The sequence below is a fragment of the Mus musculus genome, chromosome 5, assembly GCF_000001635.26.
Source record: "Mus musculus strain C57BL/6J chromosome 5, GRCm38.p6 C57BL/6J".
NCBI lineage: Eukaryota > Metazoa > Chordata > Mammalia > Rodentia > Muridae > Mus > Mus musculus.
In genome coordinates, this window is record NC_000071.6 from 145,842,637 (window position 1) to 145,914,725 (window position 72,089).

Below are 72,089 nucleotides of genomic sequence, written 5' to 3' on the forward strand. Positions count from 1 at the left end.
AACAGAAACTAAACACAGACACAGTGAAACTAACAGAAGTTATGAAAGAAATGGATTTAACAGATATCTACAAAACATTTTATCCTAAAACAAATGGATATATCTTCTAATTAGCACCTCATGATACCTTCTCCAAAATTGACCATATAATTGGTCACAAAACAGGCCTCAACAGGTACAAAAATATTGAAATTATCCCATGCATCCTATCAGATCACCATGGACTAAGGCTGATCTTCAATAACAAAATAAATAATAGAAATCCAACATTCATGTGGAAACTGAACAACTCTCTTCTCAATGATACCTTGGTCAAGAAAGGAAGAAAGAAATTAAAGACTTTTTAAAGTTTAATGAAAATGAAGCCACAACATACTCAAAATTATGGGACACAATGAAAGCATTTCTAAGAGGAAAACTCAGAGCTCTGAGTGCCTCCAAAAAGAGACAAGAGAGAGCACACACCAGCAGCTTGACAACACATCTAAAAGCACTAGAACAAATGGAAGCAAATTCACCCAAGAGGAGTAGATGGCAGAAAATATTCAAACTCAGGGGCGAAATCAACCAAGTGGAAACAAGAAGAACTATTCAAAGAATCAACCAAATGAGGAGCTGGTTCTTTGAGAAAATCAACAAGATAGATAAATCCTTAGCCTGACTCACTAGAGGGCACAAGGACAGCATCTCATTTTCATTAGGAATGAAAACGAAACATAACAACATATCCTGAAGAAATTCATAACACCATCAGATCCATCTACAAAAGGCTATACTCAACAAAACTGGAAAACCTTGATGAAATGGACAAATTTCTAGATAGATACCAGGTATCTAAGTTAAATCAGGATCAGGTTAATGATCAAAACACTCCTATATCCCCGAAAAAATAGAAGCAGTCATTAATAGTCTCACAACCAAAAACAGCCCAAGACAAGATGGGTTTAGTGCAGAGTTCTATCAGACTTTCAAAGAAGATCTAATTCCCATTCTTCACAAATTATTCAAAAAAATAGAAACAGAAGGTACCCTACCCAATTCATTCTATGAAGCCACAATTGCTCTGAAACCTAAACCACAGAAAGACCCAACAAAGAAAGAGAACTTCAGACCAATTTCCCTTATGAATATTGATGCAAAAATTCTCAATAAAATTCTTTCTAACTGAATCCAAGAACACATCAAAATAATCATCGATCCTGAACAAGTAGGTTTCATTCCAGGGATGCAGGGATGGTTTAATATATGGAAATCCATCAATGTAATCTATTATATAAACAAATTCAAAGACAAAAACCACATGATTATCTCTTTAGATGCAGAGAAAGCATTTGACAAAATCCAACACCCATTCATGATAAAAGTCTTGGAAAGATCAGGAATTCAAGGCCCATACCTAAACATGATAAAAGCAATCTACAGCAAATCAGTAGCCAACATCAAAGTAAATGGTGAGTAATCCCATTAAAATCAGGGACTAGAAAAGGCTGGCCACTCTCAACCTACCTATTCAACATAGTACATGAAGTCTTAGCCAAAGCAATTCGACAACAAAAGGAGTTAAATGGGATATAAATTGGAAAGGAAGAAGTCAAATTATCACTATTTGGAGATGATATAATAGTATATATAACTGACCCTAGAATTTCCACCAGAGAACTCCTAAACCTGATAAATAGCTTCAGTGAATTATCTAGATATAAAATTAACTCAAACAAGTCAATGGCCTTTCTCTACAAAAAGGATAAACAGGCTGAAAAAAAATTAGGGAAACAACATGCTTTTTAATAGTCACAAATAATATAAAATACCTTGGCGTGACTCTAACTAAGGAAGTAAAAGATGTGTATGATAAAATCTTCAGATCTCTGAAGGAAGAAATTAAAGAAGATCTCAGAAGATGGAAAGATCTCCCATGCTCATGGATTGGTAGGGTCAATATAGTAAAAACGGCAATCTTGCCAAAAGCAATCTACAGATTCAATGCAATCCCCATCAAAATTCCAACTCAATTCTTCAACAAATTAGAAAGTGCAATCTGCAAATTCATCTGGAATAACAAAAAACCTACGATAGCAAGAACTCTCCTCAATGAAAAAAAGAACCTCTGGTTTAATCACCATGACTGACCTAAAGCTGTACTAAAGAGTAATATTGATAAAAACTGCGTAGTACTGGTATACTGACACACAAGTAGACCAATGGAATAGAATTGAAGATCCAGAAATGAACCCAAACACCTATGGCCACTTGATTTTTGACAAGGGATCTAAAACCGTCCAGTGGAAAAAAGACAGTATTTTCAACAAATGGTGCTGGCACAATTGGCAGTTTTCGAGTAGAAGAATGCGAATTGATCCATTCCTATCTCCTTGTACTAAGTTCAAATCTAAGTGGATCAAGGAACTCCACATAAAACCAGAGAGAGTGAAACTTATAGAGGAGAAACTGGAGAAAAGCCTCAAAGATATGGGCACAGAGGAAAACTTCCTGAATAGAACAGCAATGGCTTGTGCTGTAAGATCGAGAATTGACAAATGGGAACTGATGAAACTGCAAAGCTTCTGCAAGGCAAAAGACACCATTAATAAGACAAAAAGGCCACCAACAGATTGGGAAAGGTTCTTTACCTATCCTAAATCAGATAGAGGACTAATATCCAATATATAAAGAACTCAAGAAGGTGGACTCCAGAAAATCAAATCACCCTAGTTATGAATGGGGGCTCAGAGCTAAACAAAGAATTTTCACCTGTGGAATACCGAATGGCTGAGAAGCACCTGAAAAAATGTTCAGCATCCTTAATCATCAGGGAAATGCACATCAAAACAACCCTGAGATTCCACCTCACACCAGCCAGAATGGCTAAGATCAAAAATTCAGGTGACATCAGATGCTGGTGAGGATGTGGAGAAAGAGGAACACTCCTCTATTTTTGGTGGGATTGCAAGCTTGTACAACCAGTCTTGAAATCAGTCTTGCAGTTCCTCAGAAAATTGGACATAGTACTACCGAAGGATCCTGCAATACCTAACCTGGGTTCATATCCAGAAGATGTTCCAACTGGTAAGAAAGACACATGCTCAACTATGTTCATAGCACCCTTATTTTATTATCCAGAAGCTGGAAAGAACCCAGATGCCTCTCAACAGAGGAATGGATACAGAAAATGTGGTACATTTACACAATGGAGTACTACTCATCTATTAAAAAGAATTAACTTATGAAATTCCTGGGCAAATGGATGGACCTGGAAGGCATCATCCCGAGTGAGGTAACCCAATAACAAAAGAACTCACATGATATGTACTCACTGATAAGTGGATATTAGCCCAGAAACTTAGAATACCCAAGATACAAGATACAATTTGCAAAACACATGAAACTCAAGAACGAAGACCAAAGTGTGGACACTTTACCCCTTCTTAGAATTGGGAACAAAATACCCATGGAAGGAGTTACAGAGACAAAGTTTGGAGCTGAGATGAAAGGATGGACCATCTAGAGACTGCTGTACCCGGGGATCCATCCCATAATCAGCCACCAAACGCTGACATTACTGCACACACTACCAAGATTTTGGTGAAAGGACCCTGATATAGCTCTCTCTTGTGAGGCTATGCTGGGGCCTAGCAAACACATAAGTGGATGCTCACAGTCAGCTATTGTGTGGATCACAGGGCCCCCAATGAAGGAGCTAGAGAAAGTATCCAAGGAGCTAAAGGGGTCTGCAACCCTTTTGGTTGAACAACCATATGAACTAACCAGTACATCCCTAGGCTCATGTCTCTAGCTGCATATGTATCAGAAGATGACCTATTCTGCCATCAGTGAAAAGAGAGGCCCATTGGTCTTGCAAACTTTATATGCTTCAGTACAGTGGAACGCGGAGTGGGGGGGGCGCGGAGTGGTGGGCAGGACTTGGGGGACTCATGGGGTAGCATTGGAAATGTAAATGAAGAAAATACCTAATTAATAAAAATAAGGAAAAAATACTCAATAAACTCCTCACAAACTGAATCCAAGAACACATCAAAATGATCATCCATCATGACCCAACCTGGCTTCATCCCAGAGATGCAGGGATTGTTTAATATACAGAAATCCATCAGTGCAATCTACTATATAAACAAATTCAAAGACAAAAACCACATGATCATCTCGTTAGATGCTGTGAAGGTATTTGACAAAATCCAACACTCCTTCATGATAAAAATCTTGGAACGATCAGGAATTCAAGGCCTGTACTTAAACATAATAAAAGCAATCGACAGCAAACCAGTAGCTGACATCAAACTAAATGTAGAGAAACTCAAAGCAATCCCACTAAAATCAGGGACTAGACAAATCTTCCCACTTTCTCCCTACCTATTCAATATAGTACTTGATGTTCTAGCCAGATCAATTTGACAACAAAGGGAGATCAAGGGGATACAAATTGGAAAGGAAGAAGTCAAAATACCACTATTTGCAGATGATATGATATTATATATAAGTGACCCCCAAAATTCCACCATAGAACTCCTATACCTGATAAACAGCTTCAGTGCAGTAGGAGGATATAAAATTAACTGAAATAAATCAATGGCCTTTCTCTACACAAAGGAAAAATGGACTGAGAAAGAAATTATGGAAACAACACCCTTCTCAATAGTCACAAATAATATAAAATACCTTGGTGTGACTCTAACTAAGGAAGTGAAAGATCTGTATGATAAGAACTTCAAGTCTCTGAAGAAAGAAATTGAAGAACATCTCAGAAGATGGAAATATCTCCCATGCTCATGGATTAGCAGGATTCACATAGTCAAAATGGCTATCCTGTGGAAAGCAATCTACAGATTCAATGCAATTCCCATGAAAATTTCAACTCAATTCTTCACTGACATAGAAAGGGCAATTTCCAATTTCATCTGAAATAATAAAAAAGCTAGGATAGCAAAACTATTCTCAACATAAAAGAACCTCTGGTGGAATCACCATGCCTGACATTAAGCTGTACTACAGAGCAATTGTGAGAAAAACTGCATGGTATTGGTACAGTGACAGACACATAGACTAATGGAATAAAATCTAAGACCCAGAAATTAATCCACACACCTATGGTCAGTTGATCTTTGACAAGGGAGCTAAAACCATCCAGTGGAAAAAAGACAGCATTTTCAACAAATGGTGCTGGCACAACTGGCGGTTATCATGTAGAAGAATGCGAATTGATCCATTCTTATCTCCTTGTACAAAGCTCAAGTCTAAGTGGATCAAAGACCTCCACATAAAACTAGAGACACTGAAATAAATACAGGATAAAATGGTGAAAACCCTCGAAGATATGGGCACAGGGGATAAATTCCTAAAAAGAGCAGCAATAGCTTGGGCTGTATTATCAAGAATTGACAAATGGGACCTCATAAAATTCCATAACTTCTGTGAGGCAAAAGACACTGTCAATAAGACAAAAAGGCTACCAACAGATTGGGAAAGGATTTTTACCAATCCTAAATGTGATTGGGGACTAATATCCAATATATACAAAGAGCTCAAGAAGCTGGACTCCAGAAATTCAAATAAACCCATTAAAAGATGGGGTACAGAGCTAAACAAAAAATTCTCCACTGAGGAATACTGAATGGCTGAGAACCATCTGAAAAAATGTTCAACATCCTTAATCATCAGGGACATGCAAATCGAAACAACCTTGAGATTCCACCTCAAACCAGTCAGAATGGCTAAGATCAAGCATTCAGGTGAGAACAGATGCTGGCGAGGATATAGAGAAAGAGGAACACTCTTTGCTGGTGGGATTGCAAGCGTGTACAACCACTCTGGAAGTCAATCTGGAGGTTCCTCAGAAAACTGGACATAATACTATCAGAAGATCCAGCAATAACATACCTGGGCATATACCCAGAAGAATTTCCAACTGACAATAAGAACACATACTCCACTATGTTCATAGAAGCCTTATTTATAATAGGCAGAAGCTGAAAAGAACCCAGGTGTCCCTCAACAGAAGAATGGATACAGAAAAGGTGGTACATTTACACAATGGATTACTACTCAGCTATTAGAAACAATGAATTTATGAAATTCTTGGATAAATGGATTTATCTGGAGGCTATCATCCTTAGTGAGGTAACCCAATCACAAAAGAAGTCATTAGATATGTACTCACTGATAAGTGGATATTAGCCCAGAAACATAGAACACCCAAGATACAATCTGCAAAACACCAGAAAATCAATAAGAGGGAAGACCAATGGCTGGATACTTCGTCCCTCCTTAGAATAGGGAACAAAATACCCATGAAAGGAGTTACAAAGACAAAGTGTGGAGCTAAGACAAAAGGATGGACTATCCAGAGACTACCCAACCCAGGGATTGATTCCATAATCAGCGACCATACCCAGACACTATTGCATATGCCAGCAAGATTTGGTGAATGGACCTTGGTATAGCTGTCTTGTATGAGGCTATGCAAGTGCCTGGCAAATACAGAAGTGGATGCTCACAGTCATCTATATGATGGAACACAGGGCCCCCAATGGAGAAGATAAACACCCAAGGAGCTGAAGGTGTCTGCAACCCTATAGGTGGAACAAAAATATGAACTAACCAGTATCTCCAGAGCTTATGTGTTTTGCTGCATATGTCGCAGAAGATGGCCTAGTCGGCGATCACTGGAAAGAGAGGACCCTTGGTATTGCAAACTTCATATGCCCCATTACAGGGGAACGCCAGGGCCAGAAAGTGGGAATGGGCGGTAGGGAAGCAGGGCGGGGGAAGGGTATTGGGAACTTTTGGGACAGCATTTGAAATTTGAAATGTATATAAAGAAAATATCTAATAAAATGTGAAAAAAGGAAAAAGAAATTTTACATATTAAATATTGAAACTTGAAGTGCTATGCTTTGTTTCTACTTTTCCCATGAGAGTTGCTGTATGGAAAGTTTAATCTCAAATCTGATGATATCAAGAGATAGAGAGACCTTGAAAGTGGGAGAGCCTTTGGAGAAGTCATTCCTAGACCTCCCTGTGCTATGGCCTTCAGCCTTACCCAGAGGGTATCCTAAGATTCATCTCCCTGCTATCCACCTGATCAATCTTCAGTTGCAACCAATTTCCATGGACACAAGCAGAGTTGGCATGGGTAGCAGACTGAGGAATTTTCACAATGTTTCCTTTTTAGATGCAGAGACCAAGAATGATGGAGTTGTAGAGCTTTTCATCAAAATTTCCAGGAAATCCTGGTAGATCAGATAGTTGTTTGCTGTACAAACGATTAAATATAAATTGTTCGCATATAATATGAATATATTTATATATTCTACGTCCTGTGAAGTCCTGTGAAGTGAATTTATTTCACCATGTGTGTACTGCTGTGTGGAGAGCTGTGAGCAATTGCCACCATGAGCCTCCGCTGTGCCTAACTGGTAAACAAGTAATGTGTGCAGGTGCAAGAGTGTTATCGTGCCAAGTCATGGCCCATCCTGGGGCATGGTGATGAGGCTCTGGGAGAGCAGCCAGTCAGGTGTGGACACGCCACACTAAGGTGTATATAAGCAGCACCTTTTTGGTGCTTGGGGTCTTCCTCTTCATGTTGAAACTGGTGTAATAAAGTTGCTGCAGTAGGATCCGGTTTCTCACGCATGTGTTCTTGCTGGCGAGACAATAGTGCGTGTGAGAATTGATGCCAAAACCCGGGAACTGCCTTACCATCGCCAGCACCGAGGAGACCCTCCATTCGCAGGGCGGATTCAGAACTGCAGTCAGGTTGGTTTTTTAAGGTTCTGAGAGGCATGTTTGGTTCTGGTCTTTCTCTACAATTAGAAGGGGCAATGGAAGCCTTTGTAACTGTTTTTGCAGCACTTATCCTTTTCCTTACAGTGAAAGCAGGACAGGGAGTGCTGGAGGAGGGTCGAGACAGCATGTCAGAAACAGAGCGGGGTAAAAGATTGGGAGCTCAAAGAAAAAAAGGTATACCTAAGAAACAAGGCCCTTCCAAGGATTCTGGATCTGAGGAAGAGAGAGAAAAGGGAAAGGATGCCCTGGGAGAGAAAAAGGAGAAGGGAGAGAGAAAGAGGAGGAAAGATAAAGGGGAAAGGAAAAAGGAAAGGAAAGGAAAATGGAAAAGGAAAGGAAAATGGAAAAAGGAAAGGAAGGAAGAAGGAAAGGAAGGAAAAGAAGAAAGGAAAGAAAGGATTGAGGCGATAAGGTTCTCGGGTAAATGGGACAAGTTAAAGTTCCCTGCTTTGGGACAAGTTAAGGTTCACATGTTTGGGACAAGTTGCACCAAGCACCATTGGGACTTGAGGTTTGCAGAGGAACAGGGGGTTTTACCAAAAGGGGTTTTGTTGGTCTGGAAGTTAGTGAGAAATTGCATAGAAGATAAAGATGTGGCACAGAACTCCAGAGAGGTAATGAGGCGCTGAATCAGGTGAGAGAGGAGTGCTCTCAATTGGTTTGGGACATAGGGTCTGTTTGTGTTTCCCCAGGTTCATCGACAACAGCTGCAGGTCCTGGAGCGGCTGACCAGAGCAATTCAGGGCAGGTGGAGCTGTGAGGACATGGATGTTCCTGTGGCTGGAGGTGCTCCGGCTATTGAAAACTGAAGAGCTCTGTGTTCCTGAAACCATGCCATTGACGAATTCGGGTGTTTCCTCAATTCTTTACATCTAACGCCAGATTTTAAGCCTTAATGGAACTCGAATAGCATCCATCATTGTTGGCAATTTTACCTCTTGGCTTACCTCTGCTTTTTCTTACTTTAAGGAATGGGTGGGGGTAATTTTGTTTGCTGCTGCCATCTGCTGTGGGCTTGAGTTCATGCTCTGGTTGGTCTGCAAGCTCAGAACCCAACAAAACCATGACAAGGTCGTTATTGCTCAAGCACTTGCAGCCATTGAACAAGGGGCCTCCCCTGAAATTTGGCTATCCATGCTTAAGAGCTCTCTGCTCTCGTGCTTCTCAGTTCTGCAGATCCATTGCACTAAAATGAAAGAGACTCGACAATTAAAGCTCACCCTATACAATACTCAGCTCTTGCACCCCTAGAGGCTAGACTCATTGCACAGGGATGAGAGAGTAGGTCTTTGACTCTTATGGATTGTTGGGCTAAGCACCACATAGGAGTCGCTCAGAGGTTTGGGCAAGACAAGTCGATTTGCATGAGGGTTGAGTGTCCAAGTGTCCCTCCCCTAGGAAAAACAGCATGGGAGCGGGTCAGGGTTGCTCTGGGAAAAAGCCTATGAGCCTAAGAGCCAATCCTGTACTTGGCCCCTATTTCTGCACACTAGGGATTCGACCACTATCTTCATCCATTAAAGAGTGGCTTGCATTTTAATAAAATAAAAAGGGAGAGATGTGGAGAGCGGTGAGCAATTGCCATCATGAGCCTCCGCTGTGCCTAACTGGTAAACAAGTAATGTGCGCAGGTGCAAGAGTGTTTTCGTGCCAAGTCACGGCCCATCCTGGGGCGTGGTGATGAGGCTCTGGGAGAGCAGCCAATCAGGTGTGGACATGCCACACTAAGGTGTATATAAGCAGCACCTTTTTGGTGCTTGGGGTCTTCCTCTTCATGTTGAAACTGGTGTAATAAAGTTGCTGCAGAAGGATCCGGTTTCTCACGCATGTGCTCTTGCTGGCAAGACAATAATGCATGGTGTGAGACTGCTGCTTGTGTAATCACTTGCAGTTGAGTCAACTCACATCCCATAAGCCACATGCACCCAGAGTAACTCTGAATGTAGCCCAACACAAAACATTAAAATTATTTAAAGACTTTTTAAGCTCAGGGGTTAACAGGGAGATCCAATTTCTTATAACTCAGTTCATGGTCTCTGGCATGAATGTTGTATATAACAATGCTTTGTCACCATGTCAAACAGTTGACTCAACTGTACTTTTTGACAATTTCAATATTAGCACAACCAACTATCTTTTCTATGTAATCTCCATGGACACAGAGTCCTTAGGTACACCAGCAAGTATCTTTACCCCAAGAGACACTACTCCCACACTTTTGGTTTTTTGTGTGGTTTGTTTGGTCTGGTTTGGCTTGTTCTTTTTCTCCAGATAGGGTGTCTCTGTGCAGCCTTGGCTGTCCTGGAACTCACTCTGTAGACCAGAATGACCTTGGACTCAGATTACCCTACCAGATTTCTTATGACTTCTACACAGGCACTGTGATGGATATGCATGTGTGCACACCCACCAAAATGCAAACTTAGATGGTAATAATAAAATGTAGAGCCACTGAGGAAGATATCATTATGCCAACCTCTGGCCTCCATATACATGCAAACACATGTACATATAACACACAGAAAAAATCAGGTCAGGATGAATGTATATATTTCCAAGCAATTGGAAAAGTCAAGGAGATTTAGCTTTTTTCTAACCATAGAGACCAGATCTAAACCAGATTCATACAGCCAGTGACTATGAAGGTCAGAAATACCTAGTTTATTAGTGTCTGGTAGACATTCCACCATTGTACCCCACGATGTCACAGAAGCTCTGGTTAATTGCAAAAGTCACCCAAGGCTATTCCAGTCAACATCCCAGCAGGGCTGCTGTGTCACATCAGCTTAGGAGCTTCTGATAGATGATGGCTGCTAGAGGAAGGACAGTCAGTTTTTCCTGCAGGGGTTTAGCCCCAGATAGTTACCTCTACTCCAATGGGTGATCCCAATCTATGCAGACATGGACAACACTAAATAGACTAAGTGGTTTATAAACAGAAAAGAAGACATCAAGTTGGTGGGTAGATTTGGAGTGGGGCATTCAAAGGAATTTGAGGGGGAGGATAGGGGGATGTATACTAACAAAATATGTTGTGTACACGTGAAATTCTCCAAGAATGAAATGTTTTATTATATTTTGTAAAAAAAATATTTTCTTTCTTATTCTACTTGACTCATATATCTATCTTCCCTTTTAATATATGGCCAACCCTCAGGTCACTAGGTCGTATTCACAATACTAGAAGGTGCTGTGCACAATACTGGATGAGCAAAGTAATGATGACTCCCACCTCACTGTGGACCTTTGAGATACAGTAATGACTTGCCTGAAGACAAGCCCACTAGAACAACGATGGCACAGATGTTATGGGAGTAACCAATCACTTCATAATTGAATGTCAGGCCCACTCCATGAGATGGAACCTATAACTGATAGTGTCTATGAAGTTATAAACCAGAGACTAGGTGCATCCTATGTCCTAGGAAGAAACATACTACTATTAATCTATTAAAGGGATATAGCAATAAAATATTCTAATGAAATACTGCCATATCCATAGATAGTGTATCACTCATTAGAAAAGCTTCATGCAGCAGTCAGTAGTAAGCAAGGAAACATACAACTTTTCAACATAAAGAGACTTTGGAATGTACAACTCTATGTAGGATGACTAAATCGTACATCTTGCCTCAAAGCTCAGGGATTTTCACAAAATGGAAAGAAGAAAGAGTGTAGGAGCCAGAGGTAGTTGATGACTTTAAGGAAATAGCACTTCCAGACACAACATGTCAGGCACACATATGACCTTATAGAGGCTACAACAAAATTCACACAATCTGCACAAGCTCAAACCAAAGAAAATTCTAGCTGAGAGTTCAAGTTTTCACCTCTAGCAAAGGAGATATGGTCAGCTGAGAGCTCCTGACAGAGGAAAGATCTTTTTTTTTCAATGGGGTGACACTGGGTGGAACTTCACTCTAGGGTGGGTCTCACACCCAGGAATAGCTATCCAACACAAACTGGACTTCACATATTTGTTTTGTTTTGTTTTGTTGCTTTAATTTTTGCTTTGCTTTGCTTTGCTTTACTTTGCTTTGAAATAGTGTGAAAGATTGTAAAGTGGGTGGGAAAGGAGGTAAGATAGAATCTAGGAAGAGTTGGTCAAAAGGAATTAATGTGATCAAAATGTATTCTATGAAGTTCTCAACAATATTAAAACACTTGAAATGAGGATTTTTAACTAAGTGTTTATTTACATTTTCTGTGCAGCATTTATTATAATATATGGCAACTAAAGCATCTGATAACAATTCTACAACTAGAGTTGTTACAAGAGCTCACATTTTTCATCAAAAATTTTTGTTCAAATTACAAAAACGTGGTTACTATCGAAAGATCTCAAAAGGAATTAGCAGAGAAAACGAGATATGGATGGAGATGATCCCATGAGAACCAGTGAAGGCAAATTTCCTGTGCTGTCACTAATTTATTCATCTCTTTTTTATTAGATGGTAACTTGTACAGACACTGAGAAAGTTCAGTGGATGTACTGAATCTTTAACCAGGCATCAAAACCAATCTATTAAGCCCCTTATTCATCTCAATTTTACTCATGATGAAACTAAAATGTCCGATGTTCTTAGACACTGCCTTTCTGAAGAACTCAGAAGAACTCCTTGAGGGAGACTCATGCTCCAGTTATGACTGCATCCCGTGGCACAACCTTTAGAACAATGGGTTTTTCTGGTTGAAGAAGTCCTTGTCTGCTTAATTTCAGAGGTATCTGCAACAGGGGAAGAAAAATATTCAGAACCAGTGAATGAATCAACAAAATCACCAAAAGAAAAGTAAAACAAAACAAAAGAAAACAAGTGATTGGCATAATATGCTATGAAGGAAAAAAGAGCTGCGTTCAAAGTCATATGTTTTCCGTGCCTTTTTCTCCAAGGTGTCTCACTTGGGTGGTGAGAGCATGCATCCAAATACACATTATGTAAAGTGTTGATTGAGACACTACTGTTTTCAAGACCTGAAACAATCTCATGCTGGTTTATACTAATATTGTGTGCTGATTTAGAGTAAAAGAAATGAGTTCCATATTTTTAACCTTATTCTTAGTCTTTATGTCATATTGATTTTTTTAAGTCATATAAAGTTATTTTTGGTTTTTAAACTTTCAAGATAACAATGTGAGTATACCTGTCAATGCTATTAACAATTCTCAGCTCCAAAGATCATGTATACACTTCAATAGTCAGCCCGTTTACGGAAAGACTTCTGAGAGAAACATATGTTGCTTTTCTAGCATCTATTCTTGGCTTCCAAGGATGTGGTGAATGGGAATGTCTGACTCCACAGGGTTTTCAATAACACTTTAGCATCATACTCTTCAATAATGAATAGGGAAAGTTGTAAATACACAAATCTTCTAGTCAGAGGAAAAGGAAGGGGAGTAATGTTGTCATGGAGACAGAAAAGTGTCAATTTTCAGATGACTGGAGCTTGAAAGAGCATCTGCCCTCTGCCAAGTGTGCCATGGGGTCTAAAAACAGGAACCTTGTTTAGTCTGTGTAAATCCCTATGCATAATGTAAATGCTTTACTGATAAAGTACTAAAATAAGTGAGTGTGGGCAATGGGTAATGCACAGACAGCCTGGTTTCCAGTCGAGTTGAGGTCTTGAAACTCAGTGAGACCCGGTGGTGGTAATCTCCACCTACATGGGACAGAAGGTGTTCCCTCATGTCTCCTGCACCCCTGGATCCTGTCAAAGTTACCACCCCCACAGCTCCCACAACAGAAGCTGTAGCTTTCAGTCAAGTAGACAATGTCTCAAGTTTCTGGCCTTCTGGCTAGAATCCTCCCCAGTGTTACCTAGCAATAGAAGCAATAGAAGATAACAAGCCCACTATAAGATGGACTGTTTGGCCCATTCTCTCTCTCTCTCTCTCTCTCTCTCTCTCTCTCTCTCTCTCTCTCTTTCTCTTTCTCTCTCTCAGCTTTTGCCACTTTAAGTTATCTTATTCTCTAGCCTTTTTCACTTTATCTCTTTCCACCTTCTCTCCTCTTGGCCATTGCCAGTCTCTCTCTCTTTCAACCTTTTTCTGCCTGTCTTTCTAAAATACAGCTCTAAAACCATGGAGAGAGGCAGAGACAAGCCATGACCACTTAGAGAGAGGGAGGAAGGGAAAGAGAGAAAGGAGAGCTAGAGAATAAGAAAGGTAAAGGCAGAGAAAGAGAGAGAGAGAGAGAGAGAGAGAGAGAGAGAGAGAGAGAGAGAGAGATTAGAGAGCAAAAGGTAAAAGCTTAGAGAGTAAGAGAGCTTAGAGAGAGAGCAAGGAGTGACCAAAGAGCCCCTCTTATGGTGGGCTTGTTATCTTGCTTTTGCTAGGTAACTGTGGGGAGTAGGCTAGTCAGAAGCTTGGGACATTGTCTACATGACTGAAAGCCATAGTTTCTTCTGTGGGGGCTGTGGGGGCAGTAATTTTGACAGGATCCAGGGGTTCAGGAGACATGAGGGAATGCCTTCTGTCCCATGTAGGTGGAGATTACCACCACCAGATTTCACTGGGGTTCAAGAACTCAACTCAACTGGAGACCAGGCTGTCTGTGCATAGCCCATTGCCCCACAAGTGAGGTTGTAAGAGAATAAAGCATTACAACTACCTTTAGGAACAGATCAAAGAATAAACACTTCTGTCCCTTTGTCCAGAATAAATTCCAATTGATAAAGAGGAGACACACTCTAAATACACAAGTCCTGTAATATTAGCCATGCTTGTTATATGAAATAAGAACAAGTTATTGAGGAAAATGCAATGTACATGCTTTTACTAAATGTCTTATTTTATGTTTTTTATAATTATAAGTACTATGCACATGGTTTGTATTGAGGCATACAAAAAAGATGTACATCTAAATATTTGCATAAATGATACTAATTTTTAAATTAATGTTTTTATTAAATAATATTATAACTGTAAGCCATACTTTCAAACATTTACCAGGTTTTCAATGTGAAAACTATCCTCAAAGAACTGTTTAGAATTTGTGGAAGGAATAATTATGAAGTATTATACAAAAGAGAGAGGATATGCTTTAATACAGAGAGTACAAACATAAAAAAAAACTGGAGATTTTAATGACATATAGGTGATTGAAACAGCCTGCAGGACCCAAAAGTTGAACATGGAGTAAATAAGTACAGAAACCTAAGAGGAAGATTCATTTAGAGAGTGAAGAAGAACTTGAAGTATGAGAGAAAAATAAAAGGGGAAATAGACAACTACCTATTTTTAGAGCAGGGTTCCTGAAAAATGAGCCACAATCAACAAGATGTCCCATAAGGTTGAAGTTCGTCATAATAAGCAACTTTGAAAAGAATATAGCCTATGTATAAGAATGTTTCCCTGCACTTTGTGTATACACCATGTGGGAATTCTTAAGAAGCCAGAGTGGGCCATCAGAGTCACTAGAACTGGACTTAGAAATGGTTGTGTGCCACCATGTGGGTATTGGAAACTGAACCCAAGGCCTTCTCAAGAGCAGCAGGTGCTCTTAACTATTGAGACAGCTCATGAGAACAAGCACTTGTCATTATTTAAAATAATTATTCTCAGCTTGGCATGACACTGGAAATCAGAAATGAACTTTTAAAGACACACTGTGGGTGAGATGTTTTAGGACTTCAGAAATGACAAGGTATCTTGAGTTTCTGGTTTCTTTTTGAGACACGTGGCCCATGTTGGCTTCAAACTCACTAACTGGACAGTATTACTTCAAATTATGATCCTCTAGCCTCTATCTTCTGAGTGCAGGTATGTACCACCAGAGATTGTTCATGTACTTCTGGGGACAAGAACCAAAGATTGATTCACAACCAGTAGACATGTTGCCAAATGAGATCACTCTAGACCCCATTATGAGTTTTAAAGCTCTTCTGTAAGTCTATTGTACATATACTAGTTGAGAAGAGTGTGAGAAGAGGTCTTCTGTGAGCTCTAGCAGAATAGGGCAACAAACAACAAACATTGAAGAAATAACCATTGTACCTCTGAAAGGCACATGACATATCCAATCTCCAATGGACATGACTAGAATTTCAAATGGAATGCATGGAATCTTGTCTCACTAGCCTACTCTGACTCTTTATAATGCTAAGTTTCATTCTATAGTGACAGAGAAAAAAAAAAGGCTCCTTAGGTAACACAAGGAAAAAATAGCTTATTTGGTCAGAAAAGAAATAATTAAACCTCAAACATTCATTATTATTTTTATATACAGAACCTTCAGTTGAAAAAGCCTCACATAAAACACTATATAGAGATCATTTTCTGCCTTACCTGTGTTTCCTTACAAGGCTGGAAGGAGAAGTTCTGCATAATTTTAGTGAGAGCAAGTTTCATATTCATGAGAGCAAACCTCATGCCAAGGCAGTTCCTGGGTCCATTCCCAAAGGGCAGATATACATAAGGATCAATGCTGCCCTTGTTCTCCTTGCTGAACCTGGAGGCACAATACATGACTAATTGACAGAGGATAAAAGCATAAGAGCTGCACATGTGAAGTTTCCTCTTGGCATCTATCCAGTAACACACAGGGAGTTTGGGAAAGGAGTTTATGGAATTTCTATTTGCAGGTATTTGGCTCTGAAAATTTTCCACTAAAGTTTCTTTTGATTCCCCTTCCTTATAGGTTTCTCCATATGTTGAGATAACATAAATGCTGTTTTTAAAACTGCATCATTGTTTGGGTAAACACTAGTGTGATAGTGGTATTATGGGGTAGGGGAAACCAACCATTTTCTGATTGGTTAGAGAGCCAGTTCTCTGGGGAAATTAATGCCTAGCACTGAAAATTTGTTAAAAATCCTATAGCTGCAGAAATCATAGATAAGAATGTGGTGATGTTTTGCTAAGCGAAAATGGTACAAAATGCCTTTTTAATATTTATCTATACACACAAAAATTAGTGCAGATCTCAGCCTTGATCAGAAAAGCTTCAGTTTTCAGTGAGAAACAGCATAGAAACTCATGATTGGTTATAGTGCTGAAAAGTGGTGGTGGAGTGCTCAGACCCACCCAGTCTCAGGAAACATCACAAACGGAGGGGAAGAAGAAATGTAAGAGACAGGGCATAAAATGAATGTTGGGAAGTACTGTCTTCTGGATATGACACAAACATTGCACTTATGAACTCACAGCACTTGTGAACATCTACACAAGAATAGACACATCGTAATTGCATTATGGAAGGGAAATAAAGTTCATGAGATGCTACCTTGCTAAGGAGCTGTTGACAATAAATGCTTAGTGGATGATGGAGGAGTTTTTCTTCAATGGTGCAGCCACTGGTGAGTCGACCATTCTCCAAGATATAACCCCTACATTTATGCTTATGCAAACAACCCTAAGTAAACTCACAAGTCACAAAAATCCAAATATATATAAATACAGGAATAAGACAGGTTGAAGACAGACAGGGATTCCACATGAGTGGGAGGGAGAAGAGGCAGGGCGATGTGAGGTAAAAATGACCAGAATTCACTATCCATTCATGAGACAGTTAAAAAAGAAAAAGAACCAAGAAATGAACTATACCTTTAGACACTAAAAATCCATGTGGGATGATGCTGTATTCCAACTTTGAAAATACATATCATTTTAACTGGAGGAAAAATGGGTACCTGACTCACGATTAAGTGGATCATTAATTACTTGAGAAAGAAGGAGGTAAAGATTCTGTGTGTAATTAGTTAGACTTTATGCCAGTCTCACTTCCCCTCTCCTCTCTTTTTTTTCTTTCTCTGCCATTCTCCTCACACAATGCAAATGTTTGTAAAATCATACTTAGATCATCTTCCTATGAGAGACATCATAGTATCCACAGGCTTGCAGAGTACAGAGTGGGTTCCTGCTCCTGAGGTTCTAGTACCTTTCAGGTTGGAATTCTTCAGGCTCTGACCAGTGCTGTGGGTCATGGTGAAGAGCATAAGATGGAATCATCACTGTTGACCCTTTGGGGATATACACACCATTGAGTTCAACATCTTTCTTACAGACTCTCTCAAGTCTATTAGCAATGGGATATAATCTGAGGGTTTCATTAAGCACCATATCCAGGTATTCCATCTCCATCACAGTATCATACGTGGGAGGTGCCTGGGAAGAAAGAAAAAAGATTTGTCGTGAAATTTTAGTTTAATTTTCAACTGTGTCTAGTGTTGAGTTCTCAGCATCCCCAAAGTCAAGTTCCGCAGCTCAAAGGACTTAGTTAGTACTTACAATTCATTTTAAAATCTTTCTAAGATTGTTTTTAATTCATATATGTAGATATTTTGCTTGTATATGTTTATGTACACCATATAATACATGGCCAACAGAAGCCAAAAGAGGGCATCAGATCTCCTGTAACCAGAGTTAGAGTAGTTGAAAGCTGTCATTTTCATGCTGGGACTCCAATATGAATGGATCCTATGGCAGAGCAGCAAGTGTTCTTAACCATTGTGCTATCTCTCAAGCTCCTTACAAATGTAATAACTGTCACTGGAGGCCTGGAAGATGCTCAATTACTGAAGAGTCTACTATGCAAACCTAAGGATGAGCGTTCAGATACAAATCATTATAAATCCTGACACAGTGGCACCCATTTCTAATCCCAGCAGTAGGTAGACTGAGACAGGTTTTGCCTGGTTCGCATTGGCTAGACAACCCAATCCATTCCATAAGCTCCAGGTTTGGTGAGAGAGCCTGTATCATAAAACATGGTGGAAAGTGGTTTAGAAATGTACACAATGTAGGTCTATGACCTATACACACACATATGCACACAAACATATACATAGAGAGGTGGGATGATTTAAACACCAAGGCTCACACCTTGGCTTTTTCTCCTATAACCATAAAGAGACAGGGGAAATCATGGCACAGAGTTGAGTCAACCCACGTGGATTAATCTAGGCCAAGAATAGCCTCTCTCAGTATTCAGCAGGGACAACATGGCAGAACTAGCAGTATCATAGAACCATTTAGGGAGTTATATGTTAAATGCATATCTTTAACATCACACAGGTTGTGTGCATGCTGCTTGCTTGGTACTCTTGTGGTCTTAGATAAACAGACAAACCAGGCCCAGCTCTGTGTCACAACAACCTTCTATTGCCATGAGAGTCTTTATTGACCATTTCTTCATCTGTGTCACATTCACAATAATTTTTAAATTGTTCTCGGAAAAACCAGTGCTGTGCTCTTGTTACGAATTATGAAGGGTTGTTCAGACAGATCAGAGAGCAAAGGTGCCTGCCAATGAGCCTACTGACCTAATTTGGACTCTTAAAACTCATGCAGCAGACAGAAAAAATTCCTTCGGGTTATCCTTTGACCACCACTCACATGCTGCAGCATACATGCCCCAATACATATATACACTCATACACATATATAAGTACATGTATATGTACATACATATATGTAAAGAAAAATTCACCAGAATTGGTAGGTTGGCTCAGTGATGTGAATGGTTACTCACTCACACAAAATTCATACAGAGAAAAAAAATGCATATACACCCCCACACACAACATACACACACTCCTCCTCACTCACACAGTGTTTGTCTCTCCCTCACACACAGAGACTCTCTTTCTCTCTCTGTCTCACACACAGACATACACTCTCTCACACACACATATACAAACTTTCTCTCTATCCCCCTCTCCCTGATTCTCACACACACTCTCTCTATTCCACTTTCTGTCTCTCTAACTCTCTCTGTCTCTCTGTCTCTGTCTCTCTGTCTCTGTCTCTGTCTCTCTCTGTGTGTCTCTCTCTCTCTCTCTCTGTCTCTGTCTCTCTCTGTCTCTCACACACACACACACACACACACACACACACACACACACACCATTGCAAGTGACCAAACTGTGTCTTTGTTGAGATTTCTCCTTTTCCCTTCTACACCATCATCTCACCTTGTTGGGCAGAGCCTCATCGATCTCATCCTGCAGTTTTTTCTGGATATCAGGGTGAGTGGCCAAGGAATGCAGGGTGAAGGAAAGTGTGCTACTGGTGGTTTCATACCCAGCAAAAATAAAGATAATTGACTGGGCTGTGATCTCCATGTCAGAAAGGGCTGAAAGTAAGAACACGTTTCAGGTAAGTCATGTCATGATGTGCTATCACAGAGGAGATGAGGAGAAAATCAAATGAGCCCCCATTTTCCTAGACAGACTAGGGAAATGCTGTTCAGTCACACTGAGACTGTCATCACCATGACAGCAAAATAACACATCCAGAAAAAGAGAAGGCTTCAGGCAGATTGTCCTAGTGTTTCTGCTGATCCTCACAATGCCCAGTGGGCAGCTTCAAGACATGGACTTTAATGTTTGTAAATTTTATTTTAATTTATGAGTATTTCTGTTTGTGTGTATCTGTGTGGAGGGTGCCACATATGTGGGAAGGGTGTCCATGGAGGTCAAAAACCCCTAGAGAAGCAGTTATAGAAGGTCCCCGGTATAGGTTGAGATATTTTAATTTCTTATTTATTTATGTGTGTTTCTCCAGGGAGGGAAGAAGATGGCATTGGAGTCCACAAACGTAGAGTTAGAGGCAGTAGTATATCTTCTACCATGAGTGCTTTAATTCTATTGTTTGCAATTTTTTTGCTCCCATTTAGTGTAAGTGCTTGCTACTAAACTGGACTATAAATCCCCAATTGGTACCTATTTTTAAAGTGAATATGTACTTTAGCAAACAAAAACTAAACAGAAGGACTAAGATGTAGTCAGTAGATGTCGGTACATCCCTAGTGTTCATGAAGCCTTGGGTTCAGTCCCCAGCACTTTGTGAATCAAGTGTGGTAATGTCTATATTCTTGTTTACACTGGAAGATTGACAGGAAAGAAGACAGTCAGTGATGGAAAATTTCTGCTTCATAGCAGAAGGGGGATCAGCCCCTCAAGGACTGGTCAATGACAGCTTCCTAGAAGCTCATTTTAGTGTTACACAAAAGGCACCTTTAGCAAGTCAATTTCCATACACCAAACTCTCTTAACTGATAGAGGGCTTGTCTTGAAAGACCCATCACTAAACAGTTCTCAGCCATGGGAAATTTCCTGGCTTTCCAGGCATGCCTACAGACTAAGGTATGCAAAGGCTCCGGGAATATTTTCGAAGAACACCACAAAATCTCAGATACCAATCACTGACAGAAGTGTACTTTAATGCTGAGGGGCCATCACTCCAGATTCATTCCAGATTCAGTGTTTCTGGCAAAACTGTGCTGTATGGTAGTATGTGTCTGTAGTCTCAGGAGTTAAAAGTCATTCTCAGGCACATTGTGAATGTGGGTCAGCCTGGGCTACATAGGAGCCTGTGGCAAAAGGAGGAGGAGGTGTAAAAGAACTTGAAGTTAGCTGATCACATGAAATGGTTTCAAGTGGGCAGACAGGAAAGGGCTTGAAACACAAAGTACCTGCCACTTTAAATATTAAACATGGGGACACAAAAGGTCATAACTACATATAAGCAAGTGAGTGTATGGGAAATAATCAGATAGGTAAGAATGGAAGACTCCCTTTCCATTAGTTACTGATGCACACCTTTACATTAATTTCTGCAACTGGAATGCCATCAGTCATGATAATAATAATGATTATAAATTTAAAATAACCACATATGGGAGGCTAGAGAGATGACTCAATGGGTAAACCTGAGTTTGAGTCCTCAGTCCCCATGTAAAATGTCAGGTCGGGCAGCTCATACTTGTAACCACAACACTGTGGATTTTTGGGACCTGCTGGCAGCCAAGTTTGTCCTGGGCTTTAAAAAAAAAGACCGTCTCAAGGAAATGAGACAGGGAGGGATTGAATAAGACACTGGGCGCCTTCATCTGTTCTGTGTACATACACCTAAAAGTGTGCACATATGAACATACTCCGGCACATACATGTACTACACAAAGAAGATAAAAGTCTGTAAGTGAGAGTTTTATGTTTTTAAGATAGGGTTTTTCTGTGTAGCCCTGCCTGTCCTGGAATCTGATGTAGACCAGGTTGGCCTTGAATTCACAGAGATCCACCTGCCTCCGCCTCCCAAGTACAAGGATTAAAGGAATGCTCCATCACTGCCCAACTATGAGTGATTTTAAATATATAAAAGAATGAAAAGGACAAATCCATTTGTATAAAGAGGCTTTTTCCCCAGATAACTTCAACACCACTTGGGTCCATGCCCCTGATTGGATGTTTAGACACAGATGTCTAGGCTGAGCTCTGAGATTTCGTGCCGGGAAAGACACAATCAGCACATGTGCTCACCCAGGTAACAGACAGAACACTGGAAATGTCCATGATGGCCACCCTTCCTGTTAGGAGTAAACTTTTGCCCATGTGAATCCAGAATATTCCATGTTGATAATAGACATGCCTGTCTTTCAGCAAATCAACAGTGGTTTCCCTCTACCTAGAAAAACCTCCTCGCATATTTTCTGAGCAACCCACCTGCTCCCCAAGAGTTTCCTTGTCTATAGACCAGGAAGGGCTTGCTTACCTTTATGAGAGACTTTGTCTTTGGAATTATTATGAGAATTCATCATCAGCTGAAGAAAATCCACTCGGTGCTAGAAGCAGAAAGAGAGGTTACAAAAATGGAAGGTCAATGGTAAGTTCAAAGGTCAGAGGTGGATCACAAGTGCAGAACATTAATTCTCCCCTCTGAGAAGGTGGTTCCCTCAAATTCACAACTGTGGCTATGGTTGCTAGAGTCATTAAGGAACAAAAGCAAGAGTGGACTAATTAGGAAACATCTAGCTTCCACATCAACCACTTTTACAATATATTACAATAGATAAAATTTTAAACAAGCACTTTTATTTTCTAACAATATACTTGAAAGAGATGAAAATAATGTACCCCCTTTTGATCATTTTTATTTGTTATTGGAGAGTTTCATACTCGTACACAATCAGATATGGTCATCTCCACCCCAGTGTTTGCTCTAAACAATTCCTTCTATACTGTCTGTAACATTTCTTCCTCCACACTCCATGCCCTCTTCTTATTCGCCCACTTTGTCCAACTAGTGTTGTGAATATGTGCATGGATGTGAGGCCATCCATTGCCTCATAGGAAACCTACCTATGTTCACACCCTCCATCCACAGCTATGAACTGACAATTGACCCCCAGCAAAGGGCACTGCATACAGAGATTCTCTCCCATCCTCACTGGAGTTTTGACATTCTTGACCTTGTTCAGGTATAGTATCATGCCATTTTTTTTCAGTCCTAATGCAGGATGTTCTAGCTTTCATCCCTATTGCTAAGGATTAATTTCTAGATTATTCTCAATCAGCTTTTTAAAACTCCAATTTCTCCTCCATGAGAAAACATTAATATATTTTCTCTCTCTAAATATATCCTTTTCTATCTGCCACTAGCACACAGCTTACATGTTCACAGCCCAACATGTTATCAAACTTTGAATCTCTAAAGAAACCACCACCTTTTACCTTCTGCTTAGAATCCAGGCGGCTTTCCTTCATTCTGTCCACAAATTTTTTGAAAAATTCTATTGAATCCTTTGGGAACATGCAGATATTTAACATCTCATATACTGGTGTCAGGAATGGAAAAAGTACTAGAAAAGAAAATAGATAAGTTTTAATTGAAATGGAAATTTTATTTAAAGAAATCATAAAGCAATCTCTAGAATAAATCACCAGTGTCTCAAACAGAAGTCATTCTCTCTGTGAACTTGCTCACAGTGGGTCAGCACCATACTTCTCCTTCTGTGCTGTGTAGTAGCCAAAGCTGCGACCTGACTCTTAAATATAACTCTGCTCCTGGAGTTCATTTGGATTCAGAAAGAAAATTCAGGAGCCACTAAGATGGATCAATAGCTACAAGTTTCTCCAGGCAAGCCTAAAACCTGAGTTTGATCCATGGATCCCACTCGGTAGAAGGAAAGAACCAACTTCTGTTAGCTGTCCTATGATCTCCACATGACACACAGTCACCAAGGCATGTTCATGTGCATGTGCAAGTACACACATATGAACAGTCAAGGCTACACAGAGAACCCTGTCTCAGAAATGGAAAAAAGAAAATCCCAAGCTCAAAGACAGGTAACAAAAAAGCAGGAAGAATTAAAAATCACATACTTTCCCATGCTTCCAGATTCTAGCCTCTATGAATAAATATGTATAAAGGTCTAAATATATTTATCATACAATGCTTAAAAGGAGAAACAGGGGATACTAGGTGACAAGGATAAAATGTAGGCATAGGGACAAATGAGCTGTGTATGGAAATATATTTGATAGGGAAATTATTAAAACCCCAAATAACACACCATGGCTAATTTTACCCAGAATATATATACAAAAACCCCCAACAATTGACAATCCCAGAAGAGCCAGGTTTTATTCCCAGCATCCACATGGCTGCTCTCAACCATCTTTAACTCAAATACAAGTGGATTCAAGACTCCATTATGACCTCTTTAGGCACTGCATGCATGCTGGTAGTACACCCATACACAGAAAACAAAAATAAATAAATCTTATAAAATTATAAAGCAATTAAACTATGTACGAGAAGACCTAGCCAGGCAGTGGTGGTGCTTGCCTTAATCCCTGCACTCAAAAGGCAGGGGAAGGTTGAGATTGGTGAGTACAAGTCCAGCCTATTCTACAGAGTGAGTTCTGGGATACCCAAAGATAGACAGAAAAAACTCTGATATAAAAATTGAGAGACAGAGACAAAGACAGAGAGAGACAGAGAGACAGACAGAGAGACAGAGACAGAGACAGAAAGGAAGAAGATCTAAAATCATATATTAAAACATCTAAGACCTGCATTTATGGCAGATAGTTATGTGTACAGTAGCCAGAGCTACTATACACAATGTATGTTAAGTTGCTTAATACATTAAAACTTCAATTACTTATTGGCTCAGCAATGCTGATTCTAAATATAACCCCTCAAACATAAAACTAAATATTTAAACATAATCATGTTTATGAAGGCTCATGGCAGAGAAATTCATAGCAAACATGTGAGACTAACTTCCATGTCCATCAATAGATAGGGAGAATAAATTACTCATGGACACAGGACATGGTGACACTTGATCCATTACATATTGTGCTAAAAAAAGAGGCATGTCACAGAAACAAGATAGTCTATGATCCCATTGATGTTTAATGTCCAGAATACACAGATACAGAGCAAGTGAACTGGTGGTTGCTAAGGTCAATATTGCTTGAAAGTTACAACATGGCTAGAACAAAGTCCTATTTGATTGACCATGGTTATGGAGTCAGGGTGCCTTCAGTAAATGCTGATCCCAAAGAGATTGGAGACAAAGAATAAGGAGCTGTTGACTGCTGATCCCTAAATGGATCATCTATATCAGCACCCCTCACATCAAGGCTCATGGAAGATCATGAAATGGGATGTGGAACTAAATTCAGAGGCAGGAATGAGGACTGAGAAATGCCATATTGTAGACATGATATGGTCCTCTCTTGAACTGACTGCCTGCAGTAGACCAAGCCAATAATACTGGTCAGAATCCGAGCATGCAGCACCAAATGGACTAGACTAGCTACCAAAGCAGAGAAAAGGACAGGAAATTGGGAGGAAGATGTATTGGGTATCTAAGCAATGTGAAAAGTAAGAGTTAACACTGGGTGTAATCAAGACAGATGTTATCAATGTATGATATTGAAACCATGGAAAATTCTGGAATACAGAGTGTCCAATTTGTATTTATACTAATTAGTATTTATACAAAAAATAATTCTAAAATAAACCCGGGACTCAGGGCTACACACTGTAATTGCAGCTCTCAAGAGGCAGTGGTACAGGGATCTCTGTAAGTTCCTGACCAGCCTGGTATACACAGTTATATCCAGGCCAGCTAGAGTAACATGTTAAGACCCTGTCTCAAAAAAAAAGAAGAATTTAGAAAACAGAGGTTATCTGGCTACATGTTCTCAAAATACTGAACTGTGCCTTTAGGCAATGAATTATATGACAGGTGAACTATACACCACTACAGCTGATCATTTGGGGAAATTGGGGATGGTAATGCAGAAAGACAAACAAGGCCACAGAGAACAGCTGTGAATGATCAAAATTCAGAACTCTCCACTCACCTACTGAGAAGAGCAAAGGATCAAAAAAATCAAATCTTAAAAGCTTTTTGGCTTTCTCCACAAAAGGATCCTCTGGGTTGTTGAGGGAATCCACGTTCACTCCAAATGATGTGCTGGTGATCACATCCATGCTGTAAGCACCTAACACACTGAGGAGAGAGAGGCATAGGAATTTAACATGTGCCAGAGACTGGAAAAGAACTCTCATGAGACAGGCCAAGCCACCTCATTATGGACCAAGCCCTTCCCAGCTGTTCTACCCTCTATCACTGTAAACTTCTTACTGCCACATTTCTCCCCTTTAAACTGTGTATAATGTCATCTAGTGTCTAAAGGGGCAAGGACAAGCAGCTGGACCATGTGATCTTCACCCCAGTTACCCTTCCTCTCCCAGAACCACAGTGATGGACCAGCACTCACTCTTTCATAGTAACAGGCTTGCCTTTCTTTGCCTTCTGCCTCAAGTACTTTACCAAAATGTCTCCATACTGTTCAATGACAGGGAACATCTACACAAAACAGAGAAGCATCCACAGTTAGGATGGAGACTCCAGTATCTCAGCCTACAGTTAAAAGAATTTCACTCACCTCCTTGAGTTTTCCACTGGTGAATGTGGGGGACAGCAAAGCTCTATATCTCTTCCATTCATCATCCTTAGATATTGAGATAGCTTTACTCATTATCCCCACTGGGCCAAAATCCTAGAGTCAAAAAAGAAAAAAAAAAAAACCTCAGAATGCCTCACAGTCTATGAGAATGGAGCTGTGTACTCATCTTCCTATTGCGGTTTCAACCCTTTATGTTCGAGGATTCTTTTAAATGCGAATTTCTCTGTGGTTGGAAAACTATGTCCAGGGGTTGGGGACAAGGTGAAAACAAGGCTTAGTCGATCTCTAGAACTGTGTGGTTGGAGTTTGGCTTGGAGAAAGTTAGAAAGTTAATTTTGCAACAGACAAGTTCTCCAGCTCTGTATTTACAACATGAACAATGTGAAGAGGATGTCTTCAGTCTCTCTCTCTCTCTCTCTCTCTCTCTCTCTCTCTCTCTCTCTCTGTGTGTGTGTGTGTGTGTGTGTGTGTGTGTGTGTGTGGTGTACATATGAATGCTGGTGCATGTAGAACCATGAAAGGTAGCTTGGTTCCTGGTTGAACTAATGCTTGAAGCCCCAGAATCTATGAAAAGACTGTAGGTGCTTTGCTGGTTACTGGGCTTCAGGACCCTGTCACTAGTCGTAGCCCCCATAGGTTTGTGGCCTCAGTCACATAAGGGCAATGCCCCAAGCCTCCCCATATGTACAGGACACGACCTGTGGTCACATCGGCTCAAGAGAGATCTTCATTTTAGTGAGGTACCTAAAGGCCTGGAGGGCTTATCCAATAAGCATTCTTTCCCAGACTCTTCTCTCTGCAAAATATATTTAACCTTAGGCACACCTGAGAAGTTGGGTATGGTTTCACAATCCACTTTCTGCCTTGATAATAAATGTCTTAAAACCTTTGACTGCCTTTCTCTATCTGGATCTAGCATTGGGAGCCATGCAGAAGGCCTTTGCCTATAGAGCCACCGTCTAGTCTCCTGTAGAAAGTCTCTCTGCGCTCTCACATATGGGTTCCACCAAGCCTAAGCTCAAGAATGCAGCTAGCCATCAAGCCAAAAATTTTCCCTGCTGGACCAGCCAGAGCTCCCTCCTTTATCCCCTGGCTGTGGGGAATTGGGCTATGCAAAGACAGGCTAGTCTCCACTTGAGCTGAGGTCTGAACCCCAAAGGGTGATAATTAACCTTCATGACATAGTAGGCATTCCCTTATGCTCCTGGAACTCTGGCCCCTACATAATTTACTACCCCTGCAGTCCCCACAAGAGAAGCATGGCTAGAAGTCACATAGGCAATGGCCCAAGCTTCTGACCTTCAGGCTAAACTCATTCCCAGTTACCTAGCAACAATAAAGACCATAAAAGGGGCTGTTAGGCCCCCACCTCACTATCTTATGCTCTTACTTCTCACTCTCTTACTTGTCTCCCTCTTACACCTCCCTCTCACCCCCTCTCCTTCTTTGTCTTCTCCTCTCCTCTCTTCTCCTCTCCTCTCTCTTACTCCCTCTTTCTCTCTAGCCTCCCCTCTCTCTCCCTCTCTCTTCCTTCTCTCTTTCTCTCTACCTTTCTACAATAAAGCTCTTAACCCATAGAATGTCTCTGCTCATCAAGGCCTACTCTGCTTTGAGGATGGGACAGGCTTTCTCCTAATGAGCCATTTCTAATCTCCCATTAGAAGTCCTTCCTGTTCTCCAGCCAAGATCCTCTGCACTCACTCTTGTCAGTGTTGGGAACCACTTCCCTCATCCCTCTCTCCCATAACCCCAGTGGCTTTAGCAAAGTAGCTCTGGGACTCCCAGGTAGGGCTGCCCCCTGCCACCACCCCCTGAAGAGTGGGTCAGAGGCTTAGATGCCCACACAGGGATGAGTGGAAGGTACATGCAGCCGTCCCATGCCTGACAGACCAGAGAATAGGTAAAACTCTGGTGGGGTGTGAGTTTCCCTTCTCCCTCTTCCCCAGGGCCCCCCTTTTCAATTCCCAACACCTGGCCCCAGGCTCGATACAGCCTGTGGGGCCCCCACTCCGTTCTCAGCTCTTCCAAAGATTCCACTGGTGCCTGGATACCAAGAGCCTGAGACCCAGACAGCCCCAGCTTCCTTGCAAGCTTGAGGACCCCTGAGCCAGTTCTGGGTGTCCTGCACCTCAGGCTGTGCTTTTCCACCTCTGGAATGGTATTCCAGGGCTGCTCTACAACTCAACACCCACATGGCCACAGCATGGGGTAAGCATGGTCAACTTTCCACATCCGGACTCCCCAAGTGACCATGCCCTATGCTGGATCAGAAGCAGGACCCCCCATAAACCTACAGGTACAAATTCCCATGTGTGCTCATGTGGAGACCAGAGGTCAGGTGTCTTCCCCTATAACTCTCTATGGAATTTTTTTGGACAAGATCGCTCTGTGAATGTAGAAGTCTCTGATTTGGCTAGAGTCACTAGCATACAATTCCCGGAGATCTATCTCTTTCAACATACATCTCAAGAGTCACACATGAATGCTACTCTGCCCAGCTTTTGGTGGATGCTGAGGATCCAAACTATGGTCCTTTACCCAATGATCAAGCCATCTCCCTAAGCCTCTGACACAAAGTGTTTAGTATTTGGATTTTTTTAAAGGATTCCTTCACTATTGTATGGTTTCGGCCTAATGTTTCTTGTGTTATAATGCTAATTTTCATCCCCCAAACTGCTAACAGGAGTACCTCTTCATAAGACACTGAGAGACCCTGCCCCCAGTTGGCTCCAATTGGTAAATAAAGATGCCTACAGCCAATGCATGGACAGAACAGATAGAGGCAGGACTTTTAGGATTCCTGGGCTTGGGATAGAGAGGAAGAAGCAAAATCACCTTGAGAGGGGCATAGGACAGGCCAGCCATGTAAGAATTCAGATAAGTGGCTTTAGTGACCACATTCCCAATTGGGTCTGCAGTAGCAGAGTTGAAATACTGATTTTAAAGGATGTTAACTCTGGAATACCGAATGGAATGTTTGCTAGCCTCAGGAGAGATTAGAAGTACCAAACCATTAAGCTAGCCAAGACATATTGAAATTATCTGGTGTGTGTTTGTTTGTGTGTGTGTGTGTGTGTGTGTGTGTGTGTGTGTCTTTCTGTATGTCTGCCTGTCTCTATGTGTCTATCTGTATAGTGTATCTGTGTGTGTCTGCCTTCCTGTTTTATGTCATTATGTCTGTCTCTATGCATGTGTCTGTGTGTGTGTGTTGTATATATCTGTCTGTTTGTGTGTGTGTATATGTCTGTTTTATCAGTGTGTAAGTGATATTAGAAATGATACTCTGCTTTCAGAAGAGACCCAGCATAACTGACTCTTGAGAAGCTTCATCCAGCAACAGATGAAAACTGATCCAGAGACTGTACTGACTGGTTTTGTGTCAATTTTACACAGGATGGAGTTATCACAGTGAAAGGAGCTTCAGCTGGGGAGGTGCCTCCATGAGATCCAGCTGTAAGGCTTTTTCTTAATAAGTGATCAAGAGGAAGGGGCACTTGTTGGTGGTACCATCTATGGGCTGGTAGTCTTGGGTTCTATAAGAAAGCAAGCAGAGCAAGCCATGGGAAGCAAGCCAGTAATGATTGTCACTCTATGGCCTGTGCTTCAGCTCCTGCTTCCTGACCTGCTTGAGTTCCAGTCCTGACTTCCTTTGGTGATGAACAGCAATATGGAAAGTGTAAGCTTAATAATCCCATTCATTTTGAACTTGCAGTTTGGTCATGATGTTTGTGCAGGAATAGAAACCCTGACTAAGACAGAGACCCTGAGCCAAACATCATCTACAACTTGGGGAGTCATGTGAATGAGTCATGGATAGAATTGTGTAAGCTGGAAGGGTCAGAGACCCCAAAGAAGACATACAGAGTCAAATAACCTGGGACCATGGGGACTCACAGAGACTGAATCACCAACCAAATTACTTATAGTGGCTGGACTTAGGCTCCCTACACATTAGTGTCAGATATGCAGCTTGGTATTTCTGTGAGTCTCCTAAAAATTGGAGCTGGGAGTGTCTCTGAATCAGTTGCTTGCCACTAGATCTCCTCCCCCTATCTGGACTGCCTGATTGTGCCTCAGTGGGAGAGGACGTACTTAGTCCTGATGCTGGTGGATGTCCCAGGGCAAAGTGGTACACAAGGGGGACTTCCCCTTTTCTGGGGAGAAGGGGTGGGGCTATGGGAGGAGGTATCAGTGAGGGTGGGACTGGGAGGAAAAGAGGAAAGTGTGTTGCAAACAGGATGTAAAATGAATATATAAATTAATGAATGAAAAACCAATGTGACCTACCCGCCGGTTTGTGAAGACAGAAAAACATTCCTTCACTAGCACATTCTTAATCGTCTCTGGGTCTGTGACAGCAAGGAGAGGCGTTTGACCATCAAACAACCTGTGTGGGGAAGACAGCTGATGAACCAGTTTCTGAGGTGAGAGCCACACCCTGATTTTGATCCTAATGCTTCAGGACCCTTACTCTGCTTATACAATGCATGGTCACAGGAGTTCCCAGTTCAGCTTAGGAATTCTGATCATGTACTCAACGGAGTCTTTGGAAAATGATAATTAATGTCATTCAAGACACAATGAGCCTCTTCAAGACAAACCAGCTCTGTAAGGCACCACACTTAGAAATAATAAGTGGAAATTTGCCAAGTCTAGATGTGTGTATGTAAGAATTGCCTATACCATTTTCTATGAATTTGCATATTTTAAATATTACAAGAGCCTGGAGAGATGGCTCCACAGTTAAGAGCACATACTGCTCTTGCAGAGAACCTAAGTTTGGTTCCTAACACCCACATTGGGTAGCTCACAATCACTTGTAATGCAAGCTCTACAGATATCCAATACCTCTGCAGTACACCAGAGTCAGAAGCAAGCAGATCTCTTAGTTCAAGGCCAGTCTGCTTTACAAAGCAAGTCCAGGACAACCAGGGCTACACACAGAGGAATCATGACTTGGAAAAGAAAAAAAAAAAAGAGATCGTCTAAAAAAATACTAGAATATGTCAACATCTGGTGTTGGGATGCAGCTCAGTCTTAGGATGTCTGCCTAAAGTGCATACCCTGGTTTTGATACACTGATGTGAAAACATAGAATTTAACTGAGGCACCAATATCTTCAGGTAGTCTAGAAGACAGGACAGGAAGAACAAGAGAGCCAGGAAACAGAGGAGGAGCTTGATAGGCTGTCTTAAGTATTCCTGCATCACTGCAGCTGGGAGAGCCCCTCATGCCCTCTGCATGACTATCAACATTCCAGCAGAAGTTTTAAGGTCCTGATGTTGCCTGAGGATTTGCACACAGCTAGTTCTTGTAGAGGAAAACAAAATGGCCCAAAATGGCACCTGATGATTTCAGCTCAATCCCTGGTATCTATGTGGTAGAAAGAGAGAAACGACTGCTACAAGCTGTCATCTGATATACACTTTTACCAAAAAACTTGGCAGGAGCTGAGGAGATGGTGGAACAGATGAAGGCACCTGAACCAAGTCTGATGACCTGAGTTCAGTACCCTGGAAGTAGAGAACTAACTTCCACAAGTTATCCTCTGACCTGCATATTTGTACCAGCATACAAGTCCCCCTTCCAGTAAAAAAAAAAAATAATGTTGATGTAAAACAAAATATAAACAACAACAAAGACTCTATGTTCACAGAGAAATTTTTTAATGCTAATCATGAATTATTTACCAAGCTCTTAGCTAGGTCATCATCCCCCACCCCTACTGTCAAATGGAATAGTAAAGTCAACAATGAAGTGAAGGACTATGACTTTCTATATGGAAATGAGACGGTGTGGCAAGGAGATGGAACAAGACATTTGCCAGAGCAAACCAGAGGGACATGAAGCAATCCATCTCATGTCAGAAAAAGGAAGTTTCAGAGGAGAAAACAAATGACAAGAGGACACTGGATAAACACAAGGTCTGGGGAGATACTTAGGTGCCAAACACTCTCAGAGGACTGGAGATAGGGGAGAAGGAAGGAGAGAGGGACTGTGTGAGGGAAATGGGGTGGGGGGCAGGGATGGGGTTGTAAAGTGATTAAATAAATAAACTAATAAAAAAGAAACCCTCAAGTCCATGGAACATCAAAGCCTGTCAAAAAGCCACTGTGTGCAATGTTCTCATATCAATATGGCATTTGAACCCTGTCACTTAATGACATGTGGTGTCACCTTTACACATGGCTACAATTGAGGGCGGCATCATCCTTACACAAGCTGAGTACCTCCTCCTAAAAGTCGTCAACTCAATGGAACTTTCCAGTATACTCACCCCCATGTTTTTCCATACTTTTTATAGCACTCCATGTCGAATTTCCATAAACCCTAGAAAGAGAAATAGCATGAAATCCACTATTGTCCTGTATGTACTAACCCTTCTGTAGCCAGAGCACGAAAACCCTCAGATTCCATAAAGTTGGGTTTATTGTCTCTGACACAGAAAAATTCTTATTCAGAAATGTTTGACAAGTCAAGAGCAGGATGGCTCAGTGTGGAAGAGCAAAATTAAAGAGCAGGACATATGACACATCCGATGGCCTCTACATCCTGAATCACAGACATGTACACAGACAACACACATGAACTGATATTAATAGTGATAATTATTATGATGACAAGTAGCACAATTGTTTTAAAGTTTGTGCAAGGTAAGCACAAAGCCTGTAGGAAGAAAATCCTGATCAGACAGGAACACATGCTTTGCCACTCACCTTCTGGATGTGAGCTTGGAAATGTCTGTAGGGGATCTGACCATGGGCAAGATAGCCCAGCAGGTTAGTCACAAATGCTCTACCTAGATTTAGAGCCTACGTGGCACATTACATTCTTATTACATAATTTTCTAATAATTTTGGTAAATCCTCCATTCCCTAATGGCTTCACTTTTAACAAATCTTTAAAAAAATAAAAATTGCATTATGTAGGTAAGTATCTTAGGTGATTGACAATCATCATTCTGTCTCATTTTCACTTGCTACTCAGACTCATGCATTAGTTTGCTGCCTTTAAAGTAAATGAGGCAGCTGTAGATATGTTAAAAAAAAGAACCTAAAATATGTCACTAGGCCTGGTTATTTGGATCAGCAGTTAAGAGCACTGGTTGATCTTACAGAGGATCCAAGTTCAATTCCCAAAACCCACTTCCCACATCTCACATCCATATCTAACTCTAGCTCCAGGGAATCAAGAGCCCTATTCTATCCTCCATACCTACTGCACTGACATGCACAACCACATACATATAACTGTATACACATAAAATCTTTCTAAATGAATTAATCACTAACCAGGACCCCAGCAACTAAAGGAGGAGAGAAAGTAAATGCTTTAGTTCTGAAGAACCCAAAGATTAATAGTACATGCTGGGTATACTGCCAGAGAAAATCTTCATGGGTTCAAAGATTAAGCAGAGAGCTCAAGTATACGAAAAGCCTCCCAAATATTGGGGATAGGGGTCTGTGTCAAGCTGATGTTTCAGAAACATTCAGAAAAAAGAACAAATATGTCACTCATAACACCTCATATAAAAGAGAATTTTAATCTAGTAAATATAGATTGGTGTCCTAGAAGTTGGGAACACCTTCAAGATTTTCTCCAAATAACTACAACAGCGCCTGCCTGGACTCTACACTGAGCAAGAAACAAACTCTTCCTTTACTGCTCACAAGATCAGAATATCACATCCTCAGTATCAAGACTGGATGACAGGGAGATCTGGGCATTTTACTCAAGGTGAATTTCAATAAACTGACACTAGGGCTGATGACATGGCTCCAAATGAAAGGGAACTTGCCACAAAGCCTGATAACCTGAGCTCAATCCCTAGTAATAAGATGGTTGAAGGGGAAAATTGACTCCCACAAACTGTCCCCTGACCTCCACATACCTGCTGTGGCATATACACACCCTCACCCAAAAATAAATAAATGGGGAGGGGGGTGATAATGGGAGCTATGGAGATGCTTCAGTGGGAAAAGCACCCATGTGGAAAGCAGAATTTGACCTCTAGGATCTGTGTAAATGCCTGGAAGGAGGTAATAGAACCATCTTGCAAGAGTCAGAGACAAGGGACCCAGAGAGAAAGCTGGCTACCTAAACTAGTCAAGTCAGAGAGAGCCAAGTCAAAGTGAGAGACTCTGCCTCAAAGGACAAAGTGAAGAGCAATCAGAAAGACACCCAGTTTCAACCTCTGACCTCCTCATACACAGACATATACATAAATATGTTCCTGCACACACATATGGGCATTCACACACATGCAAATGCCTGGATACACTCTATAAAATATATACACACACAAACACACTATAAAGTTTTAAGTTGGCAATATAGTCCCAGGATACTCACAAACATTCTCAAGAATCAAGAGAACCCAGTGTGAGGGCCTGACATCTTTTAGGGTTTCCTTATAAGGAACATTTATTTAATAGAACTAAGACATTATTGGCCACAAGCAGAAGCCATATGGAAAACTCAGTCAACACTCACCTTGTAATAATTCAGCACAGTGCCTAAAAATGGCAGAGGTTTGGGCCCAGGAATTCCCTGTTTCTTAAAAAGTTCATGTTTACGAGTCCCATATCTATAAAGGGAAACAGAAAGACTTGTGGCCATGTATACAGAAGAGAGAAGACAAGCAAAACCATCGCCAAAAATTAAAACAAACCAACAACTCAGCTTCCCTTCCAGTTCCCAGAAAACTTTGGGAATGGTGAGGGGGACACTGCATGTCAGCCCATTGCTAGTATCCATGTCTGCTGAGTTCTCATGGATCTAGGGATTGCTAATACTAAACCATACCCAGTATAAGTCGTATCAGTAAACTAGCAGGGGATGTTTTCATGCACAGTGTAGTCAATTGCTGATTTATGTGCCCAGAGATCTAGGTACAGAGCTCTGGTTCAGACTTTTGTATTGTTGTTATCATGAAGTATCTCCTGAATCAGTATTTTGTAAAACATTGTTCTCCACCGTATTCTTACTAGGAACAAATCAAGGGAACAACAGCCTATAGTGGGGCAGTAGAGAAAAATGTGTGACTTCTGTGCCCAGAGAGAGGGAAAGGATCTCAGATGGGACCTGGGGACTCGGTAATCAGGATAAAATGAAGAAGGCAATGCCAGAAAGAGACTACAGTGGTAAGTAACAGGCCACAGGGTTGGGAATTAGGCTGGGAATTAGGCCAGGCCAGCATAGTCAGGTCAGAATAGCTCAGAATCTGTCCAGCTTAGTGCCTGAAACTCCAATAAATATGTCTCTATGTCATTATACAAATAAAGGGTGTTCTACCCCATACTTTTATAATAAACCCTAAAAGTGGGAGTTGAAGAAGGATGGGGCTTGGGGTACCCAAAAGATCTGCAGAACATCAGTATGAGCTTTAATAAGAGTTAGTACCACTGGGAATATAGCTAAGAAGTGAAGAGTGTGCCTAGCATATATAAACTCTGACTTGATCCTCCATACTGCCAAAACATTAAAATGCAAAATTAACTCAGTCCTCATTTCATCTTGGACCTTTGAGATGACTCCACAAGTAAAGGCATTGATGGATAATGTTGATAATCTGAGTTTGGTCTTCAGGACCAACATGAGAGGAGAGAACTCTCTGAAAAGTTGTCCTCTGACCTGCATACACAAATACACACACACACACACACACACACACACACACACACACACACACACACACACAGTAGCATGTGCTGTCCCTAACCACAATAAATAAAAACATGAAATTTCGAAAACTTTTTGCAAGACTTAATTTCAACTTCTGCTCTCTGTTGGAGGAGGGTCTTTCACTCTGTGTATTCAGATGCTGGTTTCTGTAACCTGAGACATCGATACAGTCTGGACTGTATTGTCATGACTAATGAGGAATCTCCTATATCAATGTGGTATAAAGAATGTTCCCCAATTATCTCTGATTGGTGGATAATAAACTGAAGATCAAATGACTGGGCAGAAGAGAAGTTGTTGGCCACAAGGCCCATGAGGGTCTAGGAGCAGAAGGGCCAGAAGAAGGTGGAGGAAGAAGAAGGTTCCCATGAGGTCAGACATGGGAAGGAGTCATCAAAGGAGCTCACCATGAGGACACACATGGAGCAGAGCAAGCCAGGGAAACAGTCACAGTGCAAGTAAAACTGAGCCTATAGCTGGGATGTAGATAGCTTTGTGGGCTAGAACAGCTTTGAACCTGCCCAATCATAGTGCTTAAAAATTGCTAATAAACTTAATAGGTCTCTGTCCCAATTATTTAGGAGCTAGCCAGGTTACAAAAGCTACCACCATTAAATACCATACTAACTATGCCTGTGGAAGGTGTCAGATTCCCTGGAGCTATAGTTACAGATGATTCTGAGCTGCTTGTGGATGTTGGGCTTAAAACTTGAGTACTCTGAAAGAGCAGCAAGTGACCTTAACCACTGAGCCATCGGCTCTCCAGCTGCTGGTTCTGATAATCATTTTGAGCCTCCCAATAATAACAGAATAGATGTCTGAGTATCACCCTGATCCTCAAGACATGGTATGGGAAGGAAATGTAAAGATCACTTACCGGTAGAGGAGCACCAAGCTGATTGCTAGGAGCACCCAGGTTTCCAGTGAGAGAGCTGAAACCAGGTCCATCCCTGCTTGTTTGTCAGCAATTTACTTCTCTGTGTTCTCCCTACAACTGTGTGTGTGATCCTCCTCAATGCTTCCCTCTGCCCACTCTGCTGCACTGAGGACAGCCTGCAGTAATTATATGCTGGGAGAATGGGCGGCACCAGGGATCAAGCCAGTAGATGGATCACCTTTGCATCACTGGACTTTGGTACTCTCTTCTCTAGGCAGTTCGTATAGTTCATCCACAGCCCAACTTGACCTACTTTGAGCTAACATTCTGTGTGGCATCAGTAAACAACAGTGCCAGATGGGTAAAAGTTCTTGGTTTTTATAAGAAATTCAAGCAAATTCAACAACAAATACCCTCTCACCAAGGCTGGCTTCATTCAAAAATACACTCAGACAGTAGAAGCAGGGGAATCAGAAGTTCACAGACAAAGTTCAAAGCAAAATAGTGTTTGAGACAAGCATTGGATAAGGGAGTACATGTCTCAAAAAATACTCTACTACATCTATCCACAAAAATCCAACACCTGCCATCCCTTGACAATTGTGTCAGTGAGGAAGAAACAAGCCCTGCCACTCACTGCTGAGAAAGAAGGAGGTATTGTACTCAGTTGTGATCCCCTGGTGACTGGTGACCCACAGGCTCTAGTGGATAGTTCCAAACCCACAGTCACACAGATGGCACTAAAGTCTTCAGAACACAAAACAAGTCATGAATATGGGAAGGACAGAGGCTGATAGGGATAGGGTAAGAGAGTGGGGAAAATTTAATCAGAATGCATTCTATACACACATACAGTTGTCAGACACACACACACACACAGAGAGAGAGAGAGAGAGAGAGAGAGAGAGAGAGAGAGAGAGAGAGAGAGAGAGATTGAATTTAAAAATTAGCTATGGAATGTAGCCAGCCACAGTCAAACTTCACAGGAAGCCCAAGGATTCTTGTGGAACGGTGACAGATAGGATTGAGTGAGCCAGAGGGGTCAAGGACACCACAGGAAAATCTACAGTCAACAAACCTGAAACTATGGGACTGACAAAAACTGAACCACCAACCAAACAGTATGAAGGGGCTGGACCTAGGGCCCCTAAACTTATATAACAGATGCACAGCTTGGTCTTCATAATGGTCCCCCAACAATTGAAGCAGGGACTGTCTCTGACTTTTGCATGCCATAAGATCCCCTTCCCATATCTGGACTACCCAGGATGGCCTCAGTGGGAGAGGATATACCTAGTTCTGCTGAGACTTGGTGTCCCAGGAAAGATACTCAAAGAGGGGCTTCACCTTCTCTGAAAAGAATGGGAGAGAGTAATGGGAGAGGGATTTGTGAGGCTGGGACTGGGAGGATAGGAGGCAGGTGTTGCTGCTACCAAATATATTTTTTTTTTTGAAAAAAAGATTAAGTAGAAAAAAACAACAAAGTCTCCAAGCCCAACCAGGATGCAATGGTTACTGAGTGTAGGACAGAATACTGAAAAAAAAAGAAGATGGATTTTAGAAAACAACACTGTGGCCTTGAAGTCTAAAAATTCATTGTTTCTCAACTGAAACTCCAGAGTACAAAGTGCCATACAACCACAGGTGTATGCATACACAAGCACCACATACCCACCAAGATTACATCACAGAATGATTGCTAATATTTACAGTCCTGAGAACTTTGCCCTCATTAGCTGATATCATCTACCCTGCAATGTTGTGAGGGATAACTCTGTCACAAGTGAACAAACCATACCCCAAATGATAACTGATTCAATCAAGGTTACATAATAAATCCTTAATGAAACCAGGATCCAAGAGACCATGTTGTTCTAAAGTTCAAGTTCTTCATCTTTTAAAATTATTAACTACAATGAAATTAGATCATCTTCTTTCATCTCCTCCCTCCAGTTCTTCCCATCTCGCAACTCCCTATCAAATTCATGGCTTCTTTGCGATTATTATTATTGTGTTATATATATATATATTCTTTACCATGCCTATTTGAGATTTCATTGTATCTTGTATAGATTGTTGATATTTAATGTGTCTGGTCCTGCCTCCATTTCTTGGAGACACCATCTGAGAGCAGAATTCCTAGTCCTCTAACTCTTAATATATTACTGGCCCTCTTCCTCTGTATTCTCTGAGACTTAAGTATGAAGGTTGGGTTGTTGATGGCAAAATTTTCACCTTTAACAGATTCATACTTCTTTGGTGTCATACAGGATTAGTCGAGAAACCAGCACCTCATTCCAATTGGGATGTTCCCCCAATGGGTAATAAAAACCCCACACTCATCCCTCTAAGCAGGGACAAAGTAAGGGAGACCAGCAAGCTGACAATGAGTACTAAAAAAAAAATAAAGCAGGATTTCCTCTCTGGCTTTCTTGCTCTAGAGGATAAGACATCATATCTTATAAGTACTTTTCACTCTCTTTGGGGTCCTCATGATAAGTCCTAGGGATAAGTAAGCTATTGTCCCCATGTTAGAGCTAAAGATATGGCTCAGCAGTTAACATCTATTGTCCACTGCTGTAAAGGACCTGGATTCAATTCCCAGTACCCTTCTGGTGGCTCACAATGGTCTTTAGCTCCAGCTCCTGGGTTTTTGTAGTCATAATTTGGCCTTCACAGGCACCCAGATATACACATAGTGCAAGGATATGCATGCCAGCAAGACACCCATACACATAAAGATTTCTTCTTCAATCTCAAATACCTACGTTACAGAAGTGGAAACTTATAGCTTAGGAATAAATGTGCACAAAGTGATTGTTACTGGATTTTTTTTTAATTATTATTTTTTTAGGATAAAATCCAAAAGTTTTCACAAAGCCATAGCAACCTAGAGACTTAGTAAGAAGGGCACCATGACTTGCACGATTATAACTTGATCCAAATCAAACTCAAAAAAGAAAAATGTATGTGTACCTTTCTTGTAAGAATCACTACCAAAAAAAAAGTCCTAAGTTAAATAGTAGGAAACAAAACCCAGTGGCAGAGGTTGTAAGAGGACATTCCATGACATGTGGACTCAACTGGAATTCAGGATACCTAGCACAGAAAACAATGTGGATATCAGCTAGCACACTAACAATGAAAGAAAAACTTATAGGCTCTCAAGGAAGCTCAGACAACAAAGTCACCTGTCTCCAAACCCGACAACCTGATTTTAATTCCCAGCATCTATGTGATGGAACAGAAGAATGAATTTCCACAACTTGTCTTCTGGTCTCTTCAGCCCCCACACATATATGCTTACATATAAACAAGTAAATATGTAATAAATAACTTATTTTGTTTTTTTGTTTTTTAAGATAGAGTTTCACTGTGTAGCCCTGGCCATCCTGAAATTTGCTCTATAGACCAGGCTTGCCTAAAACTTGTAGAGATCTGCCTGCTTCTGCCTTCTGTGTTCTGGGATTTAAAAAATGTACCCATGAATGTGGAGGAAGGGAGTATGGGGGTTCAGGATGTGGTGAGGGAAGAGACAGGAGTGAAAGCCAGAGGGCCAGGAGAGTGAATAGAAATCTACAGCTGCTAGGAGTGAGGGATTGGGGCATCTCTAGGAGAAGCCAGAGACCCAGAATAAAGAAAGACCTCCGATATCAATGTAAATGACCTTAGTAGAGAATCATAGTAAAGGGGATATGGAACCTGAAGAGGCCATCTCCCCAGGATCAGGCAGGATCCCCAATGGAGGTATAAAAACACCAACCCACTCATAAAACTTTTGAAACAAAAATTGGTCTGTTTATAAGAAATGCAGGGACAAAGATGAAGCAGAGACTGAGGGAATGATCAACCATTAACTGGTCCAACTTGACACCAATCCCATGGGCAAGCATCAATCTCTGACACTATTAATGATACATTTAAACTTGGAGACAAGAGCCTAGTATGGTTGTCCTCTAAGAGGCTCTATCCAAAAGCTTACTCAGGAAGATGCAGATATTCACAGCCAAAAACTGGATGGAGTTCAGAAGCTCTGAGAAGAAAACTGAGAAAAATTTTGAGGGCCCCAAACTGGGTAGGAACTCCACAGGGAGACCAACAGTCAAATAACCTAGAACCGTGGGAGCTCTCATGGAGCCACCAACCAAAGAGAATAGATGGGCTGGACTTAGATCCTCCAACACCCACAGATATGTAACAAATATAAAGGTATATCTTCATATGGGTCCCCTAACAACTGGAGCAAGGGTTGTCCTAAAATGGTTGCCTGTCTGTCCTATGTAGGTTTTTTTTTAATATTTTTTATTACGTATTTTCCTCAATTACATTTCCAATGCTATCCCAAAAGTCCCCCATACCCTCCCCCACACTTCCCTACCCACCCATTCCCATTTTTTTTTGTTTTTTGTTTTTTTGGCCCTGGCGTTCCCCTGTACTGGGGGATATAAAGTTTGCGTGTCCAATGGGCCTCTCTTTCCAGTGATGGTCTACTAGGCCATCTTTTGATACATATGCAGCTAGAGTCAAGAGCTCCGGGGTACTGGTTAGTTCATAATGTTGTTCCACCTATAGGATTGCAGATCCCTTTAGCTCCTTGGGTACTATCTCTAGCTCCTCCATTGGGAGCCCTGTGATCCATCCAATAGCTGACTGTGAGCATCCACTTCTGTGTTTGCTAGGCCCCAGCATAGTCTCACATATAGAGACAACTATATCTGGGTCCTTTCAGCAAAATCTTGCTAGTGTATGCAATGGTGTCAGCGTTTAGAAGCTGATTATGGGATGGATCCCTGGATATGGCAGTCTCTAGATGGTCCATCCTTTCGTCACAGCTCCAAACTTTGTCTCTGTAGTTTTATAAGCACATTCTGCCTTGCCCAGGAGCTATTGCACGGACTCTGACCTCTCCCAGCTCCCTTCTGTTCCACCTGGCTTTTCCCTGGGATCTGTCACAACCATCCCACTCCTGGTCTCCTTTTCTACCCTCCTTTGCTCCTGGAGGGATCAAGTTACCATCCCACTCCCAACACTTTCGAATCCATGGATAAAATATGCAAGCACTTCGCCAATACCATTAGAACTTGCCTCTATTCACAACTGCTTGGCACAAATGTATACTGCCTGGAAATGTGTGCCCTTATCTATTTATTATCTCTGTCTCTCCCACAGCCCTAAACTTAGTGGCTTCTATCATTTAGCCCCTGCCAACATACTTGTCCCCCACCCAAAGCAAGGTCACAGACCATTTAGTGCTACTTATGTGCTTGTGTGTATATCAGCTTAGGAATGAACACTTGCAGGTTGTCAACACACCCCCACACAAGCCATGTGTACCCAGAGTCCCGCTGAATGAAGCTCAACACAAAACTATAAAATGGCTGTACGGTCTGCATACCTTTTTTAGGGGGTCTGGGGTTCTGATTTTTTATCCTCAGGCTCCCACACCCTGAATAATCCACTGACTCTAATCCATCTCTTGGGTGGCTGGGTGGGTAGTTGGTATTTCTTTGGTTTATCATTTGACAAGGTTCTATCACAAGGCACTTCAACAACTGTATTTTGGGGGGGATACCTGCTGCTTTTTAAAATTATATTTATTTATTCTTTGAATTATTCACATATATATATACATATGAATATATTCTTTATGGCCCATCCCCTCTTTTTTGTTCAACTTTTATATTCATATCCTTTTATACCCTAAAAATATCATTAATGGACATTTAATACTATCTATAACTGTGAATCCTATATCTAATGTTGAAGAGTAAATTGTTTCAAAACATACAAAATATTCTTTGGGAATTAAGCATAGTATAAGAGCATAAAATATTAAAAATTAATCTTTAAGAAATATATTCAAAAGTTCTTATATGATACCACCTGGCATAGTGAGAGAATATTTAAAATGTATTATATACCTGTGTACAGTGTCTAACTATAAGTTTACTTTTAAAAGACTATCAGGAATTAAGGAAGCAGATAATCCGGCCTGATCCGGGGCTCAAGTCCCTTCCGGCCCACTGGAGCACCGTGGTCCCTAGCCCCGGGGAGTCTGCGGACACCCATAAGGACCCACACAGGATCCGCCACGGGATTCTAAGGCCTCTGGTGAGTGGAACACAGCGCCTGCTCCAATCCAATCGCCAGGACCTGAGACTGCATTAATTAAGGAAGCAGATAATCCGGCATGATCCAGGGCTCAAGTCCCTTCCGGCCCACTGCAGCACCATGGTCCCTGGCCCGGGGAGTCTGCAGACACCCGCAAGGACCCACACAGGATCCTCCACAGGATCCTAAGACCTCTGGTGAGTGGAACACAGCGCCTGCTCCAATTCAATCGCACGGGACCTGAGACTGCATTAATTAAGGAATCAGATAACCTGGCCTGATCCGGTGCACAAGTCCCTTCCAATCACCAGGGACCCTGGCCCGGGGAGTCTCCGGACACACGCAAGGAACCACACAGGACCAACCATGGGATCTTAAGACCTATGGTGAGTAGAACACAACTTCTGCCAGGAGGCAGGTTCAAACACCAGATATCTGGGCACCTTCCCTGCAAGAGGAGAGCTTGCCTGCAGAGAGTACTCTGACCACTGAAACTAAGGATAGAGCTAGTCTCCCAGGTCTGCTGATAGAGCATAACAGAATCACCTGAGGAACAAGCTCTAACCAGAGACTACTATAACAAATAACTCCAGAGATTACCAGATGGCAAAAGGAAAACGTAAGAATCCTACTAACAGAAATCAAGACCACTCACCATCATCAGAATGCAGCACTCCCACCCCACCTAGTCCTGGGCACCCCAACACAACCGTAAAGGTAGACCTGTATTTAAAAGCATATCTCATGATGATGGTAGAGGACATCAAGAAGGACTTTAATAACTCACTTAAAGAAATACAGGAGACCACTGCTAAAGAGTTACAAATCCTTAAAGAATAGCAGGAAAACACAACCAAACAGGTAGAAGTCCTCATAGAAAAACAGGCAAACACATCCAAACAGGTGATGGAAATGAACAAAGCCATACTAGACCTAAAAAGGGAAGTAGACACAATAAAGAAAACCCAAAGTGAGGCAACGCTGGAGATAGAAACTCTAGGAAAGAAATCTGGAACCATAGACGTGAGCATCAGCAACAGGATACAAAAGATGGAAGAGAGAATCTCAGGTGCAGAAGATTCCATAGAGAACATCAGGACAACAATCAAAGATAATACAAAACACAAAAAGGTCCTAACTCAAAACATCCAGGAAATCCAGGACACAATGAGAAGACCAAACCTACAGATAATAGGAGTTGATGAGAATGAAGATTTTCAACTTAAAGGGCCAGCAAATATTTTCAACAAAATTATAGAAGAAAACTTCCCGAACCTAAAGAATGACATGCCCATGAACATACAAGAAGCCTACAGAACTCCATATAGACTGGACCAGAAAAGAGATTCCTCCCAACACACAATAATCAGAACAACAAATGCACTAAATAAAGAGAGAATATTAAAAGCAGTACGGGAGAAAGGTCAAGTAACATATAAAGGCAGGCCTATCAGAATTACACCAGACTTTTCACCAGAGACTATGAAAGCCAGAAGAGCCTGGACAGATGTTATACAGACACTAAGAGAACAAAAAAAAGCCAGCCCAGGCTACTATACCCGGCCAAACTCTCAATTACCATAGATGGAGAAACCAAAGTATTCCATGACAAAACCAAATTCACACATTATCTTTCCAGAATCCAGCCCTTCAAAGGATAATAACAGAAAAAAAAAATACAAGGACAGATATCACGCCCTAGAAAAAGCAAGAAAGTAATTCCTCAACAAGCCAAAAAGAAGACAGCCAAAAGAACAGAATGCCAACTCTAACAACAAAAATAATAGGAAGCAACAATTACTTTTCCTTAATATCTCTTAATATCAATGGACTCAATTCCCCAATAAAAAGACATAGACTAACAGACTGGCTACACAAACAGGACCCAACATTCTGCTGCTTACAGGAAACCCATCTCAGGGAAAAAGACAGACACTACCTCAGAGTGAAAGGCTGGAAAACAATTTTCCAAGCAAATGGTCTGAAGAAACAAGCTGGGGTAGCCATTCTAATATCAAATAAAATCAACTTCCAAACCAAAGTTATCAAAAAAGACAAGGAGGGACACTTCATACTCATCAAAGGTAAAATCCTCCAAGAGGAACTCTCAATTTTGAATATCTATGCTCCAAATGCAAGGGCAGCCACATTCATTAAAGACACTTTAGTAAAGCTCAAAGCACACATTGCACCTCACACAATAATAGTGGGAGACTTCAACACACCACTTTCATCAGTGGACAGATCATGAAAACAGAAACTAAACAGGACACAGTGAAACTAACAGAAGTGATGAAACAAATGGATTTGACAGATATCTACAGAACATTTTATCCTAAAACAAAATGATATACCTTCTCAGCACCTCACGGAACCTTCTCCAAAATTAACCATATAATTGGTCACAAAACAGGCCTCAACAGATACAAAAATATTGAAATTGTCCCATGCATCCTATCAGACTGTACTGGCTAGTTTTGTGTCAACTTGACACAGCTGGAGATATCACAGAGAAAGGAGCTTCAGTTGAGGAAATGCCTCCATGAGATCCAACTGTAAGGCATTTTCTCAATTAGTGATCAAGGGGGAAAGGCCCCTTGTGGGTGGTGCCATCTCTGGGCTGGTAGTCTTGGATTCTATAAGAGTGCAGGCTGAGCAAGCCAGGGAAGGCAAGCCAGTAAAGAACATCCCTCCATGGCCTCTGCATCAGCTCCTGCTCCCTGACCTGTTTGAGTTCCAGTCCTGACTTCCTTTGGTGATGAACAGCAGCATGGAAGTGTAAGCTAAATAAACCCTTTCCTCCCCAACTTGTTTCTTGGCCATGATGTTTGTGCAGGAATAGAAACCCTGACTAAGACAAATTGGTACCAGGAGTGGGGTATTCCTGTGACAACCTGACCATGTTTTGGGGAGGACTGTGGAAGGACTTTGGAACTTTCGGCTTGAAGATCCGTTCATTGTTAAGAGCTCTGTCAGATGTTGTGTAGGAGCTTAGAAGATAATGTTGAGAACAGTGCAGAAGATGGAGGTCTGGCTTGTGAAATTTCAGAGGGAAAATTAAAGACTCTTTTCAGGGCCATTGCTGTTTTGATTGTGAAAATTCTGTAGTTCTGGTTAGCTGGGGCTGAAGAATCAACTGTGATTAACAAGATACCAGAACTACTAAAGCAAAACCTTGCATTACTATGACTATTGATGCTGGTTAGCTGGAGCTAAGAAATTATCGGTGATTAAGAAGAGACCAGCGTCGTTGAGGTGACATCTTCTGGGAAGTGTTTTCTGAAAGCACAAAGAGGCTGTGTTCCAGAGATAGCCAAGGTTGTACTCCTGCTGCAGTGGGACTTGGTAATGTATAAGGGTCACCCAGGTGGTACTGGTTTTGAAGGCATGAAGGGGTCATGCACAGCAGCTGAGGCTCGGCACTGTGAGAGGGCATGGAAGGCCATTGGTGACGGTGCAGCCTCAGTTGCAATTGAAGGCCCAGGACTGAAGGGGCCATGCAGTGTTTTGGAGATGCCAGTACCATGAGATGACCACCAAGAGCAGCAGCATCAGTGGAGTACAGGCATCTGGAACCTAGAGGATGACACCTGTGCTACAAAGGGCATGGCTGGAGAAGTGACACAAGCCCTTGGAGGAGTCCAGAAGATTGTGAGTTGGATCCCAGACATTGGATGGTTGGAGATTGATTTTTGCTTTGACTGTGCCCTGATATTTTCCCTCTTGAAGGAAGAAACTGTTTTAGTGGAGGCCATAGTTAAGAGAGTTTTAATTGTAAAAAGACTTTGGATTTTAAAAGAGATGGATATTTTAAAGAGATTGAAATTTTAAGAATATGTAAAGACTGTGGGACTTTTAAAGTTATTTAGATCTTGGGGATGAATAAGAATGTAAGGGTTGAGGGTTACTAGTGATGTGTTTGTGTGTCAAGTTGACAAGGGGTCAATTGTACTGGCTAGTTTTGTGTCAACTTGACACAGCTGGAGATATCACAGAGAAAGGAGCTTCAGTTGAGGAAATGCCTCCATGAGATCCAACTGTAAGGCATTTTCTCAATTAGTGATCAAGGGGGAAAGGCCCCTTGTGGGTGGTGCCATCTCTGGGCTGGTAGTCTTGGATTCTATAAGAGAGCAGGCTGAGCAAGCCAGGGGAGGCAAGCCAGTAAAGAACATCCCTCCATGGCCTCTGCATCAGCTCCTGCTCCCTGATCTGTTTGAGTTCCAGTCCTGACTTCCTTTGGTGATGAACAGCAGCATGGAAGTGTAAGCTGAATAAACCCTTTCATCCCCAACTTGTTTCTTGGTCATGATGTTTGTGCAGGAAAAGAAACCCTGACTAAGACACAGACCACCATGGACTAAGGCAACATTAAATAATGGAAAGCAAACATTCAAATGGAAACTGAACAACACTCTTCTCAATGATACCTTGGTCAAGGAAGGAATAAAGAAAGAAATTAAAGACTTTTTAGAGTTTAATGAAAACGAAGCCACAACATACCCAAACCTATGGGACACAATGAAAGCATTTCTAAGAGGGAAACTCATAGCTCTGAGTGCCTCCAAGAAGAAACTGGAGAGGGCATACACTAGCAGCTTGACAACACATCTAAAAGCTCTAGAAAAAAAAGGAAGAAAATTCACCCAAGAGGAGTAGACAGCAGGAAATAATCAAACTCAGGGGTGAAATCAACCAAGTGGAAACAAGAAGAACTATTAAAAGAATTAACCAAACGAGGAGTTGGTTCTTTGAGAAAATCAACAAGATAGATAAACCCTTAGCTAGACTCACTAGAGGGCACAGGGACAACATCCTAATTAACAAAATCAGAAATGAAAAGGGAGACATAACAACAGATCCTGAAGAAATCCAAAACACCATCAGATCCTTCTACAAAAAGCTATACTCAACAAAACTGGAAAACCTGGATGAAATGGATGAATTTCTGGACAGATACCAGGTACCAAAGTTAAATCAGGATCACGTTAATGATCTAAATAGTCCCATATCCCCTAAAGAAATAGTAGCAGTCATTAATAGTCTCCCAGCCTCAAAAAGCCCAGGACCAGAAGGGTTTAGTGCAGAGTTCTATCAGACCTTCAAAGAAGATCTAATTCCATTTCTGCCCAAACTATTTCACAAAATAGAAGTAGAAGGTACTCTACCCAACTCATTTTATGAAGCCACAATTACTCTGATACCTAAACCACAGAAAGATCCAACAAAGATAGAGAACTTCAGACCAATTTCCCTTATGAATATCTATGCAAAAATACTCAATAAAATTCTCGCTAACCGAATCCAAGAACACATTAAAGCAATCATCCATCCTGACCAAGTAGGTTTTATTCCAGGGATGCAGGGATGGTTTAATATACAGAAATCCATCAATGTAATCCATTATATAAAAAAACTCAAAGATAAAAACCACATGATCATCTCGTTAGATGCAGAAAAAGCATTTGACAAGATCCAACACCCATTCATGATAAAAGTCTTGGAAAGATCAGGAATTCAAGGCCCATACCTAACCATGATAAAAGCAATCTACAGCAAACCAGTAGCCAACATCAAAGTAAATGGTGAGAAGTTGGAAGCAATCCCACTAAATTCAGGGACTAGAAAAGGCTGCCCACTCTCTCGCTACCTATTCAACATTGTACATGAAGTATTAGCCAGAGCAATTCGACAACAAAAGGAGATCAAGGGGATACAAATTGGAAAAGAGGAAGTCAAATTATCACTTTTTGCAGATGATATGATAGTATATATGTGACCCTAAAAATTCCACCAGAGAACTCCTAAACCTGATAAATAGCTTTGGTGAAGTAGCTGGATATAAAATTAACTGAAACAAGTCAATGGCCTTTCTCTACACAAAGAATAAACAGGCTGAGAAAGAAATTAGGGAAACAACACCCTTCTCAATAGTCACAAATAATATAAAATATCTTGGCATGACTCAACTAAGGAAGTGAAAGATCTGTATGATAGAAACTTCAAGTCTCTGAAGAAAGAAATTAAAGAAGATCTCAGAGGATGGAAAGATCTCCCATGCTCATGGATTGGAAGGATGAACATTGTAAAACTGGCTATATTGCCAAAAGCAATCTACAGATTCAATGCAATCCCCATCAAAATTCCAACTCAATTCTTCAACGAATTAGAAAGAGCAATCTGCAAATTCATCTGGAATAACAAAAAACCTAGGATAGCAAAAACTCTTCTCAAGGACAAAAGTACCTCTGGTGGAATCACCATGCCTGACCTAAAGCTTTACTACAGAGCAATTGTGATAAAAACTGCATGGTACTGGTATACTGACAGACAAGTAGACCAATGGAATAGAATTGAAGACCCAGAAATGAACCCACACACCTATGATCACTTGATCTTCGACAAGGGAGCTAAAACCATCCAGTGGAAGAAACACAGCATTTTCAACAAATGGTGCTGGCACAACTGGTCGTTATCATGTAGAAGAATGCGAATCAATCCATTACTATCTCCTTGTACTAAGGTCAAATCTAAGTGGATCAAGGAACTTCACATAAAACCAGAGACACTGAAACTTAGAGGAGAAAGTGGGGAAAAGCCTTGAAGATATGGGCACAGGGGAAAAATTCCTGAATAGAACAGCAATGGCTTGTGCTGTAAGATCGAGGATTGACAACTGGGACCTCATGAAACTGCGAAGCTTCTGCAAGGCAAAACACACTGTCAATAAGACAAAAAGGCCACCAACAGATTGGGAAAGGATCTTTACCTATCTGAATTCAGATAGGGGACTAATATCCAATATATATAAAGAACTCAAGAGGATGGACTCCAGAAAATCAAACAACCCTCTTAAAAGATGGGGCTCAGAGCTAAACAAAGAATTCTCACCAGAGGAATACCGAATGGCTGAGAAGCACCTGAAAAAATGTTCAACATCCTTAATCATCAGAGAAATGCAAATCAAAACAACCCTCAGATTCCACCTCACAGCAGTCAGAATGGCTAAGATCAAAAATTCAGGTGACAGCAGATGCTGGCTAGGATGTGGAGAAAGAGGAACACTCCTCCATTGTTGGTGGGATTGCAAGCTTGTACAACCACTCTGGAAATCAGTCTGGTGGTTCTTCAGAAAATTGGACATAGTACTACTGGAGGATCCCACAATACCTCTCCTGGGCATATATCCAGAAGATGTCCCAACCGGTAAGAAGGACACATGCTCCACTATGTTTATAGCAGCCTTATTTATAATAGCTAGAAGCTGGAAAGAACCCAGATGCCACTCAACAGAGGAATGGATACAAAAAATGTGGTACATTTACACAATGGAGTACTACTCAGCTATTAAAAAGAATGAATTTATGAAATTCCTAGGCAAATGGTTGGACCTGTAGGGCATCATCCTGAGTGAGGTAACACAATCACAAAAGAACTCAAATAATATGTACTCACTGATAAGTGGATATTAGCCCAGAAACTTAGTATAGTTAGATATAAGGTACAATTTGCAAAACACATGAAACTGAAGAAGAACGAAGACCAAAGTGTGGACACTTTGCCCCTTCTTAGAATTGGAAACAATCACCCATGGAAGGAGTTACAGAGCCAAAGTTTGGAGCTGAGGCAAAAGAATGGACCATCAAGAGACTGCCATATCCAGGGATCCATCCCATAATTAGCCTCCAAACGATGACATAATTGCATACACTAGCAAGCGTTTGTTGCAAGGACCGTGATATAGCTGTCTCTTGTGAGACTAGGCTGGGGCCTAGCAAACACAGAAGTGGATACTTACAGTCAGCTATTGGATGGATCACAGGGCCCCCAATGGAGGAGCTAGAGGAAGTATCCAAGGATCTAAAGAGATCTGCAACCCTGTAGGTGCAACATTATGAACTAACCAGTACCCCGGAGCTCTTGACTCTAGCTGCATATGTATCAAAAGATGGCCTAGTTGGCCATCACTGGAAAGAGAGGCCCACTGGACAGGCAAACTTCATATGCCCCAGTACAGGGGAACGCCATTGCCAAAAAATGGGAATGGGTGGGTAGGGGAGTTGGGGCGGAGGGTGTGGGAGACTTTTGGGATAGCATTGGAAATGTAATTGAGGAAAATACGTAATGAAAAAATTCTATCAGTGTTTCTAGGAAAGAAATTATCTTATCAGAAAGTATATTTTAAAAATTTCAAAATAACAAAAACTCTTTGAAGTTAAACATTAAGAAAATCCTAATTTCAAACACTGTGAGGAAAATTATCAATAATATTTCCATGACATTTTTAGAACATGACTTTAATATTTTCAACTGGTAATATTCAACAAACAGTAATGATTTTAAGATATATGCCATTGTTATATCTCCCTTTTCATTTCTGATGTTATTAATTTGGATACTGTCTCTGTGCCCTCTGGTTAGTCTGGCTAAGGATTTATCTATCTGGTTGATTTTCTCAAAGAACCAGCTCCTGGTTTTGTTGATTCTTTGTATAGTTCTTTTTGTTTCTACTTGATTGAATTCAGCCATGTGTTTGACTATTACTTGCCGTCTACTCCTCTTGGGTCTATTTGCTTCTTTTTGTTCTAGACTTTCATGGTTGCTGTCAAGCTGCTAATGTAAGTTCTCTCCCGTTTCTTTTTGGAAGCACTTAGTGCTATGAGTTTCATTTGTTTCATAACTTCTGTTAGTTTCACTGTGTCTCTGTTTAGTTTCTGTTTCCATGATCTGTCCATTGATGAGAGTGGGGTATTGAAGTCTCCCGCTATTATTGTATGAGATGTGATGTGTGCTTTGAGCTTTAATAAAGTTTCTTTTACTAATGTGGGTGCCCTTGCATTCAGAGCATATATGTTCAAAATTCAGAGTTCATCTTGATAGACTTTTTTGACCAGTATGAAGTGTCCTTCCTTATGTTTTTTTGATAACTTTTGATTGAAAGTTGAAATATTCGATACTGGCATAGCTACTCCAATGTGTTTCTTGGGACAATTTGCTTGGAAAACTGTTTTCCAACCTTTTACTCTGAGGTAGTATCTGTCTTTGTCACTGAGGTATGCAGCAAAATGCTGGGTCCTTTTTACATATCCAGTCTGTAAGTTTATGTCTTTTTATTAGGGAATTGAGTCCATTAATGTTAAGAGATATTAAGGAAAAGTGATTGTTACTTCCTGTTATTTTTGTTGTTAGAGGTAGAATTATGTTTGTGCAGCTATCTTCTTTTGGGTCTCTTGAAAGATTACTTTTTTGCTTATTCTAGGGTGTAGTTTCCCTCCTTGTGTTGGTGGTTTCCATCTATTATCCTTTGTGGGGCTAGATTTATGGAAAGGTATTGTGTAAATTTGGTTTTGTCATGGAATATCTCATTTTCTCCATCTATGGTAATTAAGAGTTTTGCTGGGAATAGAAGCCTGGGCTGGCATTTGCTTTCTCTTAGGGTCTGTATGACATCTGTGCAGGATCTTCTAGCTTTTGTAGTCTATAGTGAGACGTCTGATGTAATTCTGAATGGTCTGACTCAATGTTACTTGACCTTTTTCCCTTACTGCTTTTAATATTCTCTCTTTGTTTCGTGCATTTGGTGTTTGATTATTATGTGACAGGAGGAACTCCTCTTCTGGTCCAGTCTATTTGGAGTTCTGAAGGCTTTTTGTATGTTCATGGGCATCTCTTTCTTTAGGTTAGGGGAGTTTTCTTCTCTAATTTGTTAAAGATATTTACTGGCCCTTTAAATTGGGAATCTTTGCTCTCAACTACACCTATTATCCTTAGGTTTAATCTTGTCATTGTGTTCTGGATTTCCTGGATGCTTTGGAGCTTTTTGCATTTTCTTTGACTGTTATGTCAATGTTTTCTATGGTATCTTTTGCACCTGAGATTCTATCTTCTATCTCTTGCATTCTGTTGGTGATGCTTGCATCTATGGTCCCTGATGTCTTTCCTAGGTTTTCTAACTCTGAGGTTGTCTCCCTTTGTGAGTTCTTTATTGTTTCTACTTCCATTTTTAGATCTTGGATGTTCATTTCCTTCACCTGTTTGATTGTATTTTCCTGTAATTCTTTAAGGCTTTGTGGTTTTTGGCTTTAAGGTCTTTGAGCTGTTTGCCTGTGTTCTCCTGTATTTCTTTAAGGGAGTTATTTATGTCCTTCTTAAAGTCTTCTATCATCATCACAAAAAGTAATTTTTAGATCTGAATCTTGCTTTTTGGGTGTGATAGCGTATCCAGGACTTGCTGTGGAGGGAAAATTGGATTCTGATGATGCCAACTAACCTTGGTTTTTTGTTTGTTTGTTTGTTTGTTTATGTTCTTATGATTGCCTTCCTCCATCTGATTATCTCTAGTGCTACCTGCCCTAGCTATATCTGATTGGAGTCTGTACTTCTTGTGATCCTGGTTGTGTCAGAACTCCTCAGAGGTCAGCTATTTCCATGATTTTGTGATTCTGGGATCCTGAGATCCTGGATGTGTCAGAGTTTCTGGCTGTTAAGCTGCATCTGGGACCCTGAGATCCTGGTGTGACCAAGCTTCTGTGATCCTGTGATCCTGGTAGTGTTAGAGCACCTGGGGATGGAACTTTCTCTGGGTATTGTAGGGCTGTTTGTGGAGCTTGTGCCCAAGGTCTGCTCAGGGCACTGGCCCAGTCTGGAAGAAACCCATGCCATGGTAGGGTGGAGTTTCTGGATGTCAGGGTCCCACTGATCCCCATTACTTCTGGTGTTGAAGCAGATGTTGTGTCCTCCTCACTTCTGCTCCTATGATCCTGTGAGTGTTAAAATACCTGGGAGTGGAGCTTCCTCTGGGTGTTGTGGATCTGGCAGGCCCATCCCCTCTTGAGGGTTCCATCCTACTGTTTGAAGAGTTAAGGTTTCTAACACATTAGGAGAATACATATAAGACACAACAATATTAACTACTCAGTATGCATGTCCTTTCATGGTTGCAAACTACAGTATCTGAACTTGAATTTTAGTTATGGATAATAATAAAACAATCTAGTTACAACAAGCCAGGTTTCAGCACATACACACACACACAAAGGTGTGTTATTTATGTGTATGAGTGCACATATATAACATATATATTTAGGTATATGTGCACATGTTAGAATGTGTAATGGAGACCAGAGGACAACCTCAGACATCTATATTTTTATTAAGATAGAGTCACTCACTTACCTGGAACTCACAAAGTAACTAGAACTGGACAGCCAGTGAGTCTCAGAGATTTGTCTGTCTCTGTCTATTGGTTCTTTGATTACAAGCAAATAGTACTGTGCTGGCTAGTTTCATGTCAACTTGACATAATCTAAAGTCATTTGAAGGAGGGAACCAAAGTCCATAAGATCAGACTGTAGACAAGCCTAATGATTGACAATGGAGGGCCCAGCACACTGTGGGTGGTGCCATCTCTGAGATGGTGGCCTTGGGTTCTATAAGAAATAAGGCTGAGCAAGCCATGGGAAGCAACCCAGTAAGCAGCACTCTTCCATGGCCTCTGCTTCAGCTCCTGCCTTTAGGTTGCTGTCCTGTGTGAGTTCCTGTTCTGGCTTTCTTCAGTGATGCAGAATAAAAAGCCAAATAAATCTATTACTCCCTAACTTGTTTTTCTTTCATAGTGTTTCAACACAGCAATAGAAGCCCAGACTAAGCCAGTCAACTTGGCAATGTTTTTCTGGTTGATTTTGATTATCTAACCCAAGTCCTCAAGCTTGCAAGGCAAACACTTTAACAAGTAAACTTTCCCTAGGTCCTAGTCGGAGAGTTTTGTGGGAATAATGTTAAAAATCAGGCCCTGGATAGTCAGCAGGAGGCTCAATAATGGATAGGTCCCTTGAACACATCATTGCTAAGTGAAATAGAAAGACACATCTTAAGTGGCTGGAGTCCTGAATTTTGGGGGGAGCTAATCCTTCCTCTCTCCCTCCTTCCCTTCATCCCACTCCTGGCTTCCTGACTGGATACACTGTGAAGAGTTGTTTTAAACTCCTGCCTGCTGGGAACATCATACCATGACACAGACTGCCAGCACCAGGCCAAATGGAGACATCTCAGTAGCCTGAAACAGCTCTTTGTAAGAAAATAAATAAATAAATAAATAAATAAATAAATAAATAAATAATAAAAAAAATAAAAAATGTTGTTTCCATTTCTCCTAACCTTAGCCATGGAAAATGGCTGTATAAATTTCATTTGTATGTGACTGCTTTTCAGTTGGCCTTGATGTGCATAATTATTCTATTATATCTGTCTTTCCTACTCCCTTCTTCTGCTATGGTGAACTCTGTGAAACTAGATGTTTCTTGATGTAATGATTCCTAAACAATCAAAACTTGAGGCTCAGGGGCACAGCACAGCACAGTCTTAATGGCCCAGATGCATGCTGTGTGCTCTCATCTTGGAAACAATTCAATAACTGCACAATGGTAGTTTTAGATTAAAGTTTGACTTGCAAAGAAAGCTTGAAGAAATTATTAGAAAATGAGGCAGAGCCAACTTTGGGGCCCTGAGAAAGGTAAAAGTTATTGAAGTAATGAAATAAGTTTTGCACAATAATTGAGAGTATTTCCTGTGTAAGAAAGTACAAAATGCATAAAGTTATATATTAGTAAAACTGTGTCAAAACATGGGGACTCTTAGTATAGTCATTGTGTGCAATGTGCAGAAGCAGAAAGCAAATTGCTGAGTTAAGGGTTAACCTGACTCTTTCTAGCTATTGTCTAGCAGCTTTGCCCATGTAATTAGAGTTTCATCAGAAAAAGCATGTAGCTGACATCAGAGCTCTAAGCTCTGAAGTATAATAAGTCAAAAGTCAAAGTTTAAATTATGTTGAACACTTTTTCAGGTGCTTCTCAGCAGTTAGGTATTCCTCAGTTGAAAATTCTTTGTTTAGCTCTGTACCACATTTTAAATAGGGTTCTTTGGTACTCTGGAGTCTAACTTCTTGAGTTCTTTGTATATATTGGATATTAACCCTCTATTAAATGTAGGGTCTGTAAAGATCTTTTCCCAATCTGTTGGTTGCTGTTTTGTCCTATTGACAGTGTTCTTTGCCTTACAGAAGCTTTTCAATTTTAGTAGGCTCAACTTGTCAATTCTTGATCTTAGAGCATAAGCTATTGGTGTTCTGTTCAGGAAGTTTCCCCATTTGCCTATGTGCCCCAGGCTATTCCCCACTTTCTTTTCTATTAGTTTCAGTCTATCTAGTTTTATGTGAAGGTCCTTGATCCACTTGGACTTGAGTTTTGTACAAGAAGATAAGAATGGATCAATCTGTATTCTTCTACATGCTAACCACCAGTTGGACTAGCACCATTTGTTGAAAATGCTGTCTTTTTTCCACTGCATGGTTTTAACTCCTTTGTCAAAGTACAAATGACCATAGGTGTGTGGGTTCATTTCTGGGTCTTCAATTCTATTCCATTGATCTACCTGCCTGTCACTGTACCAATACCATGCAGTTTTTATCACAATTGCTCTGTAGTACAGCTTGAGGTCAGGGATGCTGATTCCCTCAGAAGTTCTTTTATTGTTGAGAATAGTTTTTGCTATCCTGGGTTTCTTGTTATTCCAGATGAATTTGGAAATTGCTCTTTCTAACTCTCTATGAAGAAGTGATTTGGAATTTTGGTGGGTATTGCATTGAATCTGTAGATTGATTTTGACAAGATGGCCATTTTTACTATATTAATCCTACCAATTCATGAGCATGGGAGATCGTTCCATCTTCTGAGATCATCTTCAATTTCTTTCTTCAGAGACTCAGAGTTCTTGTTATGCAGATCTTTCATGTGGTTATTCTTTTGAATTTGGATTGGCAATGATCATACAATGTTTAACTTTTCTACCTGTTTTTGAAGTAACAATAAAAGACTGGGGCAAGGTAAAGGCAAGAAGAGACAATATGAGGTGTGTGCATGAAGAGAGTGAGAATGTGAGTGAGTATAGAGTGTATTAAAGAAGAGTGTGAGGAGAGTGTGTATGCTTGTGTGAAGTGTGTGTGTGTGTGTGTGTGTGTGTGTGTGTGTGTGTGTGTGTGATTTGTGTGGGTGAGTGAAAGGAGAGAAAACAGGGGTATGTAGAAGTGTGGGAGTTCAAGAAAGGAAAAGCTCTCAAGAGGATACACAGCCTCAAGCTGCTACCAGGTGAGCAAGCAGAGAAAGAAGACAGACAGGCAGACAGACAGACAGACAGACAGACAGACAGACAGACAGACAGAGACATGGTAGAGAGAAAGAGCAACCTCAAGCTTTGATATTTGCCTGTCAGCTTATACACGAAATAGTTGAGTGTATGTCTATAATGCACCTTCCAGATATCCCTGCTTCCAGCTGAAAGCTTCAATCCTGTGCCCAGGCTGGACCCCAATAGCTGACACCATTACTTCTCCGTGAGAATGATCTGTAGCTTTGACATGTGAGCTAAAGCAAAGCCTTCTTTGTCAAGTTGTTCTTGTCACTATCTTGTCCCAGCAACATGGGCATAAAAGAAGTGGTGCTGGGACTCTGGTGTAGGTAGCTCCTGGGCTTTGTGTGGACTCTGAAGACATCTGTTATGTACTCTATAGACAGCTGGTAAGTTGACACCTGAGAATATGATTGACAGGAAGCCTTGGATGATGAAAGCTTCTTCATCCTCAGTTGTCCACCTATAATATGGATATTAAAACGTTTATGCCTTTCCCTTTCAGTGGTGCCCAGAACAGATAATTCCCTGGTCTGCAACCTGTAGTGGGCCTTGGGATCTAGATCCATGAACCTGGCCATGCCACCTTTGACTAGAACAGTGAACTTGCTCACCATTTAACCCTTGTGAAATGAGTTCAGCCAGTAGTTCAGAAAGAACAAGTTATAGAGTAACAACAAATTGCCTAATATGTTTTCTTTATCAACAAGAAAAGATATGGAAGCTGATGAGATGAGTCAACAATTGAGAGCACATAACATTCTTGCAGAGGACCTGATATGGATCCTAGAACACACAATAGAGACTCACAACTATATGTAACTCCATTTCCAGGGAACTCAATGTCCTCTTCTGACATCTGCTAGTTCTGTGCACAAACATGAGGCACTTACATATGTGCAGATGAAACATTCATACAACCACCTTTTTTCTAAAACAGCGGTCCTCTGTTTGGCACTGGCTGTCCTGGAACTTGCTCTGTAAACCAGACTGGCCTTGAACTCAGAGATCCACCTGCCTCTGCTTCCTGAGTGACGGGATTAAAGGTGCGTGCCACCACTATCTGGCTATATATATTTTTTAAAATATAAAAAGAAAGAGGAGATAATGGAAGAGACACAACCAGATACAGCTCCTCCTTAGGCACACAGGTGCTCAGAATATTCCACATCTCATTGCCACTTCAGCAGTAGGTACAGACCCAGGGTGGGGACCTGAGTTGATTCCTGGTTAGCTCCCCAGTTGCATGACAAGTATCATGGGGTTTCAGAGGAGGCTGTAGCTCTAGTAGCTCCAGTAGTATCTGAGGATTGAGAATGATAACCATATCTTACGCTGGGTGAAGCCCATATGAGAGAAAAGAGGAAAAAAGGGTCTGCAGACCCAGACAAGCGTCAACAAACACAGGAGAACTAAAATCACATTGGCATTCTATCTGACTGCCACACAATAAAAGAGGGTATCAATAACCACAGAAACTATAAGAAAGCACACATATTCATGGAACCTAAAGAAGACATTGCTGAGTGGCAGCTGGGCCAAAGAAGAAATCAAGAAGGAAAAGTTTGAATTCCTAGAAATTAATGACAATGAAAACACAACACACCTAAATATACAGAATGAAAACACAAGATGCCAAAATATACAGAACACAATGAAGGCATTCTACAAACATCCAAATATGCACAACATAATGAGGGCATCCTATGAGCAAAGTTTACAGCACTAAGTGCCTATGTCAATACACTGAAGACATCTCACGTTAACAAATTAATGAGGGACTTGAAGTCTCTGGAAAAATAAAAACAAACAGGATCCAAGAACCAAGAACCATAGACAGAAAGAGATCATCAAAATCAGGGCTGGACTTAATGAAATAGGAATACATGTGCACAAACTAGAAGTTTAGAATAGAAAGTTGCTAGTAGCCAACCTTGTCTGCACATTCATGCCCTTGAGATGCTTTAATAAACAGAGAGTAAAACATAGAGATGAACCCTCACACAGCCTTTATGAGAAAAAGAGAAATGTAGACAGGGGCTAGAAGCTGATGGAGCTTAGTGAGTTCAAAGTCAACCTAGTTTTCATAACAAGTTCTAGGCCAACCAGGGCTACAGGAGGAAATATTGTCTTAGAGAGAAAGAGGTGTTGGGGGGTATATTGAGATGTATAAACCATTTTCTGTGCTCACTCAGTATACTTAGTGCACTGAGAGAATTTGTAAAACAAATTGCCTCACTTTCATGTCTCTAAGTCACCAGTACTAATTATACATATTATATATTTAAACTTAAATGGGTATAATTTGGTTGTACTTTGTCCCATGAGATTTTATTGGAAATTTAATCCCAAATCTGATGATATCAAGAGATAGTGTGACCGTGAAAGTGGGAGAGCCTGTGGAGAAGCCATTTCTGGACATCCCTGAGCTCTGGCCTCCTATCTTACTCAGGGGACAACCTGAGAGCTCCCTGCTTTCCAGATGATCAATCCTCAGACTCAACCACAGTTCCCATGGACTCAAGCATAGTTGGCATGGGTGGCAGACCTAGACATCTACATGGTGTTTGTTTTTTCTGACTCACAGACCAGGAGTGATGGAGTTGTGGGGGCTTCCATAGAGATATCCAGGAAAGGTTGCAAGGTCAGTCAGATGTTTTCTGCAGAGTTGGAGCCCCTAAGGAGAGCCCCAAAACGGTGGTGTCTGTGAGAGATATAAAAATGAGGCCGAGGTTGGTACCTAAGAAGAGGCTGAGTGGCCTGTAATGTAACATGCCCACCTAGGAAAGCTGCAGTCTGTGTAGCAATCAAGTAAGCAACCATGAAGCCTCTGACAAGTGATGTCTTTGAGGCAGAGATGTCCAGGGCCTTGTGGCCCTGCTGCAGTATGCACAGAGTGTCATGCTTGGAGCCTTAGGATTGAATGATTTCATTAATAGGTTTCGGTCTTGTTTCTAACCAATTTCTCCAGTTTTTTCTCTTTTTCTTTTTTATGTTTGTGGGGTTTGTTTGTTTGTGTGCTTTTCAAAACAGGGTTTCTCTGTGTGCCCCTGGCTGTCCTGAAACTCATTCTGCAGACCAGGCTGGGCTTGAACTCAGAGATTCACCTGTCTCCAAGTGCTGGGATTAAAGGAGTAAGTATGTTACCACTACCCAACAATGTCTCCATTCTCTCAGACAACCTATTTTTATTTATTTTTCATTTTATTTTAGTTAGTTATTTTGTTAGATTGTTAGTTTTTCAAAACAGGGTTTCTCTGTGTACCTCTGGCTATCATGGAATATTCTCTCTAAACCAGGCCAGCTTTGAACTCAAGATATGTCTGCCTTTACCTGCCAAGTGCTGGGATTAAAGGCATGCACCAGCACAGCCTGCTTCATTTCTCCCTTTTTGAATAGGAATGTAACCTACATGCCTGTCCTCTCAATGTCCCTTAAAATATGCCACAACTTGATTTTCAGATTTCATTTTGACAGTCAGGCTATTGACCCATGATTCAGAGGAGACTTTGAACTTAGATGTTTTGAGTATTGTTGGACTAAGACAAGACTTTGGCACAATTGGCATGAAATAGATGTAGTCCATGTTCTGATATCAACATGGACCAAGGGCAGAATGCTGTGGCTTGATAGTGGTTTGTTCCTTCAAGAGCCCACTTATTGAAAATCCAGTTCCGGTGTTCCATTGTTAAGAATTTGTGGGACCATTAAGAGACAGAACCTACTGACCCTAAATTGGACATCTGTATTGTCTTCCTCAAAGACTCCAGGAACATCAAAGAAGATGGGATACAAAGCCTGTGAAAACCCGAGGGTGGGAAGGAATGCTATATATGAAACCCCATATTCTGGGCATGATATGGCCATCACACTCATGAGCTCAGAGCAGTTGTGATTACATGCTAAAAACCTGACAGAGTCCATGCATGTCCCATCCTGGGGAAGGTGGTCTGGGTCCCAGGAGGCCCCACTATTCCCTAAGGAGCAGTTAGTGATAGCTGAGGGAGGAGGAGTCATTATCTTCAATGCTGTAGTTACTAGTAAGTTGTGGGTGCTCCAGTAAATAGCTTTCCACCCACACTCAGGCAAGAAACTAACCAAACTCACTGGGTCCCACACGCAGAAGCAGACATGGGAATGGGAATTAAGTGGTGAGGAAGATGTGATTGAACAGAAGAGAATGAAAGAGGTTATATGGATGGAGAAGTGACCATGATTCATTATACACGTGTATGAAATTATCAAGGAACAAAGTATAGATAGATAATATTTTAAATATTTTATTTGATCTAATATACACACATGCATATGGTTCCTCACTTATTTTTTATTTTTTGGTGAATTCATGTATGAGTTCTGTGTTCATATCATTTCTACCCGCTCTTGTCTCTCCTCCAACTATTTCCATGTCCCCCCACAACTCTCTCTCAAGTTCATGGCCCTGTATTTCTACAGTTATTACACACACACACACACACACACACACACATACATATGTGTATACATATATAGGTATAGGTGTGTGTATGTACACATACATCCTACTAAGTCCATGTAGAGTTGCTAGGGTGGACATGAGGTTAGGGATAACCACTTCTTATTGGATGACCTATATCAGTGGGCTCAACCTTGAAAAAGGATGATTCTTCCTCTCTCAGCAGCCATTGATGGCCTGTAGCTCTTCCTCCAGGTGTGGCTCTTGTGCAACTTCCCCCGTCCATATTGACAATGTTAGCTGGTAGTGTCATGTGGGTCTTGGTTAAGCAATCACACTGTAGAGAGTTCACCAGTGTATCAACACTACTTAGCATCAGTAGTCCTGATCCTATGGCTCTTAAATCTTCCTGCCTTTTCTTCTTCAATGTTTCCAAAGCCTGAAGTGTAGAGGTTGCATTACACATGTCCCAACTAGGGTTAGGAACTCTGGGGTCACTTACTCTCTGTTTTGACCAGTTGTGAATCTCTGTAGTGGCCTACATCTGCTGCTAAAAGAAGCTTCATTGAAGAGGGGTGAAAGCTACACTTAGCTGTGGGTATAAGTATGCTTACATGATTTGGTGTGATTTGCAATACCACCCTTAGAACATAATTGGTACTAGGAAGTGAAGGGTTCAGGAAGACAAATGAGTTCCATTTCCAGGATGCCTGTGAACTTCTGCTATAGTTAGTTAAGCTGAGAGGCAACCACAGCTCTTAGAGACTCTAACTTGTCAGCTCCAGAGAAGCCAATGTTGCAGATACACAAGCTTAAGCAGGGGTGGCGGAAAGAGGTAGGGACATAGATCAGATAAATAGTATGGTGACTCATGGATCCTAAGAATAAATGAAAGGCTGGAGATGGGAAAACCTCAGGAAGGTATGCAGGCATGAGACATCAGTGTACCTGCTGTGCCCTATTCCTGCCATGTGGAAGTTTTAATGGGAATGGAATACCTGATCCAGAAAGTCAAGGCAGAATACTTCAGGCTATAGGAAAATAGTCTTTCCTTCTTGGAACTCAAATCTAGTTTTTTTTTGGCTAGAGAGGTGACTTAGTGGGTAAAGGAGCTTGCTTCTGAGTCTTGATAGCCTGAGTTTGATCTCTGAGAACCCACATAGAAGAAAGATAGAAAATATGCCCCAAAGTTGTCCTCGAATTTCCACAGGCACCCCATGGTATTCATGCAATTCACACATAGAGAAATAAACATAATTCTTAAACATATTTTTAGATTTTTTAAATTTTTATTTGACATGCATGTGTTGTGCCTGAATGTCATAAGCAAGAAATCACTGAACAGTTTTAAAATATTGATAATAATAGTAATAATAAATACTAATAATAACAATAAGCCAGGAAGTGGCAGCCCAAGGCATTATCATAACACTTAGGAGCTGGTAACAGGTGGATCTCTGTGAATTCCAGGCCAGCCTGGTGTACAGAGTGAGTTCCAGGACTGACAGGGCTACACAGAGAAATCCTGCCTCAAAATAAAATAAACAACAACCGCTGTCTTTCTGGCTGTCTGGGACAGTAGAGAACAGCCCCCATTACATAAATTTGTTGGATTTTATATGGATGGATGAAGGAGATGGGGTTCAGAAGGTGAAACAGCTGGGTGGTTAGCTGGGGTTTTCACACAGAGGATATGCTTACCAGTAAGGAGTGTTCAGCCAGCTTCTAAGGGCTTCTGAGAAACACTTTAGGCTTTTGACTCATGAGAAAAACCAACACAAGTGGGGTCAAGTCATCTCCATAAGCATTACCACTATGAAGCCTAATTTGGGAACCTATTACATGCATGTCTGTGCCCCATATGCATGCCTAGTGCCCATGAAAGTCAGAACCAGGCATGGAACCCCAAATCTCAACTTACAGATAGCTGTGAACCACCATGTAGGTTCTTGCAACTTCACCCGAGTCCTCTGCAATAGCAGCAACTGCTCTTAACCTCTGAGTCATCTCTCATGCTCCTTAATAAACATTGTATTAGCTACTTGTCTCATCTCTATGACAGAGTACCTGACAGAAGCTACCTGAGGAAGATGTTTGCCTGGCTCACAGTTCAAATAGGTATAGTCCACAATGGTGGGGAAGCATGGCCACTAGAACAACTTAGTCCATAGTGACAGGAGTCTGTGGCTGGTCACACTATGGAGGTAGTGAGGAAGCAGAAAGCTAGCCCAGAAACAGAACTGTCTACAACATTCAAGGCCAGCCCTTAGTGTCCTATATCTGCTATAACTACTCCAGTGCAGTCTGCTTGGTAGGCCTAAAGCCTGAAAGCAGTCATGAGGCAGAGTTTCACAGAAACAACCTCCTGGAACCTTGGCATTCCCATAGTCCGTATACACAAACCCTGTCCCCACGTTAGTCTGGTGTATGGATCCATGTGCTCTCTTTCAGTATTGTTTTATTATAAGTACCTTTAAGGATTGATTTTTGACATAGCTAAGCCTACACCAGTTGTTCCGATGGTTCCTAGAAAATCCTTGAAGCAGATGGTGAGCTTGGAATTCAGTAAGTATGTTACCTATTCAGTAACATTCTAATTCACTTCAAGTAGAGACAGTGAAACTAATTAGGCATTACAAAGAACAGAGCTACAAAAGCTCAGGCTAGTCTGCATAGTGATTACTTAGGACAATAGCCGAGTCACACCCAAACACAGAAATACACAATGGCCAAGAAAATAGGTGGGTTGTCCCATGAGTTAGTGGTAGGGAATTACTCTGGTACAGGTTTCTTCACTAGGCTCAGAGGAATAGCATAATCAGGTATTTACTAAAGAACTCCTGGTGGTGGGTTTAACAACAGACTAGCATTGCATCAGAGCATTCACCTGGCTCTTGTGTTTAGCTGATCTTTTTAATTAAGTGGTAAATGTGGACTGATTCCCACCATCTTTTGATGTATGTATTCCTTTTATTTTGTGTCAATGTAATTTGGCAGATATGTTCACCTGGCTTTTCCTGTTTTTCTTCCATATAAAAAAGTCTGGTGTTTGTTCGGACAATACACTCAGATCCAGCACACTTTCTTGTGTCATGTCTGTTTGTCACCCCATTCTCGATGACTCCTCACCCACCTGCAACCAAAAACTCGTTCCCAGCAGATAGGAGACCCAATAGAGGTTAGACTGCGGCATATATCTACCTGCTAACCTCTACACCCTAAAAGTTCCATGACCTCTAAAGATAGCATCACCAACTGAAGACCAAGTGTTCAAATGTGTGTGCCTGAGGATGATGGTTCAGTTGTAGACCATATCATCCAGTTAGAAATACAAATGAATCGTGGTCTCAGAAGAATAGATTAGTGGGAAAACGTTTGCTGCACAATCATGAAGAGCTGAATTTAGAGCCCCACAGCTCTTGTAAAGATGGGCATTGTTGTGAAGTGAGATAGAAGGTCTCCTACAGTGAGATAGAAGGCAAAGACAGGAGAACCCCTGGACACTTGTGTGCTGGTTATCCTGGTGTATGCAGTGGTAAGAAAACAGTGTAGTTGGCCAATACCAGAGGTTGGCTCTTCATGCATGCTACAGCATTTGTATACCTGCACACATGCACATACACATCATACACTTGTGCATGCACACACGTGTGCACGCACACACACACACACACACACACACACAAACACACACACACACAAGGAAAGAATCATACAGGCATGGTGGTGCAAGTCTGTAATTTCCAGCATCTGGGAAACTGAGAAAGACATATTGTGAGTTCAGTCCCTTCTAGGTTACATAGTGAATTATAGGCTGTATTAGGCTATTGTAGGCAATACACAGTGTACACATGCCAGTTAGTTGGTCTTAAGAGTTCCTGATTGTGTAGATCTTTCAGTAGCAAGACAGAGATGGGAATGTGCAGTGAAGAGTTAACAATAATCTGGACTGTCCAAACCCTTCATACTCCAGAGAAATGACTAGAAACTGAATCATCAAAATCAGACAAGTGTGTACTCCATATGAGGTGGTAGCATATGTCCTGGGTACTGGAATACGTGATATTCAGTTGGTGGCTGTTTGGAGAAGATTAGTAGGTATGCCTTCTTGGGGGAAATACGCCACTGGTGACAAGCTTTGGGAGTCTCAAGCAATGTGTACCATTGGCCATTCCAAGTTGTTGGGGTTTGCTTTAATGCTTTGTCTTAATTCAGCTCCCAAAATCACATGGGAATCTATGTGTCCCGACACTGAGGGTCCCTATCCTAAATTGATTTTGACTGATAAATAAAAAAAACAAAACAAAACAAAAAACAGGAGTCAATGGCTGAGCAAGGTGAAAGAGGTGGAGCTTTTAGGATTCCCAGGAAAGAAACACAGGGAGAAGAAGAAGGGATTATGCCATGAGAGGAGTACAGGATGGACCATGTACTGTGAAGAAACAGGAGAGTGACACCGGCCAAAATGTAGGTGCAAAGGGAACATGACCCCATGGGAGGACTGCCCTAAAATAAACAGGATAGTAAAGATAAAATATAGATTTAGAAAGTGTTAACTCAGTAATACCAGAGAGGAGTATGTGCTAGCTGTGGGGAGATATGGAAATGCACAATAATTGAGCTAGTCAAGGCATATCAAAATATAAAGGTTGCGTGTGTGTGTGTGTGTGTGTGTGTGTGTGTGTGTGTGTGTGTGTCTTTCATTCAGGAATCCAGAGAACTCTGGCAGGTGTTAAGAAGTCAAAACCTGACAGATCAGAACAGATTAGCTATTTACCACTACACAAGCTAACTCTCTCTGATTCCTGGTTTGTGGATGTATATGTGAACTCTCAGCTGCTGCTATATTGCCATGCCAGCCTGCCTGCTACCATGTTCCCTTTGATGGTGATAGATTCCTATCCTTCTGGAATCATGAGCTCCAAATAAACCCTTCTTTCTTATGTTGCCTTTGTCATGATGTTCAATCACAGAAATAGAGAAGTAACTAAGACACTGTGCCGACATGATACACAACCAATAAGATTCCTGGACACCAAAATTAAGATGTCAGATTCTGCTGTACATGTAAATGTCTTCTCCAATGAATGTGTATCAAGTGTTTCTTTTCTGATGGTTTGTTTTGACTGGAGTACATTTTCACAAACTCCATATGGAAATGAGTTTTGTACGTGAGAAGCTGAAAATTGGGTCTGGAGAGATGGCACAGCAATTAAGAGCACTTGTGCTCTGCCAGGGACCTGAGTTTAGTTCCAGCTCCAGGGCATCTATCACCCTCTTCTGGCTTCTGTGAGCACATACATGTACATTCATCCTTGTACACACACACACGCACACACACACACACACACACACACAGAGAGAGAGAGAGAGAGAGAGAGAGAGAGAGAGAGAGAGAGAAATATCTTGTTTTGTAAAAAAGAAGCTGAAATGTTTTTGGTTTGGTGTTTCGCTTGGTTTGACTTGGTTTGACTTGGATTGGCTTGGTTTGGTTTGGTTTGGTTTGGTTTGGTTTGGTTTGGTTTGGTTTGGTTTGGTTTGGTTTGTTCTGAAACACGATCTCCTACCTGCACTGGCTTTTAAAAATCACATGTTAAAGAGAATATCCTTGAACTTCTGATCCTACTGCCTTTACCTCCTGGGTGCTGGGATTCAAAGCATGTACCCTCACACCCCTACTTAAGCAGTGTTAAAGATGGAACTTAGGCCTTCTCATGTTTCCTAAACATTTTATCAACTGAGCCCCATCTCCAGCTCCTAACATAATCCTTTTCATTTCTCCATGCACTGTGCCTGCTGAGAGATCCTTAGGAGGAAGTGTTAACCTAATTGGGCATCAGTGTAGTATTTTCAGGCTCACTGGGACTGCACACCCTGCCAGTTGCCCATGTTTCCTCACCTACAGCCCTAGATCTTTCTGCAAGCTGTTGCCATAGACATAAAGTTCTCACTATGGACTACAGAACACTCTTGGGATGTATATTCCTCCAAGAAAAAACAGGCAGAGTTGTAGGAAGTATGAAGAAAAGCCTTGTTTAGTTCTAAGGAAATGAAGTCACAAAGAACAGAAAGTAGCTTGCAGGAACCTTCAACATTGGCTGAAGGGCACTTTACCCTTCTTCATCAGCTCTTTACAGAGGCATGATGCTATTCTAGTTTCACTATGTTGCTGTATAAAAACATTCTAACCAGAAGCAACTTGGGGAGTAAACATTTTGACTTAACAATTCCAGGTCACAATCCATCACTAAAGAAAGTCATGGCAGGAACCTTGGAGGAACATTGCTTGCTGGCTTGCTCTATGGCTTTCTTGTTCACAGGGTCTCACTTATCTAGCCCTCTTATATTGCACAAGACTACCTGAATAGAAATAGTGCCACCCAATGTGGGCTGGGTACTTCTGCATCCATTAGTAACCAAGACAACTTCCCACAGACAAGCCCAGAGACCAATCTAATCCAGGCAATTCCTCAACTGAAGCTTTCCTCTCAGGTGACTCTACTATGTCTCAAGATGACAATTAAAGCTGACTAGGCCAAGTGGGTTTTAGAAGAAGATGATGCCATATGATTAAGGCACAGGACACCATTTGTTTCATCCAAAACAAATCTGTACGGAGAGACTATACATTCATTCTGTGAATAGTCTCAAGATTTACAGAGGGTATTGAAGTGTAACTTTCTGAAGAAAACTTTGAAAAGGACAGGGAGCCAGGCAGTGGTGGTGCAAACCTTTAACCCAGCACTCAGAAGGCAGAGGCAAGAAGATCTCTGAGTTCAAGGCCTGTCTAGGCCACAGAGTTAGTTCCAGTGCAGCCAAGGCTACACAGAGAACCATTGTCTCACAAAACATGAACAAAAAAGAAAGACAGTGAAATGACAGGGAATCAAAGGAATTGCAGAGTAAGACTGCACATACCATGTAGAGAAAATGAAGGGGCAATTGTAACAGGGTTGGTGGGAAGGAATCATAGCAGATGATCAGTCCAGATCCCATGGTACCACTCCAGATCCATCACTCACTTTAAAAAAAATTTTTATTATGTGTATCAGTCTCTCTCTGTGTATGTATTCATGTGTATATGTGTATATATGTGTATGTATATATGCATGTTGAATATGTATGTGTGCATGCATTTGTATGTTTGTCTATGCATGTGTATGTGTTATGTATATGTATCTGTGTATATATACATGCAGGCACATGTTTATGGGTGTTTGTGTATGTATATGTGTGTGTGTGTATGCATGTGTGTATGTGTATATGTACAGCTGAAATTGCAGGCAGTTGTCTGTCATGGAAAAGTAGATGCTGGAAACTAAACTTGAGGGCTCTGGAAGATCAGAGAGTAAGCTATTGCCCAAGTCCCTTGTCTCTCATTCACATGATTATGAAAGCCACTTGCACTCTTGGTTACCTGGTCTGTCCCTCAGAACTACTTATTTTTTGTTTGCATATCCTAGGATTCTGTGAGCCAAACAAAAACTCCAAGATTGCTGACACAGGAGAGACTAAAGGCAGGGCTAGTGAATGATTGACAAGAACAAATGAACTAGCAATGACACACATGCAGTACTTCTCCACAATCTGGCTTGTTAAATATCAACCCAAGACCTCAACTGACCATAATGAACTTAGGAATTCCAAACTATACACAGACAATCTCAAGCAGGCTAACACAAATTTGTCACACTTTAGGAATAACACACTGTTAGGAAGAATCCTCAAACCTGTCACATACTGCTGACATTTCTTGAATGGGTTCTGTATTCTCATAATATGGCTGCCAAACCAGAACATAAAATAGCCCTTCCTTTCAAGTCAAGGATAGATAGCATACCTGTTGCCAGCCCTGTTCCCCAGTTCAGAGGAACCAATAACTTATTCTGACAACCTGAGGTACCAGGTGCATACATGGGCATACATAATGGTAGGCAAAACATATATGCACATAATTCTTGTTAAATATTAAAGAAACACTTAAATGAGCACATAAGTCTTAGAAGATTCCCACAATTCCAGATGTTCTCAAGGAGTTACTAGAATACCCAAAAATGTGTTTACCAAAAGAAGAGCTTCTGAGGAACCTTCTGAAAAAAAAATAGGTTTGTACTCATTAAATTATCTGGCAAGCCAGGTGTGGTGCTGATTGCCTTTAATTCCAGTTCTAGGAGGCAACAGAAGAAAGATATGAGTTTTGGGGCCAGTCTGGTCTATAGATCAAGTTCCAGGACAGCCAGGCCTACACAAAGAAACTCTGTCTCAAAAAAAAACTTACCTGGGAACTTTAATGAAGAATGCTCACTTCTGTTTTGTCAGAGGCAGAGGCAGGAGACCCCCAGGAATGCTGGGTAGCTAAGGTTAGCAAAATCCGTAAAGTCTGGGTTCAGCAAAGAACACTACCTCAGAAAAATACAAGTGGAAAGAAACCAGGAAAGGCAACATTAACTTCAGACCAACACACACAAATGTGAACGCACATACATACACACAATTTATTTTTATAAAGTCAAATTAAAGAGGCTTCCATCAGCTGGCAATGAAATATATTGATAATCAAATTCTGTAACTGTGTGGACTGTTCAATCTCAAATGTTTGAACCCATGAATGTACTATAATTTTTATAAATCATTGTCTATGAATAGGAGTGTATTACCCAATATGAGCAAGGTCCTAGATTCCATGCCAAGTACTGATCAAAAGTGACTGTGCTGACAGGAAGCAAATGACTAGTTGACTATTGTAGAAAGAGGTCAGTAAAGTTTAGTACTCAAACTTCAGCCCACATTTTTCTTTCAAAAAATGTAAGTGTGTGTGCATGTGTGCATGCATGCATGTGTGTGTCTATCTATCTGTCTCTCTGGCTACAGCCCATGCACACATATATGTGTGGGTACCCGTGGAGGCATCAGATTCCTTACAGATAATTACAGGGGGTGCTAGAGATTGAACTTGAGTCTTCTTGAAGAGCACAAGAACTCTTAACTGCTGAACCATCTTTCCAGGCCTTTAATCTGCATTTCTAGTAAGAACTGAATCTAAAGGCTATAGAGATGGCTCAGCAGGTGAGAGCACTGTGCATCAGGAAGTGAGTTCAAATCCCTAGCACCTAAGTTAAAAGCTGAGCATAATTGCATATAATTTTGTAACTGCAATGCTGTGGTGTGGTGGAAACAGAAAGATCCCTAGGTCTTGCTGGTAGGATCCAGATCAGAGAAAGGTCCAGTCTTAAAGTCCCAACATGGAGGACTGGTAGGTTCAGTGGTTAAAAACACATTGTTCTTGCAGAAAATCTAGATTCAGTTCCCAATATGAGCTACATGGTAGCTCATACTCATTCATAATTCCAGATCCAGGGGAGCCAACACCTTCTTCTGTCCTCCAGAGGTATCAGGCACATATTTGGACATACATAAAAGCAGACAAAACATATATATCCACAGGACATCAAGATGTCTTGGTCAAGCCTTGATGACCTGGGTTTGATCCTTAGGACTCAAATGGTGGAAGGGGAAAGCTAACTCCCTCAGGTTGTCCTCTGAACTACACACACACACACACACACACACACACACACACACACACACACACATACATACATGCAAAATAAGTAAATACATGTTTTATTTTTTAAAAAATAATTTTTAGTTCCATCAATTTGCCTGCCAATTCCATGATGTCATAATTTTTAACAGCCGAGTAATACTCAATTGTGTAAATGTACCATACTTCCCTTATACATTCTTGGGCTGAGGGAAATCTAGCTTGTTTCCAGTTTCTGGCTATGACAAATAAAACTTCTATGAACATAGTTGAGCTCCTGAGATAGGATGGAGTGTCCTTTGATTATATGCCCAGGAGTGGCATAGCTTGGTCTTGAGGTAGATACATTGCCAATTTTCTAAGGAATAGACATACTAATTTCCACAGTAGAGGAGTGTCCCCTTGTTTAATATCCTCTCCAGCTTATGCTGTCACTTGTGGTTTCGGTCTTAGCCATTCTGACAGGAGTGAGATGGACTCTCAGAGTCATTTTGATTCTCATTTCCCTGGTGGCTAAGGATGGTGATCATTTCTTTAAGTGCTTCTTGGTCACTGGAGATGCCTCTGTGAGAATTCTGTTTAGATCTGTACTTCATTTTTTTAAAAAATAGATTAGTTTGTTGATATCTAGTTTCTTTAGTTTGTTTGTTGTTGTTGTTTTTGTTTTGCTTGTTTGTTTGTTTGTTTGTTTTAAGACAGGGTTTCTCTGTGTAATAGCTGTTATAGAATTCACTTTGTAGACCAGTCTGGTT

General features: G+C 41.1%; 1 protein-coding gene across 1 annotated transcript; it reads right to left on the bottom strand.

Moving 5' to 3' along the window:
• Nucleotides 1-11,970: 11,970 nt before the first annotated feature.
• Nucleotides 11,971-37,218, bottom strand: Cyp3a11 (cytochrome P450, family 3, subfamily a, polypeptide 11). Its single transcript, NM_007818.3, has 13 exons — nt 37,070-37,218; nt 35,002-35,095; nt 32,786-32,838; nt 30,796-30,895; nt 26,488-26,601; nt 26,320-26,408; nt 25,900-26,048; nt 23,248-23,375; nt 22,289-22,358; nt 19,711-19,871; nt 17,676-17,902; nt 16,085-16,247; nt 11,971-12,526 (listed from the first exon to the last, which is right to left on the bottom strand). Exons 1-13 carry the CDS (start codon nt 37,138-37,140, stop codon nt 12,431-12,433), a joined length of 1,515 nt encoding a protein of 504 aa, NP_031844.1. The 5' UTR covers nt 37,141-37,218; the 3' UTR covers nt 11,971-12,430.
• Between the last annotated feature and the right edge of the window lie 34,871 nt (nt 37,219-72,089).

What these genes read in the sequence shown, in the direction of transcription:
- Cyp3a11 (NM_007818.3), bottom strand. Translation starts at nt 37,140, where the DNA reads ATGGACCTGGTTTCAGCTCTCTCACTGGAAACCTGGGTGCTCCTAGCA. An exon ending in AAGTATGGAAAAACATGGGG is followed by an intron (nt 30,896 to 32,785) that starts GTGAGTATACTG and finishes TTCCCCACACAG; the next exon opens with GTTGTTTGATGGTCAAACGC. An exon ending in CCAGTGGAAAACTCAAGGAG is followed by an intron (nt 26,409 to 26,487) that starts GTGAGTGAAATT and finishes TGTTTTGTGTAG; the next exon opens with ATGTTCCCTGTCATTGAACA.